The following is a 55,665-nucleotide window of genomic DNA, read 5'->3' on the forward strand; positions in this document are numbered from 1 at the left end:
AGGGTAGATATGTCATGGAGGAACTGGGGTAGCAGCTTTCATTCATCTGAGAAGGTTTTCTTGAAAAGGGCAAACAGGTTGGGAAGGAGGAGTTGGGCATTGCGAAGAGGAGAAAGTATTGCATGGAAAAGTAATTGTTCATATGGAACCGCCAGTGATGAGAAGGGTATGGGAAATACGGGGTTGGCAGCTTCTAGAGCCACAATACAGACTTTGGCATGGGGAGTTCAGGAACCAGGAGTGGCAATGGAGAGCTGGATAGCCATTTCTCCTCTCTTTCAAGCCACTACCCAAAGCTCTGCTTAATCGAAGTTCATGGACACAGAGCCCATACTGGTGAAGTAATACAATGGGATATCATAGTGGCCAGAAGCATGGGTGTTTGGATTCAGACGTGCTTGAGTTTAGGTCTTACCACCATCATGTACTAGCTCAGTGATAATGTACAAGTTACAGACTTCTCTGCATCTCAGTTTTATTATATCTAAAGTGAGGATAATAAGACTCTCTTATGGGAATTATTGTGTGAATTGAATAAGCTTATTAGCACATAGCAAAGGCTCAGTGAGTGTCAATTTTAATGCTAATGGTGATGATGGTGACAATGACTTGGTTGTTGTAACATTGTAGCTTGGTCTCCAGGCCACTCAGTAGATGCTTGCTCTAAGGAACAAATGAACATCAGCTTCCCAGAGGTTTTATGACCATGAAAATGTCAGTCCACTTCTCTGAGGATCAGTTTTCTTAGCTTCCAATTAGAAAAAATATTCTTAGCTTCAGTGGCCACCCAAGGAGAATAGAGGGTATAGATCAACAGGAGTGTTTTGTAAGTACAATTTGTTGAACTCTATCCCTCCTCTCCAGTCACCCCTCTACCGGAGCTGCTTCCTCTCTGGGCTGATGTGATAGTCTGGACAGCATGATAGCGGTTGGAAATAACAAGAAACTTTGATTCAGAGGTTCATCTACTGTGATATTTAAGGGGCAGGCAAAGGAAACAACCCACAGCTTACAGGATGTGTGGATCCTTGGACAAGCCACGTGACCCTTTCAAGCCTCAGTTTTCTTGTAGCTTAAATGAAGATGAGAATATTTGCCTCTAGACATCAAGATGGTAAAAATACATTATGTGAAAAGGCTTTGTGAGCTGTGAATGTGTTATATAGAAGTAGTTAAGTGAAATTTGAAAGGAATGACAAAGAAGTAGAGGGCAGTAGCTGGCTGTCAAGGTCACTAAGAAGGAAAGTAATGTGATCTGGTTACTGTGGCCCAGGGACAGCTCTAAAGGGACGTAAAACTGATTTTCTTAATGCACTCAAGTTGAATCTGCTCTAGAGGACAGCTGTTTGTGAACCAAATACATAAGAGAGGGGTGTGAGAACCAAAATGTCCATGTATTAATTGGTGGGGCAACCTACCTTTTCAGTGACTGAAATACCAGTGCCTCTGCATCCTGTTATCAAGGTACCTGGGCAATTGAATTAGTCACACAAGGCAAATTTAGAACAGTGGGAGTTGGGTGGCCTTGAGGGAGGGAGATGGTTTATCTTCTCCATGGGAGAGTGGACTTCTGGGGCCACCAGATACAGCACCCGGGACACTGTTGAATGAACAGGGATATGTTCTAGTGCTCTGACATACTCATTTTCTAATTTTTTTCTAAGGTTACAACTTTCTTTAGTCACATTTTAGTATTGGGAATTCCCCCTGTTTATCTTGCTTGGACTCAGGTTTTCTTGGTAAGGTCAGAGGCGAAAGAGAGAAACTGCAATTTACAGTGAACTTGTCAAAACTTGTAAGATCACAAGGACACAATGAAAACCTGAGTAAGTCAGTATATCATGTAGAACTTAACTGAGTAAAGTCAAATGCCCAAATACGTTAGTTTTAGAAAGACAGTAAAGGAAAAGTCTGGATTCTGTTCAGTTCAATGCATAGTTCCTGCACACATACCATGTGTCAGGGGCGAGGCCAAACATTGGGATATTATGATGAGTGTAGCGTGGTCTTGTTCTCAAAGAGCTTAGAAACTTGGGTGATGGAGAGTATGTAAACATGTTATTACAATACATATGACCCGTTATGATAGAAACATACAAGGCATAGAAATGGTACATATAGACGTGAGGGTGATTAAAAGTGATGCCTGGCAGGTTTTAGAGGATAAATAGAAGTTTGTCAGGCAGACAAGGACATTTAAGTCGGAGAAGGACATTTCAGGCAGGAGGAGTAATATGGGTGAAAATATGAAAGGAAAACATTGCACAATTTCTGAAATTTATCTGCAGGAACATGAAGTGAATGACAAGAAATGAGAGTGAAGAGTTAGTTATATCAATCAAGAAGAACTTGTAAGGCATTCAGTGGAGTCTGGAGTATCGTTTATGGGTCAGAATTTCTCTGATGGGGTTTTGGGACTTACTGGTTTATTACAACCTACTATGTACTGGGCCAATGAGAGGGAAGGGGGTTGCTTCACTGATAGTGGAATAAGAATCAAGCATAAACCACATTTTGGCTTGTACTTGAGTATCCCTTAAGAAATTTGATCTGCTTATGGGAGATCTGCCCAGGGAAGTGTCATTTTTCAGGCATTTTATGGCTGAAACAGCTGTGATAGGTGAGGAAGAGTCAGTAAAAGTGTTTAATAGGAGAGTGATTTGGTCACATTGGTGTTTTAGAGGGATCGCTCAGGTCACATGGGAGGGGCCCATACTGGAAGACTTGTTAGGAGATTATTGCAAAAGTGCAGGCAAAAGACAATCAAAGTTTGCACTTTTGTTCAAGTCCTTAGAGGTGGTAGAGTGGCCAGAACTGAGGATGAAGATATGCATTCTAGAGATAGTTAGGAGTCAGATCATTAGGACTTGGTGATGGATTGAATGCTGGGTGGGTGGGGTGAGGGTGGCTCCATGTTCCTGGCTTGGGTAATAATAGAGAATATAGGAAGAGGGCTAGTGGGGAGAAATGAGTTAGTTCTTTTGAGGTGCCTCTGCTCTATCCATGTAATTATTGGGGCTAGACATGTAAACTAAAGAGTCACCAAAATCTGAAAGTTAGAGTATGCCATCAGATAACTCAGGAAGAAAGGGTAGAGGGGGAATTGCAGAGAACTCCCAGTAAGAAAGTCAGAAATACATGGGAGAAACTTGATCAAGTGGAGAAAATTGAAAGGAGATGAGACCAGTGGTAATTCTTCTGGGACTATCCAGCCAAGATACAGAGGTCCTCCAGATCTGATGATGACCTCACAAAATCTGAGATTCCAGATTTCATCCTTAGCTGCTCGGTGTAGATTTGAAGTTGGTGTTATCCAAGTAATAATATTCAGAGGGTGGGAAACACACAAGTACAAGTGCCAATAAAAATTCTACCCCCCACCATCGGGTTCCCTTTCTGTGTGGCAACCATAGTTTCTTGGGTATCCTTCCAAAGGTATCAATACATGCAAGAAAAATGTACATGGGTATTTATTCTCCTTTCTCAGATGCCCTCCTACCCTGGAAGACATGACTGTCTCCACTTTACTGGCATTTGAATTGCACATTCTTCAGTGTGTAAACCTTTGGAATCTGGCTGTGGCTTCTGCCATATAGCACAGCCTGTGACCCAATTTCAGCATTTTGCCCTAACTTTAAGATATCTGTACACACCTCTTTTCCAGGGTTGTCCAACCTATGGCCTGCAGGCTGCACTCGGTCTAGGATGGCTATGAATGTGCCCCAACGCAAAATCGTAAATTTACTTAAAATGTCTTTTTTTGCTCATCAGTTTTTACTAGTGTTTGTGTATTTAACGAGTGGCCCAAGACAACTCTTCTTCTTCCAGTGTGGCCCAGAGATGCCTAAAGTTTGGACACCCAACTCTAAACACATGTGTTTCCCTCCTAGAGTCTCTGCTGGAAGGATAGAATCCTTCCCTCTGCCCACTGGCCAACAGAGACGTGGGGCTCCCTTTGGGCCATTCTTTTTCCTTGAATGGCCACAATGTTGCAGCCATCAGTTTGGTGCCCAGTTTTCCTTCCATAACCTGCCAAAGTTTCTTTCTATAGTGATGTGGCTCTTACAAACCTCTCTACTAGAGCTCTGGGATACATCTAACTCCAGAGAAGAACAAACTTCCCACCTTCTTCCCCCCCTCACACACTGTCTCCTTTCCCAGAATTCCAGGCCCAAGACACCACCCTAGTGCTCCCGGGAAAAGAGCAGAATGCAATAACTCCTCCTGAAACCCTTGCTTCTCAGATCCTAGTTTAGTTTAGCTCACATCCACCATCCTACTCCTTCCCTTGGGGGAGGGTCTTCACTAGGCTCAGGGACTGTTCACTAGCTTATCGGAGAGAAAATTCCAGAAGATGATCTTGAACCACAGCTTACAGTTTCACGTGGAATTTTAGGAACTGAATCCCCAGGACAGATTTCACTGGAATACAAACTTTCTATTGGTCCCTTGGAGGAACTATGAGGAAGTCTCATGTGACTGCCCAGTTCTATCAAAAACATGTGTGGAAATTTTAACTGGGACTTTGATGAATGTTTCTTTTGAAAAAGAATACTCTTTCCTTAGGTTAGTAAGTCTAAAGGTATCAGTCTTATTGATCTGTTTTATAACAAAAATTAAAGTAACATCCTTTCACTGTCAAGAAAAGGAAAACATACATAGTGTACCTTACAATCACATATAATTTAAGAATATCAACACAACACCTTAACTGAAATATAAAGGAGATGCAACTGGGAAAATACTGGTAATAATATCATATATATTTCAGTTTGAAAGTTCTCAGGCAGGACTGTATTAGAAGACATAATGAAGCATCAGATGTTTGCACTGACAGGTGGAATTCTGTTTCATTTGCCATTAAAAAAAGGAGAGAGAGAGAGAGAGAGAGAGAGAGAGAGAGAGAGAGAGAGAGAAGAATCAAGAACAGAATCCCAGCACCACTCTGCCTAAGGATAAGACAAAAGCAGAGAAATCAGTAGAGTGTAGAGGAGCAGTCATGGAGGATGGGAGAAGTGAGAGAGCCTGGTGTCATGGCAACCAAGAGGGAAGCACATTTCAAAAGGAGCCAGGAATAGAGGTCAAATCTGAGTGGAAGTTTCCTGGAGGAGCTACATGTTGAGAGGAGCCTAGAACTACGGTCAGCTGGAAGGGATGAAGTGGGCCCTACAGGCTTCTTTCCTTGTAAATGGGGCATGGCAAACAGACTAACTACAGTTTGAGTTGGAGATGTGGTCTGTAAAGTTGCTTCCTGGAGCACAGTTGGATAGAAACTTGTGCCAGAAAGTGAGGGTAAAGATGCCCAGGAGACATTTGGGTGGGGCCAGCAATTTTGGGTTGTTTGTTGGAAGTATGGATACCCAAGATGCCTTGGGATTCTCTGTGTCACTGTGCTTGCCCCTCCCATATATGCTGGAAGGAATGTGGCACTTCTTGTCAATCCATTATCAGAAAAATGGCACTGTCTTAGTCAACTTGTGACCTTCCTAGGTTCACATACGGTTATTCCCACCCCTCCCTGGTGCCCACGCCCAGTTTCTGATCTGTCAATGGGCCCTGTTAGTTCTGACTAGACAGGATGGAGTGTCCTCTGCTGGTACAAAGGCTTCTTTACACACAATGATAGGGCCTGTATTGGTCACGGCAAGGCAGCAGCTCCTAGAGGTGGTAGGAGTGAAGATGACGTAATATGGATATTTCAGAAAACTTCTTGGGAATAATTTTTTCGAAAAAGACATTTTTTTTTTTAGTTCTGTTCATAAAGACCTAAGCAAGCAGCTGAATCTCTCTTGGCACTGAGAGTCTCTTAGTACAGAGCAAGTTCTCCTCCTGGGTGTTGAATTCAATCCTCAGCATTTGAAAAGAGTCTAGCGACCCATTGAAAAGCTAGTGTGAGCTCAGGGACAAAAACTTGGAAGGAATCAAAGATGATTGAGGGTGGGTGTGACAGTCATGTTCACTGAAGATGGACCACAGAATTGTTGTATGTAAGAGGGTCAGGACTGTTTTTGCTTGGACGTGACAGAGGTCACCCTAAAGAAGAGCTTCCAGCTAGGTCCAGTGTATGACAGGGCTAAAGGCTGTCCTGTGAGACAATGAGTGAGTCTCCACTGGAGACACACAGGTAGACTCCTCTTTTGCAGGAAGGGGCTTCAGAAGAGAATCAAACCCTGGATGGGGCCACTTCCAACCTGTCTGCCTCCTTCCCCATAATCTTCCCAAATACTCCATAATCTTCTCTTTTCCTCTCCCAAGTCTCAGATTCATCTTCTAGAATATTTTGGCCAGTTATTTATTATTATTTTTTTAATTTTGTGTTAATTTTATTTTAAACCCTGTAAATGTTTTTTTTTCAATTTTTATTGTTATTCAATTACAGTTGTATGCCTTTTCTCCCCTTCCCTCCCCCCCACCCCAGCTGAACCCACCTCCCTCCCCCACCCCCACCATCCCCCCCGATTTTGTCCATGTGTCCTTCATAATAGTTCCTGCGATCCCCTCTTCCCACTGTCCCCACCCCACTCCCCCCTGGCCACTGCTAGACTGTTCCCAACCTCAATGTCTCTGGTTGTATTTTTTTGCTTTTTTCTTTTGTTGATTTTGTTCCAGTTAAAGGTGAGATCATATGGTATTTCTCCCTCACCGCCTGGCTTACTTCACTTAGCATAATGCTCTCCAGTTTCATCCATGCTGTTGCAAAGGGTATAAGCTCCTTCTTTCTCTCTGCTGCGTAGAATTCCATTGTGTAAATATACCATAGTTTTTGGATCCACTCTTTTGCTGAGCCAGTTATTTTTAAAAGGCATAAAAGTTTGGTCTTGGTTTGAGCTGATCTGATAGGTGATTTGGAGAATATTTTCATTTGTTCAGTTAAGAAAATGCCAGAATTCAGTTCTTGAGCTTGGGTTGTTCATGGCAAGTTGTGCATGAGACCAAGACTGAGGTGAGGCCATCTTGCCCCTCCTCCAGTTTTAGGACCTTAATTAACCTCAGTGATATGAAAGATGAGAAGGGGTGTGGAGAGAAGCAGGTCCCTGGCTCAGCTTTCTGGATCCAACAATCCATACATTTCTAATCTATAAACAATGGGACAGTTGATTTGTCCCTTTTGTTATCAGCTTTAAGTTTCTCCTTTTGTCAACACAGTTTATTTCCTCTTGTCCTACATCTGGTGGAGCTGGAAAAACATTCTGGATAAGTGGAGAACATAATGCAATATCTCTGTGTCCCTGAAGGAAGCATTAGATGGTACTTCAATTTAAACCATCCCTTATCAACATTCACAGGGTAACATTTGAGATCATAGGGAGTGCCCCGTTTTTGGCTGCTTTCTTTTCAGTAATTTTCTCTCTTGTTTTGATAATATATAGACAAGGTTTCCATAGTGAGGACATCAGGCTGAAAGGCAAGGTGATGTGGCAGGAGCTTCATGCCACCTGATTGGTACTTGTGACCTGCCACACGCCACCATGAAGAGGTGTGCATCTTCCAAGATTAGGGGGAAGAAACGCAGTCCCTCCTATGGTGAGAAAATCATCAACATGTGGCTATTAAGGGTCTGATGGAACAAGGGTTGGCTTATCTTGTTTCTGGACCCAACTTATTAGCCCCTTTCCTGTCTACTCATAAGCATGTGCATAGGAAGGAGCAGTCGGTTTGATACCGTAACATCCTAGGGGCAGTGTTGCAATGAAAGATTTAGAAGCCTGGAAAGGACACAGCTCCTGTTCACTTCCTCTTGTCTATCATCATTGTGGGTAATTGGGTATTGACTGTGATATTTATTAAGGGCCCGCTGTTAGTTTACCTGAAGCCTTTTCTCCTCTGAAATTCCACACTGTCAGGGTGATGTGGTTTGGTGGCAGAGCTGCTGGGCTGGGTTCCTGCTGTTACCCTTTAGTCACAAGACCTTGACAAGTCACTGAACTCAGATCTTAAGAGTGAAGGTATCAGTCAGGGTGGTCTCTAACATGTTTCTGAGCTGTTAGTACAGATACTAGACTGGGGTGGAGAGCCTTTCAGAGGGCTCTGATCAAACCTCTGTGTTGAGAGCAGGGATTGGGCAGACAAGGGTGGAGAGGTTAGCAGTGGGGCTCACAGGAGAATGTGGATCCTGAGGATGTTGGTCTTAGGTCTGCCATGTACTCATCTGTTGATTTCAAGCAGGTCTCTTCATTCTCTTTGCTCATGTGTGAAATGGGCATAATAATATTTGTCCAACTTATTTCAGAAGAGTGTCAAAATGAGATGATATCTGTGAGTGTGATCTGAAGTGTTATAGGAAGGCAGCTATCGTTCCCACTGTTGTTCTTCCTTGAGAATGTACTGGAGTGGGGGGTGTGGTCAATGAGCAGAGGCACAACAAGGACACTCAGGAAAGGCTGCTTCCTTGGGGACCAAGGTGAAACCCTGTCCCTTATTCTTCCTTATGGCTTCATTCTCATGGGTCTTGAAGCATTCAAGAGTCCTCCTCTTGAAAGGAATACTCAATCATGGGGGGAAAGCTCATATCCTAGAACCACTACCATGAATTTTGTAACAAGTGGCCAGTTAATAGCTGAGCAGGGCTGAGCTGCCTGCCTGCTGGGGCCTGGGGTGGGGAAGGGACCAGAGCTTGTGTACATGGTCAAGTGGCAAGATGCAGCCTAGGAGCTGATGTTTTTATTTTATTGCCACAATGTTGGGATTTCTAGACATTTTCTGTAACTGGGATTACTGGAAAGTAGAAATCTTTGCTTTCTGCAGGAAGTTGTGCTAAGTGCTACATGTTTGATTTCATTTATTTTTCTACTAACTCTCTGAGGTAAATACTGCTATCTTGCCCACTTTACAGTTAAGAAAATAGAGTCCACAAAAAAGGCAGGTAACACTTTTAAGGTCAAGAAACTAATAAATGGTGAGGCCAGGATTCAATCCCGGTGTGTGATAGTGATACGGATCCATGTCCTTCCTTTAGCCGGCACACAATATGGCCTTTGTTTAGGACAAGTCACCCCACAAGGAATATGTATCATTATAGTTTTTCTCCCCCTAAACATAGAATCCCTCAGAATCTTTCTTTTGGGACACTGTAGTCACTTTTTACACTGGGACAGAGGGCAAGGAAAAGACCTAAGGTACAGGAAGAAGCCCCAAAGGCCCAGGTGTTTCTGTCACCCAGGCAGAGCTGGAAAACTCAGCCTTGGATCCCAGTCTCCAAAGCTTTTCTCACCCTTTTCCCTGCCAGGATCCTTTCAGGGGGGATGAGGGCCCATGCTCTCTCAGTCCTGGGAGGGGCCCCTGTCTGACGTGGCACAAGGGAAACCACTACCTCCAAAGCCAGGCAGAGAGCCGAGTGTGGCTGCTAATATGCCAGTGAGGAAACCTGACCTGGCATCTCCCAGCCTCATCATAAGGGTGACCTACATCCTCCCTTCCACTGGCAGCATTGTTCCTTCCTGGCTCCCAGGGGAAACAGGTAGAGACTGCTCACCCCGTGGCGGATGGTTGTCCAAGTTTTAGGGCAAAGGCAAAGTGTGCTTTTCCAAGATCATCTACGTAGCCATCCTGCCCATGTCTGATGTTCCCAACTTGCTGTCTGGGAAGCAGTTGTCCCTAGAAGGGCCAGGTCACCAGACTCACCAGGAACCGAACCGGGGCTGGGAGTGTAGGACCTTCTGCAGAAACATAGATCAGGAAGAGGGAGTGTAATCCTGGGGATCCAGTTGAGCTCAATCTCCCAGCTGCTAATCTGAGAAGAAGGGAAATAGAGGTGGACGATGGTGACTGGTGAGTAAGAGATCAGACCTCAAGGGTGTGGATCTGTAAAAATACTAGGCACATGACCTGGTACTTCCTTCAACAGCACAGAGATCAGCAGCAGCACAAGCTCCTCACTCTTCCTGCTTCCTCTCCACTCTTCCCTGCCCTCGCAGGGGCACTCACCAGCCCAGTGTCTGCCCCTGGGTGGTCCTTTAGCCTCCAGGGCACTGTCTAGCTCCCAGCCTTCCCACAACTGCTGAGACCCCCTCTCCAGGGAGGTTGGTGACTCCTGTACAATGTGGGTGGCTACTTCCTAACTGGCATCCTGGATTTACTCCTTAGTTCCCACTGCCCCTGGAACAGGCCTGTCAGTACGGGGCAGGGTGGCTGCCTGTCTCAATACTCTTCTTGTGACGACACACCTGGGCTCAGACCAGAGTGCTACAGTGCTAGCACCTCCATATCCAAAGGGAGCAGGAGGAGGGCCTCTGAAACTGGTTCTTACAGAGGCCTGTGGAAACTCCCTGCTGTCTCCCGCAATGACATATCAAGGCTGCAAGCATGGTGGGGAAGGATGCCAAGATTCATTCCATCCTTTCTAGTTTGTGACATACAGATGTCCTAGGACATGGGAGGAGGGAGGTGACCACCCCTCTTTCTCACACTCAATCTGATAATCTATCATACTTTCTCCTCCTAGCCTTCCTGGGCCCACACCCACAGCAGTCTCCCTGCCCACCATCTCCACCCTTTTGGGTGTGAGTAGAAACCCAGAGCATCCTGACGCCATAAAGTCCTCTTTCCGCAGCTGCCATGTGTGACCAAAAGCAGTGGCCAGTCAACAAACTTGTGGCAACACAACAAGCCATTCTGGTAGTCAGGGCTTGGGACAAGTGTCAAGAAACACTAGGAAGTGAGATCAATTCAGGACAGTGCTGTGTGAAGAGCTTTACTCCTTTTCCTCAGCAAAACTGCACACTTCCAAGCAAGAATCCTGCTTTGCAAGAGCTGTCTGGAGCCCAGCCAGCAACTCTCTGTGGACTCCAAGCCACTTTGGGAATGTGTGAGCTGATACCCAAAAGGTGGCTTGACCCCTTGAGAAAGTGGTCTAATATATCAGCTAAATGTGGGAAACAAAGGCATGGGTGTGATGGAGTGAAGAAACACAGAGTCAAGGGGTAGTGGGCACCCCATGGGATTGGTGAGCAAAAGTTCTCTAGCAAAGGGGGCTCCGAGCAGGGGAGGCTTGGGGACACAGAAAAGAGGGACGATATGTGGAGAGGAGCTGGGGAGGGTGGCAGTTCGAAGCCACTGGCCTCTGGTGTCTGGAGAGACGTTGGGAATCCCTGTGACCAACAAAACACCAGGTGTCCTGGGCACAAGCCCAGTGTCATTATAGCAAACCCTTCGATGTCTCTGTTTCCCAATCTGTAATAATTCTTACCTCATGGGATTGTCAGCAAATTAAAAATGAGAGCAAGAATGTTAAAACAAACACCTAGTGAAGGGTGAAGTGCTGTGCAAACGGGAGATGTCTGAAGTCCTGCCAAGAAGGCCTGGCAAGTTTGAACTGTCCCTTCCCAGGGTCAGTAACTCCAGATGCTGTGTCCACTGCACAAGGGTGACCTGCTTGGTCAAACCTGACACACCTTTCTGCTGGCTGTGGAGGTTGGTATTTGTGCTTGGTTAGTGTCTACACAGAGCAGGGCAATGAAAACATCAGCTACCTGTCATGGCCCTGCCTTCACAACCCTACCACACATCCCCATTATAAATTCTCTCATGATCACCTCTCTTACCAGGGAAGCATTACTCTTGCTTGATAGTGGATGTTGTGGAGTTAAACCTACAGAGAGAAGTGCAGGCACCAACCTCACCCTCTGGGGACTTCCAAAGTATGGATGTGAGTCAACTCCATGATGTAGTAATGGGCCTCCAGAGGACGGGCCCTGATCAGACAATGTGGCTCTGCAGGGCCTGGGCTGAAGCATGGGGGCCGGGGAAGCCCCAAGCATATGTGCTCTAGTGTTTAGGTGCCAGCTGAAATGCTGATCTGGGGAGCTGGTAGGGAAGGTGGGGTCCACACAGACTCTGCACCTCCACCTCTGCCCCCTAAGATGTTTGTCAAGAGGCTCCATGACCTTCCCATCTTTTGGATCTTGCTCTGTGTGGGAGAGACAGCTCTGAAGTGTGCAACACCAAACAAGTCAGGCTGTTCAGACAAATGTGAGAAACAGCAAAGGTCCTTCTGTGCAAGGGAGGAGAGAGAGCCTGGAGACTATGTCCTAGAGACCCCAAAACCCAGACAGGCAAACTTTTGTTAAAATTTTTCTCAGTGGCTAATGTGAAGCCTGAGAAGAAGAGGTGAAGTTCCCTGCCGGCTCCCAGGTGTGCTGGTGAACTCTGATACCAAGGAGAGAGAAAGAGTAAAAGGAGAAGTAACAGACCTGGGCCTTCTGTCTGCCTTGCTGCTGCGATTTCTTCCTTTGTACTTCAGTGAGAAAAAAAATGAAAGCAGGGTCTGGGTCTGATCTGTAGTTTGACATTTCCATTTTGCAGGTGAGAAAAACCAAAGCTTAGGAAGGCTACCCCTAGGTTCTGGTCAGTTGTCCACAGGGCTGCTAATAGAATGTAGGTTCTCTGACCCCTCATCTAATGTCCTTCCTATTCCTGTTGGTTCCCAAACCCCTCAGGCCACAGGCAAGAAAAGGTAGACCTGGCAAGAAGGGTAACCTGCCATGGTCACATGGTTAGTTTCTGGAAGAGGGATTCAACCTTTACCCTAAATACGTTCTTCCCAGTCTTTCATACGACTCCCCTTGTAAAAGACTGTACAGCTAAATAGAGACAAATACACTGCTTTGAATATCTGATGGGTTATGAAGTATGCTTATAGCTCATAAAAATATAACTGAGTGTCATAAATTTGACACATCCCAAATGAATGACTGTATTAGCACTATTAAACTTTCACTGCCTAATTAGCAATGATTTTACTTGTTCTTTTTATTTATTTATTTATAATTTAAAAGACTTTCAAAATAGAGTATGGAAGACCCATGATTTTTCACGTTAAAAAAAAAGCTGTCCAGAGAGTTTTGAACAGCTTCATCCTTCTCCTCCTCCTTCTTCTTCTCCTTTTCTTCCTTCTTCTTCTCCTTCTCCTTCTCCATCTTCCCCTGCTTCCAAAACAAGGCATTTGGTACCCATAGGCCCAAAGGCATCTTGAAGAGCTTTGTTGCTAGACTAAAGAATGAGGGTCTTGAAATAAGAAACTATTTATTTGGTCTTTAAAAATTCCATTTGTTTTCATCCTTTTCTCTCTCTCATTATTTTTTTTTGTGTGTGGGGGGTAGTATTTCTCCACCTGCTTCTTTCTACCATTATCCCCAGCCAACCCAATACTTGAAAACAAAAAAAAGAGGTCCTACTGAGGGGGGCAGATTTAAGTGATGGGGCAGGGTGAGGTGGGAGCTGAGGGTGGGAAGAAAAGTGTGGACTGAAAGCATCTGATGGAACTCCCACTGGGCAGCTGGCATGAGGATGCTGCTAAAGAAACATCAGGGATCCATACGGAGGCATTGACTGTGAATTCAGCAGTGCAATATAGATTTAGCAGGAAGGCTCCCCAAGAGTGTGAAGTTGGGTAAAACAGGGGCAGCATTAGTATGGGGAGACTTGGAGGAATCTCTGAACTGCGAGGAAGGCATAAGTGGTATAAATATGACCACTTATTAGTTCAATCAAAATGTGATGATCCCCTGCTGTGTCCTGGGCAGAGTCCCTGCTCTCATTCCTCCTCTGATGCTGGAGTCTGCCTTGCTTCGAGCAGTGGGCACATCCTGCTTTCCTGATGAGCTTGGGAGTCTCTGCATTCCAAAATGGACTTCTGCACAGCGGACTGTTGGCCTTTTCATAGGGTAAGTGGGCCTGGCTGCCCATAAGCCTGGCTTCTCAGTTAAAACCAGTTTGCCCAGCGCATGCTAAAATTGGTAGCCATGGGGTTGATGGTAAGTAAAGAGGTAGTGTGAAAAAAACAAACAAACTAAAAAGAACATGTTAGGTAAGAAAGGAAGGGAGGCCCAGGGCTGCAATGGAGAACTGGGTCAGGGACTGGGACTATAGATGAGTGAGCAGTTTTAACATATTACTTACAAAGAAATGCCCTGGAGGAGATATTGAGCAAGTGACTCCTGTTGGGAGCCTGGAAGTTCCTGTCCTACCTTCCCTTAGAGCTGCAGGAGCAGTTCTGATGGAAAGCACTGGGCTTAGCAGGCAGCGCAGGGACCAGGTACAGCTACCTCGAGAATTTTCTGCTGCAGGCCTGCCTGCGGACAGCTGATTTCCAGCCCATTGCTGGTCATTTCTCTGCTTTCTGAGCTTCTTTCTTGGTGTCATTGGATGCTGTGGGTGTTGGCCCCTTGAGCAGCCTGAACTCAGCAGCAGGGGCTGGAGGAAAAGGGTTTGTGGTTTGTTTTGTTTTCTATTTGAAATCTAAACATTCAGTTTCCATTCTGGGGCCGTGTGAACAGGTACCTTGAGGGCTCAGCAGCTCTGTTCCGCTGATGCTTTGAGTTCTTTGTAAAGGAGAGGTTCATTTCACTAGCCTGTGGAGAGAAGCCCCGATAGGGGCTGGGGGAGGTGGGACAGAACCCTGAGACGATGTCCAGGTGAGATCTGTAGGGAAGAGGTACATGGCAGACTGTGAAGGTTTGTTAACGTCACATTTCCATGTCACGAAAAAGCTGCTATTCCAAACCCAAAATCTTAGAAATGATTTTTGGATTGTAGGCTTATTCCCTGAGTGACTGCTCTGGGTTGACGAACAGAGGTTTAGGGTAAAGAGAAATATGACACTGGCTCTGCCTGGCAGAAGTCTAGAGACGTGACTCATCGTGACACAAGGAAAGCTGTGAGGGGTTGTAAGCGAGGTACACACGCTGCCATGGGAGTAAATGGGAGGGGGAGAGTAATTCCTACCTGGGGGATCCGGTGTTGGTATCCACATTTATTTCCCACTGGCTAAATACTTCACCCCCACTCTGCTTCACACTGGGAGCTTGCTTTTCTGCTCCTCTGGTCAAGGGACGTGCTTTTGAAAATCTATGAGGAGAAGCATTCAGTAGCCTGGGCTTGCCGGCAGCTTCTTAAAAGAAGGATTTTGCACTGGCTGGTGTGGCTCAGTGGATCGAGTGCAGGCCTATGAACCAAATGGTCACTGGTTTGAAACCCAGTCAGGGCACATGCCTGGGTTGCTGGCTGGGCTGCCGGCCCGGTTGCTGGTCAGGTCTCCGGTGGGGGACTGGTGAGAGGCAACCACACATTGATGTTGCTCTCCCTCTCTTCCTCTTTCCCTCCCCCTCTCTCTAAAAATAAATAAATAAAAACTTTTAAAAAAGAAGGATTTTTCCTACAGGATTGCTGTTCTGCTCTCAGAGACAGCAAAGTGAAAGCTCACTACACCAATAGGTCAATTGTCCTTGTGGGACAGTGGGGATTTAGGATAAAGGTTCCCATTTCATAGATGGAGAAAGCGAGGACCGTAGTGGAGGTCAGCTGCAAAACACAGTCGGACCCAAGCATCTTAGTACCCATTTCACTTTCTTAAAGAACACAGAACTCGTTATGTACCTAAGCACATTGACATTATGTAAGACGTAAAGTTTAAAAAAATGGAAGTAAAATGTTATATAATATTCATTCATTGCATTCTTCCACCATCCACATTTCAAGAGAGGAGGACTCTGCCTCTTCAACTTGACTTTCAAGAACTGGCAAATGGATCTAGAGAGGGAAGGTACTCAGCAAAGAGACTGGAAAGGGAGGGAGACCTGGTGTGAAAGCAGAATTATAAAGCACTAAAACATGCAGACTATATGCCTGGCACAAGCTTGGTACACAGCAGAGGCTTAATAAATGTTTGTTCCTTTCTGTCACAGACTAAGATCCCCACTCCCCCCCTCCCCCTGCCAAAGCTGGCATGGCCTCAGCACAGTCATGATGGAATGATGGACAATCAGGGCGTAGTTCAGATAGCCATAGATAATGACACATTTAACTTTGCATCTCTCCAAAGTTTTTAGCTTTATGATGTATTTGCATACGTACAATTATATAAGCTCAACTGGGGAAAATAAATAAAGGAGACACACAGATTTGCTTCTTTCAGCATTCTCTTATTGCATATCAAACTTCTTGAATAACTAGCACCCTGTTCTTTACCTTCATTGCCACTTAGTTAAGACATAGGGCTGGAGACTTGGGGGAGGTGGTGCAAGAAGGTAACTAGTGCTTACTGAATTTCTGTTAGTAACTTAGCACATGTGTTTATCGCCTTGTCTGTTTTTACAATAGCTACATTCTTCTTGTTAGTCACTTTCCATAGATGAGGGAACTGAAGCTCAAAAAGCATTGTGAATTATCTAAGGTCATTTAACTAAAATACAATGAAACTGGGACTTAAGCTTGAAGCTTATGTTTTTTACTTGAATGTGTGCTAACTCTGAACTAGGATCTGAGTAATCTTGGTTCAGTAACTTAGGCGACTATGTGGAGTTCATGCCCATAGCACATGAAAAGAAAAGGAGATATCTTTGCTTCACCCCAAATAACAATAATACCTAACATTGATATTGTGTATCATAGTTTTCAGAACATTTCAGATGAATTTCCCTTTTTATAGCTAACAATATGGGGTTGAGTTTAATTCATCACAGAGACAGTGAAATGCAAAATTGGGACTCAAACCCAGAATTTCTGACTTTAAATTTAATTTGAATACTCCATAGTGCCTCTCCTAGTATTTGGCCACATGGACAAAGGAAGGGCTGTGCTTGAATTTAGATGTGGGTGCTGTGTGCATTTGGTGACTTGGTGGGTCTTCTGATATTCATCCAACCCTGGGTATCATCCAAGAGCCCAGCTTCCTAATTGCTTACCAGAATCACTGCCAAATTGTGACTACTGACTGACTAAATCAAAGTACACTTGGATCATGGAGTTGTGGAAAGCCTTTGATTGCACACTTTTATTGGGAGCACAGAGTGAGATAGACCCAGAGGAGGAACTTTCCTTAAGCCCCTCAATTTCTGGTTTTCATGTAGAAAAATGACAGAGTTGATGGTTATAAAAACTTCTGGTTACAGGAAAGAAAATTCTCTTCTTATCAATGCCTGGCTATTGTGCATTCCTGCTGTATCACAGGGAAGAAAGATTTAAGGTATTCTGAAGAATGACAACTCTTCTGCAGTATCCTAGGTCAACTTCTTTCTGTAAGAGGATGCCTGTTTCCCCACATCACATGCAAAGGCACTTGTTAAAACTCTTCCTGGGGCAGAAGGAAAAGCAAGGGGAACTCTAAGGCTGGTATTGAGGGGCTCCCACAGTCTCTACACCTGTCGTCTGGTACCAGCTGGGCTGTGGCAACGAGCCTGCACTGGCCTCCTTTGGGTTAGTCCAGGACAGGGAGCAGCATTCTGTAGAAGGTCCTTTTCAGATTGAGAAACACACATTCTGATCTCCTCTTTTGATGATTTTACAAAAATCAAATTGCATGACAGATGCCCAGATAAGCAGGAGAAGTTTGCAATCAAAGCAAGTTCTGGGATAGGGCAGGTTATAGATTTTTAATGGCTATTGCCTTGATAATCACACACCAGGAATAGCTTCCAGGCAGACCAAACCCATGCATAAGTGGGCCCACACCCATACACACCAACACCTAGGTGGAGTATAAAAGGGGACCCTGACAGTCTCCCAAGAGCAGAGTTGAGTCTCCGGCCTTTAACTCTTCTCAGGAACCTTCAACTTTCCTTGCTGGGCAAAGGCATCATGAGTTGTCAGATCACATGCAAACCTCGAAGAGCAGGAGGAGGTGGAGGAGGATTCCGGAGCTTTAGCAGTGGCTCGGCTGTGGTCTCTGGTGGGAGCCGGAGATCAGGTGCCAGCTTCTCCTGCTTGAGCCGCCATGGTGGTGGTGGTGGCGGTGGTGGAGGCGGCTTTGGCAGTCGGAGCCTTGTTGGCCTTGGAGGAACCAAGAGCATCTCCATTAGTGTGGCCGGAGGAGGTGGAAGCTTTGGCTCCGGTGGTGGATTTGGTGGCAGAGGAGGTGGCTTTGGAGGTGGCTTCGGAGGTGGCAGTGGCTTTGGAGGTGGCTTCGGAGGTGGCAGTGGCTTCGGAGGCGGCGGTTTTGGAGGAGGCGGCTTTGGTGGAGGCCGCTTGGGAGGCGGTGGTGGCTTTGGAGGTTCTGGGGGTCCCGGTGGCTTCGGGCCTGGAGGATTCCCTGGTGGAGGCATCCATGAAGTCTCCGTCAACCAGAGCCTCCTGCAGCCTCTCAATGTGAAAGTTGACCCCGAGATCCAGAATGTGAAGGCCCAGGAGCGGGAGCAGATCAAAACTCTCAACAACAAATTTGCTTCCTTCATTGACAAGGTGAGTCATGAGAAGCTGGCTCCATCTGAAGCTTAGGATGCCCTACTTCCAGTGCTAATTGAAAAGCAAATGTCAGAGATTTGTCTGTTTTAGAGCCATCAGTGCAGTCACGTAAGCCTGGATTATTAGCGATATCCAAGTGGGAAAGGTGCTGGCTTCGTGGGCTGCATCTTCCACAACAGTCACAGTTAGGAGTTATTTGTGCCCTTGGCTTTGTTGTTTCTGCTTAAATAAATAATATTTATGGAAAACTCTGAAAAATCGTAAGAAAAGTGATACAGATAAATAATGGACGGACTGGGTCAGGCCATGTGACAGCAGGTTTTGGAACGAATTGCTGAGACATTTTCTTCTGAGATCCTCTCCCCTTCCCTAGCAGTTTTTACTTTATTAAATTCTGGGGAGCTGAATCTGAAATATCTGCTTGGGGATGAATGAAATTCCTGCCTTGAAGAAAAACATTCTCAGTTTTGTGACCCATAAAATCTTTATTGGTGTCACTTTGGTGTGTTATAGGGTTTTCTTCTATTTCAAGGCTGTTGAACCTGTCTAGGGAATTTACAAGGCTCCTAAAAACCAGGCTGAGGAGCCCTGCCTTCCAATGCTCTCACATTCATCATCCTTAGGAGCAGTGCCAGTGGAGGCTTGCCTTTGGTTTTCCCCAGCATTTATGGGACCTTTGCCGAGAATTCACCTGGGATGGGGAGGAAATGGCCTGGAGTCTTGGGAGCAACTGCAAACAAACTAGTGGATGGTGAAGTAGGAAAAAGGTTGCTGTGCATGGAGAATGCTGGGTGTAATATTAGGAGTCTGTAGAACCTTCCCAGTGTGGAGGCAGGGAGCTTATGCTCTGTCCGGCATGATCTGGCATGATCTGTCATCCAGCTCAGGAGGATGAAGTCATGTAGACTCCTCTAGCTCCCGAAGCCGGGCAATCCAGAGCTCATGTCCTATTCTTCTGGTCATGGCAGGTGCGGTTCCTGGAACAGCAGAACCAGGTGTTGCAGACCAAATGGGAGCTGCTGCAGCAAATGAATGTCAGCACCCGTTCCACCAACCTGGACCCCATCTTTCAAGCGTACATTGGCCAACTGAAGAAATATGTGGATTCGCTCTCTGCAGAAAGGACATCACAAGATTCAGAGCTGAACAACATGCAGGATCTCGTTGAGGAATATAAGAAGAAGTAGGTGGCAGAGAAAATATTGAGTGGAGATATTGATCTGAGCCACCTGCTTATTCCCCCAGAAAGTCACTCATCTCTTACTTGCATTTGTGGTGATAAAGGGGAGAAGCATCGGGATCTTTGTTGATAATTTGTGAGGAAGATAGTCAGGGCTTTAGAAATCTGTTTTACATGTTTGAGAGTTAATTTATTAGAAATCATGCTCATTTAGGATATCATGACTTCATTTTAGACCATTAAAAAGTGCTTAATATTCCATGAGAATAGGGTAATTTTGGTGAATCTACCAGGAAAAGGAAAAGAAAAAAGTAAACAAAATAGAACTAATCTAACACTATGTGTTTTGGGTCCCAACAGGTATGAGGATGAAATAAACAAGCGCACAGCTGCTGAGAATGATTTTGTGACGCTTAAAAAGGTGAGCAAGCAAATGTCATGGCTGGGCTGGGGATGAGGGTGCTTCAGAAGCCTGTGGTATCCAAACAGACAGGCTGGAGAACGGCTCTGAGTGAAAAGACCAGTGGCCAGGGAAAGGGGTGAGGCATGTCTACCGCTGATTCTCTTGGAAACAAAAGTGTTTCTGCAGTTCAAGCTTCTGGAGACAATTTTCAAAGATATTGTGCAATTTTCTAGAGCCTTTCCCATCAGTAATCTATTAAAACCTATACTGGATTATGAAAGATAAAAACAAAAACAACACTTAATTCTTCTAACAAGTTGAGAAAGGAATGGGACTTCTCTTAGAATGCCTGCTGAAAGAAGCTGTTGGTTGTGCTGACGAAGGTTTGAGCTAGAAAGCAAAAGTGTGGGTTTTCAGCTGGTTCCTACAGAGACTTTAATATAAAATCCAAAGAAACTCAGGAGAGATTGGGATGGACAGATAGGATGCGAGAGTGGAGGACTGTTAAAAACCACAGAGGCCACTATGTCCCATAATGTATCAAGCAAGAAGGAGGGAATGGTTGACAAAGCTTGGTCCATTCAGAGCTCTGTTGGTGTTGAAGTGCATGAGCAGTGAATGTGGGCATAGAACCCCCAGGAAAGGCGCAGAGTGTACTCCATGCCCGGTGAGGTCCCATGAGGACATGGCTCATCTGGAGGTGCCTGGGATATTGGAGAGCAGCTAACAGGGACTGGGTGGAATGGAGTGTAGAGAGGATGGGGCCCATACTCAGAAAGGGGGTGAATAAGTGGGGGTCATGAGTTTCACCAGAGGCTGCTTACCTTTCTCACAGGATGTGGACAATACCTACATGGCCAAGGTGGAGCTGCAATCCAAGGTAGAAGTGCTGAACCAGGAGCTTGAGTTCATGAAAGCCCTCTTTGATGCGGTAAGGAGATTGCTCTTGTATAGAACCCTTCTTCCCACCCTTCCCACCAAAGGAAAGTCCTTCCCAATTGGCAAAAATGTGGTATAGGTGGGGTGTATGGACAGGCTGACTTCAAATTGCCATCATTCCAGGCCACTAGGGAGCTTCTATGGTGTAGGTCTCGGAGGAGAGCAACTTTCTCCTCTGACGTCACAGGAAGCAAGGCTCAGGAAACACTAGGACAACTTTCCCTTACTCCAGTCCCCATATGTCCTACTCCCTTTAAGAAGCGATCTGTCCTGTTCCTATCTCTATGTCCAATATACTTTGGAGGTCAGATGTAATATACTTATCTGCTCCCTGCCTAAATGCACATTCCTGACTTGTGCAACAATAAGTATATTTTAAGGCATTTGCCATCAATCAGCTTCTTTCTGGGGGCATTAATCAAAACTGCATAAATGATGAAGGCTGTTAACTAGGAGGCTCAGAAATACAGAGCCTTCTCCCACAATTCTCAGGACAACCTTGGCCGGGGCCTAGGAATGATGGTTATAGAACTTTAAATTCTATGCAGTGCACGCTGAGTCTGAGACTCTGTGTGGTTCCTGAACACCAGGGAGGGGCTACCTTCTCACTGGACAAGGAAGCCATGGCCGGAACTCCCATGTGTTGCAGGAGCTGTCCCAGACGCACCAGACTATCACCGACACCAACGTCATCCTGTCCATGGACAATAACCGCAATGTGGACCTGGACAGCATCATCGCTGAGGTCCAGTCCCAGTATGAGGAGATCGCTTTTAGGAGCAAGGCTGAGGCCGAGGCCCTGTACCAGAGCAAGGCAAGTACTAGGACCTCAGGAAGAGCCACAGCTGCTTCTAACCAGCCAGAAACTGTACAATAAGTTTGTCATTGTTTTTATCTAATGGAAGTTAGGCATCATTCCCCAGAAAGTGTGTCCACCGAACCCTGAATGCCCTCAGTCAGGATTGGCACTGGGTCTTTCCGGGGGGTATGAGATGGTTCCCACCTCCCATGAATGCAGTCATGATATCCAGCTTGGCTGATGCTCCCTGGACCAGTACCAGACTTTCCCTGCTTTAAGCCAAGCTTCCCCCTAGCTGCAACTGTTTTTCTCTTCCCATACAGTATGAGGAGCTCCAGATCACTGCTGGGAAACACGGAGACAGCATGAAAGAGATCAAGATGGAGATCCATGAGCTGAACCGCATGATCCAGAGGCTGAAAGGGGAGATAGATCATGTGAAGAAGCAGGTGGGGCGTGGCCCTGAGGACTGGTACAGCTCCACTGGTTGAGCAGGGCTTGGGGTGGGGTAGGAGGCTGTATATAGATGTGTGCAAATGTGTGTGTGTGTGAGTGAGAGAGAGAGAGAGAGAGGAGAGGAGAGAGAGAGAGAGAGAAACTGAGATGTTCTAATCTAGTGTATATTGATCCCAAATGTCTTGAGTTTAACATAATTTAAGGCTTGTAATAATTTTTAGAGTGGTCTAAGAGATATTCTAAGCAAGGAGTAGTACAGGGAAAGAATTGTGTCCACTTTTTGATTGCTTACACCAGTGAAAGGGAAAAATAAATAAAGCAGTGGTCATTGGACTTGTCATGGGTTGCAGCCCCAGTGTCCCACTGTGGCACAGCCCTGAGCACAGCCGGCTGCATGACGGAGAGAGGCAGTGAGTGCTGCAGGGAATCAGCATAGGGCTGGGCATTAGTTTTGAAAGAGAGGATGTGGGACACAGAATCTACTCCATAAACAACAGAATTTGTGAAGCAGTCTACCTCATGTTTCCATTTGCAACTATAAAATGGGATAATGATTCTGGCCCTGTGTCATGAGGGTCAAAGGTCTGTATGGGGAAATCATGAGAGTCCAGTCAAAGGCGACTTGGGAAGACAATGCCCCAGAGACAGCAACAAGTCTTAGCACAGTTGTTTGCAGCTTGTGTTAACTCCGGGGGAACCTGACACTTCCAGGGCCAGTGATTCTGGCTTGCCACACCCTAAACACCTCTGTTCCCTCTCTGCCAGGCAGACTCCTGTCTCTGTATAAACAGAAAGCTTTTCTCCTTCCCTTCTAGTGTAAGAATGTGCAAGACTCCATTGCGGATGCTGAGCAGAGGGGAGAGCATGCCATCAAAGATGCCAAGAACAAGCTCAATGAGCTGGAGGAGGCCCTACAGCAGGCCCGGGAGGAGCTGGCCCGGCTCCTGAAGGACTACCAGGACCTCATGAACACCAAGCTGGCCCTGGACGTGGAGATCGCCACCTATAGGAAGCTGTTGGAGGGAGAGGAGTGCAGGTGAGGGGTACTGGGAGGGCAGAAGGGACCTGGGTTCACCCTCCCTTCTCTCTTAGAACCAGGGCTGGAGGCAAAGGCAGGGAAAACAGGGGTGGAGCTGGGCCTTCTGATGGCTGAGAGCCGATGTCACTACGTCCACCGAGCAGAGAGTCAGGACATAACGCATTATTGTACAGTGGTAGATTAATTGATATGGAATGACTAATAAGGCAGAGTAAGTTAAATTAAGCTCAGCAATAAGTTAATTGTGGTCTTTTCTGAAAAAACAAACAAACAAACAACAACAAAAGACACCCCCCCAAACGAAATGTTATGAAAGCAGGTTAGTCCTAGACACTTTGAAACCTTGCTTTCTGGGTCTGTGGGGCATGTGGTCTCTTCGGCCTCCATGTTGTGACCTGGAATAGGGAGATGATGGGTTGGGGTGTGCTGACTGGCTGGGGTGTGCTCACCCAGAGCAGGAGCCAGACCTAATTTTTTGCAGGTTTCTGGAGGCATAAACAGAACCATTTGCTAACTCCCCCAAAGGGAACCTTTTTGCCCAAAGGGAGTGGGAAAACTTTGTCAGTGTCATTAACATCCCCAGTGATTTAATCTGGCTATAAGCAACTGGAAGGGGAAAGCTGCCCCGGGCCATCAGCAAGCCAGTATGACAGGGAGGGAGCTGCTGGCTCAGGCTGTTGCTCTGTGCTTGTCTGTGAGGCCAAGCTTCATATTCCCCAGCTTGCAATAGGCAGTGGGAAAGAGTTCAGACGAGGGTGGGGCAGGGAGGCTGTACATAGCTGCAGTTCTTTCTGAGCTAAATGTTCATGCAGTACAGCCTCATTTCAAAATTTCTGGTGTGGCTTGGATTCTGAATATTAGATTCCCCAAGTTGGATTTAAATATAAAACCAGGGTGCCAAGTCAAAAGTGAATTTGCCTTCTGATTATTTTTATGAGAGCAAAAAAGATAGATGGATTGGGATGCCAGGCAGTGTGGAAACGAGGGGCTGGTCCCATCTCTGTGATCTGGCAGTGCAGAAGAGAGTGGACTCTCTGTAGGGCTCTGGTGTCTGATGTTAGAGGCTAACCTGTACACTTGTAGGTGGCACTTGTAAGACAACATGTATGTAGAACCTCTATGCTCTGCCTTTCCTCCCTCTCCCTTACAGGATGTCTGGAGACCTCAGCAGCAACGTGACTGTGTGTAAGTGGGGGTGTGGTCCTGCCCTCTGGGTGGTGTGTTGGGTGGAGGCAGGCTGAGGCAGTCAGAACTTTCTATGGTATCACCGTCTCTCTCTACAGCTGTGACAAGCAGCACTATTTCTTCAAACGTGGCATCCAAGTCCGGCTCTGGAGGCTTTGGTTCTGGAGGTAGAGGATCTGGTTCTGGAGGAGGAGGAGGAGGAGGAGGTGGATATGGCTCTGGAAGCAGCAGTTTCGGCTCTGGAGGCAGAAGGTCGAGCTCCAGAAGTGGCGGTGGAGGGGGCTATGGCTCTGGCGGCAGCTCCAGAGGAGGCGCTGGCTCTGGAGGAGGCTATGGTTCCGGAGGAGGATATGGCTCTGGAGGAGGCTCTGGAGGAGGTTCTGGAGGAGGCTCTAGAGGAAGCTCTAGAGGAGGCTCTAGAGGAGGCTCTGGAGGGGGATATGGCTCTGGAGGTGGTACTAAAACAGGAGGGGGAGGTTTTAGCTCTGAGAAGGGTGGCTCCAGTGAAAGTTATAGTTCCAACGTAAGCTTCTCTTTTAGATAAAGAAGGAGTTCTGCTCCTGATTCTCCCACTCCAGAATGTAGAGGCCTGTCTTTGTACATCTAATTGACAGCAAATCAAACCTTGTCATCCACCTCTGATAGCGTTTTGGAGGAAAGGGATGCCTACATAGAATTTTTGAAATATCTCCTCTCCAAACAAATTAGTTGAAGCCACTGATACCCTCTGTCCCCTGGGGAAGAATCTGCATTGCCTAGGTTTGTGCTTCCAGCCATGCCCCCATTCCTGACCACCCCTTGCATTGCCCATTTGGTGGTCCTCCCCCCACAAATATTCTGTTGAGGACCCCGTTTCAAAGCCTGTGCCTTTCCCCTGGCAGTGCCCCCAGGGAAACAAGTTTCTGTGTATATAGCCTGTTTTGCTGGCTCTGAATCTAAAGTTCTGTGGTCTTGGTGTCTGCACAATAAACTTCATTTGCAATTCATAGCATGTGATGTGTGTTTCATGTCAAGCCTTGGCAGAAGTGGGTACCCAGGGGCTGTTACTCGTTGCTGTCTAACTTAAGACACCAGAAAATGGAGAGATTTGGAAAGGGTGAGAGAGGATTCTTGAAGGAGAAACATGTTGCCCTGGGGCAGGGTAGCTGGGAGGAGCCAATGATTTTTTTTTCCCTCCTCTGGAATTCTTTAAGAACAGTAATGAAGAGGGGCTAGCCCTGAGTCAAGGGATGCATATGTGTCATGAACAAATGTTTGAATTATAGCCTTTCCTTTATAAGCCAGCCTTCAGTCCCTGCTCAGATCATCTGATCTGGGCGTGAAGAACCAAAAACACTGAGTAGCCTGTATGACCAATTCTACAGGTGACATTGGCACTGAGAAATAACAGGGAGCCAACACAGGTAACTATGCTATTCACTAGGATTTTATGAATGCAGGTTTACTTAACCTTCATTAATACAGATTTAATTCAAATTTATACTAACCTAATAACAATACTAATCACTCAGAAACAATTAGTAATAATATTACAGAAGAGAATTGGGGAATAGCGAACCTGAGTCCCAGAGTCTTAGTCTGCAGGTGTGAGAGCCAGCACAGTGAGCAAGGGAGCCATCAGTGTCTTACAAGGAAGCATCTCCAGAGCCAGGTGGGCAGCAGTGCAAATGAAATCCTCAGTCCAGCAGGGCAGAGCCTCTGGCAGCTGATGCCAAGGAAGATCAGTGTGGCGTGGAGCAGCACTCTGGTGTGTGGAGCTCAGCTGTCTCAGCCGTAGTTTGGAGCCTGCCTCAGTTACACTCTTGAGAGTGGTGTATTCCACCCTACTGGTCTCTTGATAAGTGTCTTGGCACCCCTAATGGCAAGTGGGCAATTTCCCTAGGAGCCTATTTATGGGTGTCTTGCTTTGCAGACATGGCTGTTCTAGTCACATGTACATATATTTTAAGTGTCTCCTTGCCAGATGTGTCTAACATGACTTAGGTAGTTTCCCTCTTGAACCAAAGTGTCATGGTTGACTGGTAGTCACCTTGGTTGACATGGGTGACTCCATTTTATTTTATATACTTTATGCTATCTTGACTGGACCAATACCACTTTATTGGTCCTGCTCTCCACAGTGTGATGTTCTCAAAAAGTATTTGCCAGACATGGGGACTGTAATATTTACAGGAAGTTGACAGGGGGATTTGTGGAAAATTCTCTTTTCCAGAAAAAGCCATTCTTCTTAACAAGCATTTCCCACAGACTCCACCCCACTCCTGCCCTATCTGAGAAAAGCTCTGCTCTGAGGCGCCTTCTCCTCAGAGCAAATGAGCTGAGCCCCCTGAGCTCCCATCCAGATTGCCTGCAGTTCTGAGCTTCCAGGGCAGAATTCCCTCAGTCTGACCTAGGTCATGGGCTGTCTATGACCTAGAGTGCCCATGACACCCTACAGTCCTATGTCCCCATGTGGAGTTCTCAACAAGGCTGAAGGAGAATATCTGGGGAAGTCTCTGGAACTATAAAATGGCCTCCAAAATAAGAGAATGCTATTTACACAGAACATTTCCCCTTCCATCAGAGAAGTCCTCCCCCAAATTCAGCAGATAATGGATCATTCTTTTCTCCCTTCTTCCAGCAACCCTCTGTAAACTCCCACTCCTGGACATCCTGGGCAGGGCGGCCTTCTCTTGTAAGTGTGAAGATGATTTCAGTCCCTTTCCACCAAAAGGCCTTGTCACCTGACCTGGACCTCCCGGGAGGTCAGGGATGGCCGGGCAGGCAGGATGAGCTCTTCAGGTTGATATCAGACTGGCCAGAGTTGCACAAATTGCAGTTGGTAGCTTAGGTTGGGTCAGGTGAAGCTTCAAGTATGTAGTGTTCAGATACAGCAAGTATGGTCTAAAACAACTCAGAAAAAAAAGTACTGAGGGGTTCCTCCTGGCTGTTGTGGCTCAGTGGATTGAGCATGGGCCTGCAAACCAAAAGGTTGCAGGTTTGATTCCCAGTCAGGGCACATGCCTGGGTTGCAGGCCAGGTCCCTGGTGGGGGGCTCATAAGAGGTAACCACACATTGATGTTTCTCTCCCTCTCTTTCTCCTTCCCTTCCCCTCTCTTTAAAAAAAATAAATAAAATCTTAAAAAAAAATACCGAGGGGTTCTTTTCTCTTTCATTATACTCTAGCTTCAAATCCTCGGTGAGGTCACTATTGAGTCTGAGAGCCTCTTCCTGTTCTTAAAGGTTGTAGAGATGGCTTTGAGAAATACAAGGGGAGGCATTAATAGACAATAGGTTGTTTCACCTGTCTCCAGACCAGCCAGCCCCAGGTCTGAGGGTGACGACAGGTAGATCTCTGAAAGCTGCAGGCTGCAAGGTGACATGAGACTGACTATTCTAGGGTGATCTGGTGCTCAGAAAATGGCCCTTGGTCAGGTGGGAGAGGTCTGGGGGGTAGTGAGGGTATATGCTGGGAAGAAGTGCAAGGGTCCTGGCTGTTTTAGGGCGCATATACCATGCAAACACGAACATGAACTTAAACAGGGACTACTGTCCCAGAAACTTAGGGCTGGAAGGGAGATCTCACAGTCAGTGAATTTGAACTTCTGATTTAGGTTAGAAAACAGGTAAGGCATAGAACCAGGCCTCCATCCCTTATTCATGCACTGTTTGAAGGCTTCGGGAATGGTGAGCTGTTTGGTAACTTTTGGAGGGGAAAGAAGGTAAGGTGGCAGTTTTTACTCCCAACTACCTTAATTCCTGAGACAGTAGTGCTGTGAGTCTTCTATGGCTCATAGCTTCTCACTCCTACCCCACCTGGAACACAACCCTTCTTTTCATATCTATTCAGACACATGTTACTTTTTAAAAAAAAAGATTTTATTTATTTATTTTTAAACAGAGGGGAAGGAAGGGAGAAAGAGAGAGAGAGAGAGAGAGAGACATAAGTGTGTGGTTGCCTCTCACGTGGCCCCCACTGGAGACCTGGTCTGCAACCCAGGCATGTGTCCCGACTGGAATCAAACTAGCGACCCTTTGGTTCGCAGGCTGTACGCAATCCATTGAGCTACACCAGCCAGGGCCACATGTTACTTTCATGCTGGGTTCTAAGCAAAATTAGCCTTGTAAATTAACTCAGGAATATAGGCCTGAGGCCTGAAAGAAATCTGGCTATAAGCAGGTAATGGAGTGAGGGGCCAACTTGAGGAAGAGATTCTCCTTTCCCTCCTAGGAGTCCCAGGAGACTAGTCCACAATCTGGGTCATGCCCCTCCCACCTGATGATTGACTTGTCAGGTCCTGGTCTTCAAACAGAATAGATGGACACAAGCAGAAGGGCTTTACAAGCTCTATATCCATAGAGAACTGGGCTAAATATTTACATTCTGATAAAGTTGCAGAATATTTGGAACACACTCCCTTTTATAGTTCCCTCCCTTTCTCTGCCTGGGAGTCCAAGGATGAATTCAAATGAGCCTCTTTGCTCCTCTTCACCAAAATCTTCCCTATCGACTTAAATGAGAGTGCTGAGACAGCTGACCTCCTCCAGGAAGCCCGGTTGAATGGAACACTCATGCTTCCTCTACTTGCTGTGAGGTGGAGAAACCTTGCTGTGGGAGTTGGGAGACTTGAATGCTGATCTTCATCTTGGGGGGAATTGTGTGACTTTGTACTAGTCATTTCTTCTCCCAAGGCTGATTTCTGCATCAGTTAAAGAAGATGGAATGAGATGTCTCTCTGTATCCCCCCGGCTCTGATGAAAAAAAGACCTATCTGTGCTGATGGGTAGGCTCATTTGTTAAGGCTCCCAGATAAATGGGGATTTGGGACACAGAGTCAGGAAAGAGGCGTAGAGACACAGTGTGTGGGTGGGTGTGAACACCTGAGGGTCTGTGTTATTTTCATCCTATTTCATTTCATTTCAATTTTTAAATTTGAAGATCTTACTGGCTTTATTAAATGATTCACAAATAGCGTAGCACCCCATCTAGCAAGTAGAGAAGAGCCTCTCCTTCCATTTCATTTTGGTTCAGTGATTGTCTGTTGGACAACGACTGTGGGCAAGGTACTGCACTTGGCTTTTATGAAGGTACCAATACTCACAAGACACTGCATCCCACAGGGAGCTTACATTCCAGTTAGGGGATGGATGAGAAATTTATGAATAGCTATTAGTATAAGAGCTACTCTGGGAGTAGAAGTGGTGCATTAAAATCACCTGGGGACCTCATTCAAAATTCACATTCTTCTTTCCAACAGCCTTAATGTTTTTCCTGTACAATTGGGAACAGGCTAAGACACCTCCTGTTACTACTCCTATTTGGCATCATGCTAGAATTCCTAATGAATGCAATAGTGCAAGAAAAAGGAATAAAAATGCATAGATTGGAAGGAGGAAATCAAACAGATTTTATTCATATATGGTATGATTGTCTATGTAGGAGATCCCAAAGATTCTACACAAAAACTACTAAAACTAACTTAGCAAGGTTACAGGCTACAAACTAGCAAAAAAAGTTGGAAATTAAAATTAAAAGGCAGTATCATTTATAATAGCACCAATAAAGCACAGCATATTTAGATGTACAGGTGAAAATTTGTGTATCAACTATGTGCACAAAACTAAAAAAAAAAAAAAGTGAGGAAAGAAATTTAAAAAACCCTAAGTGGATGGAGAGGTATACCATGTTCATGGATTGGAAGACTCACATTGTTAAGATGTTAATTCTTCCTGAATTAATCTATATGTTTGATGAAACTTCAATCAAAATTACAGCAAGATTTTTTTTTGCAGAAATTGATAAGATTATTCAAAATGTACATGGATGGCCAGACAGTTCAGTTGCTTAGAGCATCGACTCAATACACCCAAATTGCAGGTTCAGTCTCGGGTCAGGGCACATACAGGAAGCAACCAATGAATGCATAAATAAGTGCAACAATAAATCGATGTTTATTTTTTCCTCTCTCCCTTTCTCTCTCTCTCTAAAATCAATCAATCAATAAAAAAAATTCAAATGTACATGGAAATGCGAAGTGCCTGGATTAACCAAAATAATATTTTTTAAACAGTTACAGGACTCACACTACTTGATTTGGAGACTTACAGTAATCAAGATAGCATGGTATTGGCTAAAGGACAGATACATAGATCAGTGAAATGGAGTAGAGAGTCAGAAATAGACTATAAACATTCTGGAAGAAACAATAACAGAAATTCTTTGTGATCTTGGGTTAGACAAAGATTGCTTAGATACAACACCCCAAATCATGAGCAATAAGAGAAAAAGATTAGAACACTAATCTTTATCAAGATTGAAAACTTCTCTGTGAAAGACACTGTAAAGTGAATGAAAAAACAAGTCATAGCCTGGGAGAAAGTATTTGCACAACACATATTTGATAAAGGACTTGTATCTAGAATATACAAAAAATTCTCAAAACTCACTAGTAAGGAAACGGACACATTAAACAAAAAGGTGAAAAAGATTTGAACAGACATTTCTTCAGAGGAGAGACAGAGACAGCAAGTAAACACATGAACAGATGCTCAACAGCATTAGTCATTAGGGAAGTGCAAATCGCAGCCACAATGAGATACCACTACAACCTGTTAGAATGTCTAAAACAAACAACATCAAGTGCGGGAGAGGATGTGGAACAAATGGAACTCTCAGGCATTGCTGTTGGAAATGCAAAATTGTACAGATACTTTGGAAAGCAACTTGGCATTTTGTTATAAGTTCAATATACACCTACCAGGCTATCCAGAACACTCACATCTGGGTGGAGTGAATGTATGGCTTTCCATTTCCAGCGGCAACATAGGAGAGTTCTGGTTGCTCCACCTCCTCTCCAACAATGGGCATTGTCAGTCTTTGTCATCTAACGGATGCATATGTTATTTCACTGTGGTGTAGTAACGTTTTTTTCTGATGTCTAGTGATGTTCAACACTGTTTCTTGTGCTTACTGGCCATTTGTGCATCTTTTGGGGAAAGTCTGTTCAAATCTTGCATGGATTTTTATTGGGTGGCTTACTGATTGAATTGCAGGAGTTCTTTATACATTCTAACAGTCCTTTGTCAAATACATGTATTGGGAATATTTTCTCCCAGTGTGTGGCTTGTCTTTTTTATTTTTCAGACAAGATTGGGTGCGTTCAGGGTGGTATGGCTGTAGACTCTTTTTTTAATTTTTCTTAATGGCATCTTACAAAGAGTGAAAGGTTTTAATGTTGATGAATTCCAGTTTATCAATAATTAAAATGGTTTGGGATTTGGTATCCTAGTTAAGATACTTCACCTGCCTAATGATCAAAAGAGTTTCTCCTAAAATAAAAACCTATGAAGGCAAAAAAAATAATAGAGAGTGTTGCACAATTATATTCTGCCTCTGCCTGGGAACCCACAGTCCCCCTTCCCCCTTCACTTTGTCATTGTTAATCTCTTCAGCTGTGACTTGGCCTGTCTTCCTACTGGTTTTTATCAGTCCTATGCTAGGGGAGGAAGCCCAACTCTGCAGACCCAGGCACATTTAGAGACACCAAGGTGGCTTTCTAATCAGTGTAGTGAGCTTTTAATTCCAAATATCATGGCAGCCAGTGTTTCAACCAGGCCAGCTTCCTTTTTATCTGTACATGCTCCCCATTGCCTTCCCACCCCATGTCTATGGAAGCACATTTTCAGGCAGCTGGCCCTTGTTTTGTTCCCTCAGCTAGACCATGTATTCCTAGACGACAGGGATGTGTCTCCCCTGTAGGTTGGTTTCAATCACAAAGACCAGCCTGGACAGGTGGCTTAGAGGTCTGGGGCGAGGAGCCCTGGGGTTGGCTTTCCCTGTGCTACCTTTTCAGGCTTGTCTTTCCCTGGTCCCAGTACCAGGAGTTCCAGGTCGCTGCCGGGAGAAAGGGTGATGGCCTTAAAGGGACTAAAATGAAGGTCAGTGAGCTGAACCCAGCCATCCAGACTCTGAGCAGAAATCGCCAATGTCAAGAACCAGGTGGGGCACCCACTTGGTGGTGGTAGCCTTTGAGGGGTGAGGTTATGATAGATTTTTTCCTTACTTTTCTGTATGCTCACACCTTCTACAATAAATTATGAAGGTGGGCAAGAGAGAAGCCCAGCCACATACAGGCAGGTACCTGGTCTCCTGTGCCTTCCTTACTGCCCGCTTTTGGCTCTTGGTAGAGCATTCCCCTTCAAGATACCATCCTGGAGGTAGAGCAGAAGGGTGAGGCAGCCCTCAAAGATGCCTAGGTCAAGCAGGCAGCAGTGGAGGCTGCCCTGCAGCAGTTAAAGGAGCACCTAGCCTGGCTGCTGTGTGAGTACCAGGACCTGCTGGGAGCCAAGCTGGTCTTGGACGTGGAGATCGCCACCTACTACAGGTGGCTGGAGGGCAAGGGGAGCAGATGGGGGACCCAGAGGGGAGAGAGTGGTCAAGTGTCCATCAGGAGTGACCCTGCACCAGCATTCCTACCTGTGTGATGGGACAATTAATTAACGCACTCATTATTCTTGAAACGATACCTGAGTTTTGTCAGTGGTGACTGGGCATGTGTCCAGTCAGGGCCTTTGTCCAGAGTATACACAATTAGCATAGATCCTAGCCCTGTGTGTTGGAGTCCTTAACTTGTCCAAATATCTTTCTAGACTTCTGGACCAAAGGGAAAAGTGGAGCAATTTCCCTTCCATTGAGAAAGGCAGAGGAAAAAGGTATAGCTTTCCTTAGCTTTGTCCAATCCAGCATGACTGCACTGAGCCCCGGCTGCGGAAAGGGTGCAGAGACACTCGAAGGCCAAGGGCACCAGGGAGTGAGGAGCAGAGTGGGAGTCTGGAAACAAGGGTGTCAAGCTCACTGTGGTGGGAGCATGGGTCCTTGTTACTCTAGGTGGGAACTGGTGCGATTCTGGGACCCAGGTATTTTCCAGAGTGAAACTAAATTACAAATTATGGATCAGACCTAGGATATACTTCTTCTGGAAATTATCCTACTCGGAGTCTCAGTCAGAGGATTTATTGATTTTTATGGTTGTTTTCAGGCCCACAGGTACTGTCTGGAGAAGTTGCCAACAATGTGAGCTACGGCGAGTAATGGGGAGCTCTCCTTTGCTGGCCTATCAGGAGTCACCCTTCTCCTTGTCTGAGATAAGGAGAGTGGGTCCCTTGGCTAGGAGGCTGGGGGTCTGGGGCCCTGGCCTTGCTCTGCAGACACTGGCTGTGTGGTCTTAGAGAGTCACTCCTTGTCTTGTGGCCTGCCTCCAGGGCTGTGAGGTCTTTAGGGGCGAGCAGGAGCTCCTGAGGATCCAGGCCTCAGGTTAGGCATTCTGGAGACACTGGTTCTGGTGAGGGAAATGCAGAGTCAAGTTCAACAAGAAACCAGGACTGTAGATTTCCCCTCAGGGGCAAAGTTGAATCTTTGGCCTTGATCCTGTGACATCTGTCAACTTGAGTGTTTCACAGAGAACACACCCCCTCTGGCCCTAACCTCACCTTTTATTTTCTTTGGCAATTTGGAGACAGGCTCCTGGGTCCAAACAAGTTCTTCTTCCTTTTTTTTTCATACATCCAAAGGTTGGGGGTCCATGGAAACCCTTCACATGCAGTCTCCATGTGACAGGCCTGTCAGCCACATTTTCCCTGCATGACCTGTACCCCTGTAGCGCTCTTATTCCATGCTGTCCCCTTCTGTGGTGCAGAATGAAAAGCTCTCCTCTATCTTGGTCCTGAGGGACAGGCACGCACATATCCCTTTGTGATGATCCCTATTCGTTCTCTGTTGTCTGACTTCACGGTGTCAGTCGTCATTTTGATAATCTACCTCCGTGGTTTATCAAGAACTTGTTTCAATTTGATTTTCTAAAGCTCCATGTGATCCAGTCTGGGGCACCAGGACTCCACCTCCCACTGATTCACAGACCTGGGTGCAGGCATCTTTCTGGGGGTCCTGACAACCTGGAGGTGAGTGTAGGACCTTAAGCATAAAGGGAACCTTGGAACTTTCTACTCCAATCTGCTCCATGGGGCCACGAGGCACGAAGCATCTTGTTCAAGAACACACAGCTAGTGCCCACAGACAGAGGCTGAGGTCTCAGGCTCCTGCCAAAAAGAGGAGGGGAGAGAAAGACCTACAGGGACCTGGTGGGTGCGGGTGTGCCAGCCTGGCCCCACGCCTGTGCCTGAGAAAGCCAGTGTGGAAGGCAATGTGAGAGGGGGCTGAGTTCACGCATCTCCCCTTCTCTAGCAATGAGGATAAAAGTGGAAGAGAAGCAAATATGTGTCAGGACCACACTTTGGATGGAGTCCAGTTTGAAATCAATGCCCACTGTGACCTGCTGGGCTATGAAGGGCATCAGGAGAGCCTTGGGCCCCTCCTCTCTGTGGAGAAGATCTTGTGTCTTGTGTTTCTTTTTTCAAAGAGTTGTCTGCTTCTGCCGCTACCCCTGCCTCAGTCCTCTCCCTTCCCCACCACACTTTCCAATAAACTTCATGGGAAATTAATCTGTTTGGTAACTTCTATGCACTGACCAGATAGACTGAATATTGTTCACCTCTGTTCTCCCTCCTGCAACACACACACACACACACACACACACACACGCTCACACGCTCACTCACTGTTCTCCCTGCTCAGTTATCCCTGCTGACAGAAGGGCATGTCATTTTTATTTAGCTTTACAAGGTGAGTAAAAATGCTGCTTATGTTGCCTCTTTTTTGGGAAAGCTCCATTTTTAAAATCATTAATGTCAGGTCCTTGAGCCCTGCTTGGCAGTCAAGCTGGTATTATTATTGCCTTAATTAAGGGATAAAAATGTTGCTGTCATTGTTATAAGGGTTATTATTGGGTAAGTGACCAGAGGGTGTTTAGAGGGAAGCAGCAGCCTAGGGGCAACTGTGTTGCTTTGCCTTTTGCTTTGCTCAGAAAGCCATTCCCCGCCCAGCATGCCCCGGAGTCCTGTGGTGTCGGATTGGGAGGGGGTCTCATCAGTTCCCTGTCATGAGCACTTATAGGAGGGAAGGTAGCCAGGGAGAGGATGGGCATAGCTCCTTGTCTGAGCAAGCCCTAGGCTCTTAGGTGGCAGCATTTATTCAATAACCATTAATTCAACACCTGCTATGTGCCATAATCTGTTCTCGATGCGGGCACAGAAAAGGCCACCAAGGCCTTTGTCTACTGGGAAGACAGGCCAGGGATGTGCCTCAGTGCATGACAGTGCTGTCGAGGGGAAGTGAGTGTCAGGAGCCAGGGGCCAGGCTAGGGCTGTGGGGAGACTTCTGTGATGAGGAGCCCCGCAGCCAACACCTGAGACTGGACAGAGGAGGAGGAGTTAGCCCTGCGTGGGGAGTGTTTTATGTAGAGATGCTCTATCTCCTGTGAGGAAGCCAAGCCCACAGTAGGTGGTCAACACATATAGGTTGAATAAATGAAAACGAGGTTGACAAGAGCGTGGCTTTTGGGTTCTTTCAAAGAGGTGAGGTCTGGCACAGCTTGGAGAGAAAAGTGGTAGGAGAGGGGGGCGGGCCAGATCATGAGATGAGAGCCCTTCTGGGAGACTGGCTAACTTGTTCTGTTTTCCTGGGGCCTCCCTGGTTTCAAAACGGAAAGTCCCACAGCCTGAGAACCCGCTCAGTCCCAAGCAGACCAGAACGCTTGGTCATCCTGCTGCTGCTCTGCCTGAAGAGGTTCGGGGCTCATTACGCAGTTTTAAACAGTGGAGTCACAGAGGAACAAGGATGCTGATTTAGCAGACAGTGTTCCCGAGCCTGCTGTTGGCTCCCCGGGGTTCTTTCTCCCCTCCACTACAGAAATAGAAACTGTAGGTGAGACTTGGCTACCCACCGAAAGACTACATGTCCAAGCCTCCCTTGCAAATAATTCTGGCCATGAAACTAAGTTCTAAACCATGGAATGTGAGCTGAGATTATTTAATGCTCCTGACTGTAACCTTAAAAGGCAGAGCCCCTAAGAATGGGTTGAAGCTCCAAAGAAAAAAGTCTAAGGCAAGATAAGAAACTCTACAAGCTCAGGCTCTACCTTAGACCTTTTGAATAACAATTTCAGAGTTGGGGAAATGGGTTATTTTAAGAAGATTTCAGGCTGTAATGCTTACGTGCATGGACCCTGCAGTGGACTACCTGGCTTCCATTCCTGGCACCCAGCTGTGTGACCTTGTTCAAGTAACTGAACCTTTCTGTGCCTCAGTTTCCTTACCCATTAAAATGTACATTAATTGTATCTCCTGGATAGGGTTATTTTTAGGATTAATGTGCTCAGAACTGTGCATGGCACATAGTAAGTGCTCAATAAATGTTTCAAGATGATAGCACCTTGTGAGACTATAGTTCAATGTCAAAACCAGGATGTTGAGGTAGATACAGTTAAGACACAGAACATTTCCATGACCATGAGGATCCCTCCTGTTGTCTTTGACACACTCACTTTCCTCCTGTGACACTCCTGCCTTACCTCTGGTAACCACTGATCTGTTTTCCATTGTCATATTTCAGGAATGTTATATAAAGGGAACTATACAGTGTGGAACCTTTGGTGATTGGCTTTTTTCACTCGGCATGATGCTCTGAAGATTCATCCAGGTCGTTGCAGGCATCGATAGCTTGTTCCTTTTCGCTGATGAGGATACTCCCTGGCATGCCTGTAGCGTGTTTGTCACCCACCGAAGGGCATAAGGGGTGTTGGCGTTGTTTGGCTATTACACATAAAGCTGCTACAAACTTCTGTGACCAGCTTTTTGTGTGAACATGAAGTTTCCTTTCTCTTGGATAAATGCCCAGGTGTGTCATTGCTAGGATGTACGGCAGTTGTGTATTTAGTTTTTTTAGAAATTGCCAAGTGGTTTTCTAGAGTGGCTGTCTCATTTTGCATTCCCAGTAGCTGTGTAGGAGTGATCCAGTCTCTCGGAGTCCTCGCCAGCATTTAGCGTCGTCACTAAGTTTTATTTTAGCCGTTCTGACCAATGCGCAGTGATTCCCATTGTGGTGTTTTTTTTTTTTTTTTTTTTAAATATATTTATTGATTATGCTATTACAGTTGTCCCATTCCCCCCCACTCCACTCCATCCTGCCCACCCCCCTCCCTCCCACATTCCCCCCCCCCCCATAGTTCATGTCCATGGGTCATACTTATAAGTTCTTTGGCTTCTACATTTCCTACACTATTCTTACCCTCCCCCTGTCTATTTTCCACCTATCATCTATGCTACTTATTCTCTGTACCTTTACCCCCTCTCCCCCTCCCACTCCCTTATTGACAACCCTCATGTTCTAGTTGTTTGCCTAGTTTGCTCTCATTTTTGTTTTAGGTGTGGTCGTTAATAACTGTGAGTTTGCTGTCATTTTTACTGTTCCTATTTTTGATCTTCTTTTTCTTAGGTAACTCCCTTTAACATTTCATATAATAAGGACTTGGTGATGATGAGCTTCTTTAACTTGACCTTATCTGAGAAGCACTTTATCTTCCCTTCCATTCTAAATGATAGCTTTGCTGGATACAGTAATCTTGGATGTAGGTCCTTGTGTTTAATCTTGGGTAATGTAATTATGATGTGCCTTGGTGTGTTCCTACTTGGGTCCAGCTTCTTTGGGACTCTCTGAGCTTCCTGGACTTCCCAGAAGTCTATTTCCTTTGCCAGATTAGGGAAGTTCTCCTTCATTATTTGTTCAAATAAGTTTTCAATTTTTTGTTCTTCCTCTTCTCCTTCTGGCACCCCTATAATTCGGATGTTGGAACGTTTCAAGGTGTCCTGGAGGTTCCTACGCCTCTCCTCATTTTTCCAAGTTCCTGTTTCTTCATTCTTTTCTGGTTGGATGTTTGTTTCTTCCTTCTGGTCCACACCATTGATTTGAGTCCCGGTTTCCTTCTCATCACTATTGGTTCCCTGTACATTTTCCTTTGTTTCTCTTAGCATAGGCTTCATTTTTTCATCTGTTTTTCGAATAGATTCAACCAAGTCTGTGAGCATATTGATAACCAGTGCTTTGAACTGTGCATCCGATAGGTTGGCTATCTCTTCGTCGCTTAGTTGTATTTTTTCTGGAGCTTTGAAGTGTTCTGTCATTTGGGCCATTTTTTTTTTTTTTTTGTCTTGACGCGTCTGTTACTTTAAGGGGCAGAGCCTTAGGTGTTCACTGGGGCGGGGTAACGCTGGTCTGGTCGCTGCGCTGTGACGCTGTACGTGGGGGAGGGGCCGAGTGGGAGCAATGGCGCCCGCCTCACTCTCCTCCGGATTTCAATCTTTCACTCTGATACCCACAATCAAACTGGGCCCCTCTGGTGCTGGTTCTCGAGTGGGTGGGCCTGTGCACACTCTAGGCCCCTGTGGGTCTCTCCAACAACCTCTCCTGTGAGGCTGGGAGTCTCTCCTGCTGCCGCCCCAACCCCCAGGGGCGCTTTCAATCAGAGGTTTGAGGCTTTATTTCACCGAGCTGGAGCCCTGGGTTGGGAGGTCTGCTTCGCTCCCCGCCGTTCGTCCTGTTTATCTGTGGGCGAATGTGGTGCCCACAGATAGAGGGTGCTACCTGCTGGGTTTATGTTCTCCGCCACTCTGAGTCTGGCCCTCTGGGTTTATCTGTGCAAATGTGGGGCCGCAGGGTCTGCTAGTGCTCGGACTGCCTGCGCCATTTGTCCCACACTCCGCCAGACTCAGTCCTGCCACAGCCACGAGAGTCCTCTCCACCCCAGTGCCCGTCTCCGCCCCTCCTACCAGTCTGGATGAATGTCCATTTTCTATTTCCTTGGTGTCGGTGCCCCCCGCTGTTCGATTCTCTGTCAGTTCTGGTTGTGCGAGGAGGAGCAGTGTGTCCACCTACGCCGCCATCTTGGTTCTCATCCCCCCCATTGTGGTTTAAACTTGCATTTCCTTAATGGCTAATGACAATGAAACCCTCTTCTGTGCTTTGTTACCATCTGTACATCCGGTTCAGTGAAATGCCTCTTCAAGTGTTTTGCACATTTTTAAACTACTTGTTTATTTATTGTTGAGTTCATTATATATTCTAGATACAAGTCCTTTGGTGGATATGTGATTTGCAAATAATTTCTCTCAGTCTGTAGCTTCATCTTTTTATCCTGTTAACAGGGTTTTTTTCAGAGGAAAGTTTTAATTTTGAGGAGTCCAGTTTATTGAGTTTTCTTTTTATGGATCCTGCTTTTGATATAAAGTCAGAAAGCTCTCTCTCTAGCCCAGTGGTTTTCGGCCTTTTTCATATCGTGGCACACATGAACTATTCACTAAAATTCTGTGGTACACCAAACATATATTTTGTTGCTGATCTAACAAAAATTAGATAAAATTTTGATTCATTAACACTGGACAGCCATCCTTTTCCCAATTCAAGTGAAGTGAAGAAATCTTAAATCTTACATCCCTTATCCACTCTCATTTATAATATAATTTCTTAAAAATTTCTTCTAAATATCTTTAGAATCACATCAGACAGTATCATAATTTTTGCTTCAAGGATCAAACATTTAGAAAATTCAAGAGGAAAAGGAAAGTCTATTGTATTTACCCTTATTTTTTTTAACGATTTTATTTATTCATCTTTAGAGTGAGGGGAAGAAAAAGAGAGGGAGAGAAATATCAATGTGTGGTTGCCTCTTGCACGCCCCATACTGGGGACCTGGCCTACAACCCAGGCATGTGCCATTACTGGGAATCGAACCAGAGACCTTTTGGTCTGCAGCCCGCACTCAATCCTCTGAGCTATACTAGTCAGGTAATCCTTATTTTTTTATTACCACATTCTTTCCTTCTTCTTGGTGTTCCAGGGTTTCTTCTATTATCATTTCCTTCCTGTTCAGAGAACTCCCTTTATCCATTTTCATAAGGCAGTCCTGCTGGCAACAGATTGTCTTAGTTTTTCTTCATGTAAGAATGTTTTCAAACACTGCCGAGCTTGTGGTCTGGGATTCCCACTCTGCTTTAGTGGGTGGGGTGGGGCTGCAGTGTTTTCTCTGACGCTGGCTGGAGCAGAGTGGTTACTGTCCATAAAGTTTCTGTCTTGCTGGCCTGCCCCATTCCTGCAGGTTTGGCTGACAGATAAGGCTTTTGTTAGGGTTTTTAAACACCAGAGCCCTTCCCAGGTGCTGCTTTCTTTCAGTCCAAGTCTGGAATATGTGAAACAAGTAGAAAAATCAGAGAGTTTGCCACCATGTCGTTCCCTGACTCTCGAGGTCCCTACCTGGTATGCTTCTTCCCTCTGCCTTTCAGAGTCTTCTTACATATGTCTCTTATTAGTATCCAGGTTTTTAGTTGCAGTATGTGGAAGAATGGTGTTCATACCATTTCCCTCACGAGAGCAGTGTAAGATAAAGTACTACTGTTCCATCTATCAGGATGAGATATACTAAATATTCGTTCACAGCAGGATTTTATTGCACCTGGGATGATGGGAGTAAATTTCCTGTTTCCTTTGTGTTAAACCCATCAGAGACACCTGCCCTAAAGTCCTCAATGAAGGCCCATAGCAGCACTGCCCCTCTGTGGGAAGTGGGGCTGACTTAGTAACTGGGTGAAGGCTAATAAGGGGTCTGCTGACTTTGAGTTTCCCCTGTGGAGAGCAGTGGCAGGATGTGAAATGTAAGGGCCCACTATTTAAAAAGTAATTTAAGAAGTTTTAAAGACAGGTGCTAAGGAACCTGTCCTTAGGACAAATGATTTTAGGGGGCCCATAAGAGTCTTTTTGCGCCCTCTAAGACTTCCTGAGAATCCCTCGCCCCCATGGTTCTGGCAGTGGGTAGAGAGGAGTAGAGGGAGGATTTCCTATCTTGTCCTTGAGAAACTTTCTGGCTGTCGGGGAACATTGGCACACACCTGGGACACAGGCAGAGACTCCGAATTAGAGCAGAGAAGTGGCTGGATTGAGGTGTGACCAGAGAAGTTTTCCCAGGGTAACTTGGGGCAGGCAGGTTCACAAGGAGAGAAAGCCAAGGTAGGAGAGGGGAAGTGAAGACCACTCAGGATGAGGAGCTAGCTGCACGTTTACACTCATGCGCCATAACTGCAGAGCTGGCGGTCACAGTGTGAACACTTGCTTTCAGCCCTTAAGGAGCAATCTGAAGACTGGTGACAGCAGTTTGTAGTTCTTCAGAGAGCGATGTCTGAGTCACGTCTACCTTGACTCTTGTGAGCTGAGAAGAGTCAGTTAGGGGGTGATTCTGGCTGGAACACTCAACATCGTCATCAGGACACAGCTTGTTGGTCTTCACTCGTGCCTTACAAAAAAGTTGTAAAGAGATAAATCCTGTGTGTCTGATGGAAAAAGGCTGTAAAAATCACCAAGTGCCATTTCTGGTAGAGAAATTGAGACCATCTAAGAAAATGATTGTTCTGAACTAGAAAATAGCTCTTTTGTATAAAAAAAGAAGGGAAGATTAAATTTGGTAATTGTTTTGTACAACAGTATTAGAAGTATAATGTTATTGTGTTATAATATATAATACATGGGGGAGGGAGGTGGGTTCGGCTGGGGTGGGGTGGAGGGACGGGGAGAAAAGGCATACAACTGTAATTGAATAACAATAAAAATTAAAAAAAATTTAAACAGTAAAAAAAATATATATATATATATAATACAGAATAGTGACATAGTCTCAGCGCAGAAATAGCAAAGAGGGATTGGCAAACTTGTCATTCAAGCATTTTGGCTAGTGAAATAATTGCATTTTTATGGAGGAAATGATGTACTGTGAACATATTTGGGATTTGGGAGTTGTGAATACTTTGGTAATGTCAAGGGTCTAATGAAATTTAAATGTCTGCTCTTCCCCTAGAATTAAAAACTAGGTTTCTGTCCTACTAATTTATGACCCTGGAGCCTAGCATAGTACCCAAGACAAAGTCAGCTCTCAACAGAGGTTTGTTAAATGAGTGGATGGGTGGTTGAATGAATGAGCAGGTGAATGGCTGGCTGCCTGGCTGGACAGACGAATAAGGCCTGCACAGGTAAAGCCCCTCTGAATGTGGGGACAGAGACCAGCTAAGGGAGTCCTCCAGGCTGGGGCCTAGGTTTTGTTGGGCATTAGCATCCTTTGGGATTCGTACAAAGAAAGGTCTCATGAAAGAATGCTGGCCTCAACTATCTGAGCCTCGGTTTTCTCATTTGTTAAATGTGGGTCATCACAACTCCTCCCCAGGCCAAGTGGATTAAATGAGTTTCTGTGTGCCAAGAGCCTTTTTAATGCTGTAAAGCATTTCACCAGTGTGAGCCACCATGAATAGTAGCAGTATTATTATTGCAAGGTCAAGGATGAGGGTGGTGGAAAGAGGCTGGAGCAAAGTCAGTGTGTGTAGAGCAGCTGGCTAGCACAGAGGAGCAGGAGACCCCCCCCCCCCCCCCCCCCCCCCGGCAGCCAGAGGGCTGGGTTGGATTCCTAGTCCCAGCTCATTGCCAGTGGTTCTCGCCACCGTGAATACTGTCTCTAGGAACCCTGGGAATCTAGGCTGTGGAGTCTCTTCCTAACCACATAAAAGTGGTCCCTGAAGCCGCCCATCTGATGCTGGTACATTCATGAGATCTCTCACAGATGACACTGTCAATTAAAGGTCTTCCCTCTGTACCCCCGCAATCCACCCACTCCCCTTACCACTCCCTGGAGAAAGGCAATTGAGGCTGTGACAAACCTCCTGGCCAAGATCTTTCTAAGGATAATTTGGCCAGGCTAAATACCCCACATTAATTAGATATGACTCAAATTGTACAAGCAAGGCTTGCAAGCCTATCACTTTGGGGGGTTCAAATTATTTAGCTGATATCTCTGAGTTTGCTAGGAGAAAATGATTTCCTGCTCTCAGGCAAACTAAGCCCACAAATTAGTGCAGTGGCTGCCTCCCAAACCCTATAAAGGGACAAACAAAGATCACAGGCTGGTGAGTAGCATCTCAGCTGAGGATTAGCTTTTTATTCCAGATCTCTGGCCTTTCCAGCATGAGCCGCCAATTCACCTACAAGTCAGGAACTGCCACCAAGGGGGGATTCAGCGGCTGCTCTGCTGTGCTCTTGGGAGGCAGCTCATCCTCCTACCGGGCAGGAGGCAAAGGACTCAGCAGGGGCTTTAGCAGTCGGAGCCTCTACAGCCTGGGGGGCACCCGGAGCATCTCCTTCAATGTGACCAGTGGCAGTGGGTGGACAGGGGGCTATGGGTTTGGCCGAAGCCGTGCCAGTGGTTTTGCTGGCAGCATGTTTGGCAGTGTGGCCCTGGGACCCATGTGTCCATCTCTGTGCCCTCTAGGAGGCATCCCTCAGGTCACCATCAACAAGAGCCTCCTGGCTCCCCTTAATGTGGAGCTGGACCCCAAGATCCAGAAAGTGCGTGCTCAAGAGCGGGAGCAGATCAAGATCCTCAATGACAAGTTCGCCTCCTTCATCGACAAGGTGAGACTTCTGGAGAAAGCCATGTAGAACTCCTTCCTTCTTCTACCTTCACTGCCTTCGGGAGCCCCCTGTCTGAGGCAGAGGAAGGCAGAACACCTCCCCAGACACAGCTGAGGACGGGGCAGGGAAGAACTGGACATCAGTGCTGAGAGATCAGGGTGACCAGGGTGGGAGGAGCTAAACAGCTTAGTCTGGGAAGGTGTCCTGGAGGCAGGGAAAGTGGCATGAGTCGGGAAGTAGGAGAGTGATGGCGTGTGAAACTTAGAAGCCATGCCATGGAGAGGCCCGTGGCAGCCTTGGATGTGTAGAATGCCTTAAGGCCTACCTCCTTCTCTTATGGGACTCAAAGCAGCTCAGATTCTGGTCAGAAGACAGACTCACGGTCTATAATACATCCAAACATAGGGCAAGGCACATGGGGACCAGTGGTGCACTGGAGTATGGCTTCCCCAAAGTGGTCCCTGAACTGGCAGCCTCAGCATAACCTGGTCACTCATTGGAAATGCACATTCTCAGGCCCCACCTCAAGCCTAGTGAACCACAAACTCTGGGAGTGGGGCCTGGGAGTGGGGCCTGAGGATGTGCATTTTTAACACACTCCAAGGGTTATGCTGAGGCACACTCCAGTTTGAGAACCACTGAGGAACAAAGGGGTAGGAGCATCTTGGGAAGTAGGCTTCCTGATTTTCAGGGGGTAGAGGAAGCTTACCAAAGGTGACAGTGAGGTAGGGTGGTCAAGCCTGAGTAGAAGTTTGCCAGACAGAGGTGGGAAAAGGCAACTTAGGGAGAGGGAGCTGTCACATGCAGCATGAACGCCTTGGGTTTGTGTGGGTGCTAGGTGAATGGTGGAAGAGGGTCCGGGAATCTTGTGAAGAGCATAAGAGGAATTTGGACTTGGCTGTGTAGGTGATGTGGAACCACCAGAGGGTTTTCTGCAAGGGAATGGTACAATAGTTATAGGCTGCCACTTGAGAACGCTGGGAAATGCTCTGAGATCATAGAGAGTTGGACATGAACATAAGAGGGGCTGAGACCCAAGGTCAGCTGAGCACCAACCTCTGGTTGGGCTGAGAAAGGTCATGACCGAGGAGACAGAGAGTAGGCAGAGTGCGGGTCATGCCACTGGGCTTGAACAGAGCCACTCAGGAGCATGAAGGCCACTATAGGCCTGTTTATATGTCTAAGGACTTGCCTTAGAGAGCTGACTCAGGGTGACCACCAACATTGGTCCAGGCAGGTTTAAAAAGGTGCGGAGGAGACAGATCTTGACTACAGGGCAATGATCTTACTGGCTGCTCCCAGAAAGAGAACACTCAGTCAGACAAAGGGCCTGGGTGAGGAGGGGCATGAGTGACTTTTCTAAGGGCTGAGGCTTACCCCTTAAGCTAATGCAGTGTCAGAGAACACAGCTACCATCTAGGAAAGGAAACCCCACTGTCTCTCACCATGATGGAGTTCCTGTTGATCTGGGTTCCCAGGTGAGATTCCTGGAGCAGCAGAACCAGGTGCTGGAGACCAAGTGGGAGCTGCTGCAGCAGCTGGATGTAAACAACTGCAAGAACAACCTGGAGCCTGTGTACGAGGGCTATATCAGCACCCTGCGGAAGCAGCTGGAGATGCTGTCTGGGGACAGGGTGAGGCTGGACTCGGAGCTGAGGAACATGAGGGACGTGGTGGAGGATTACAAGAAGAGGTGAGCAAGGATCCTGCACCCAGGTGATCACATCTTGGTCTGGGCTTTCCCAGCTGGCACTGGGACATTTGCTTCTGGTCTCAGGAGCACTGAGCTCAGGTGGAAGTGACCCATCCTGAGCTCCTCTGCCCAGGGAAGATGAAGGCCTTCTCTGGACAGCCGGGCAAGCTGGACAGGGGACAGCCAGCCTCTTAGAAAGTGGCAGGACTGTCCTGACAAGTGACCACCTCTTGAGCATGTTCTCTTCTCTCCCCACTCACGAGGGCTCAAGTGTGCATACTCCACAGGCTCTTGGCTCCCCAGCTCACTGCCTCTAAGTTCCAAGGAAACTCCCCAGCGTGGCAGGGATCTGGAATTTCTGTTGGGCTTCCTTTATTTCCCTCTGGCCCTGGACATTTGGGCCATGCTTCTTCTTCTTCCAGGGGACAGTCTGGCTTCCTTGGGACTCATGCTTTGGGATGAGGTGGAGTCATGGGTAGGGGTGTCAGACAGCTGGGTGACACAAGCATCATGGCTGAAAAGGGCAGCAGTATGTTCCTGTGATTTGGAAACTGAGTGGGAAGAGGAAGAACCTACTCATTCTCCAGAGAGCAAAGGAAATCCAAACCCCAAACCATCTGGTCACCTGGCCTGGGAGATTTGCTTCAAACCATGCCCACAATGCTGAACAAAGAGCCTTAGAGAGTTGGGAAGATTTGCAAAGATGTAGAATAACACCTACTAAAAGGTACACACACATCCTTCTCACTGTGTGGCCTTTCTTGCAGGTATGAAGAGGAAATAAACAAGCGCACAACTGCTGAGAATGAATTTGTGGTACTTAAGAAGGTGAGGAGGGGATGCCTATCCCTTGGTCACCCAGGGAATGGAGTGTGGAGGCTGGGGGTGACATCAGAGAGGAGACTGAAGTCTGTGCTCCCTACAAGGGTCTGGATCTGAAGTGCCAGCACAGATGGAGGGATTTGCTGCTTGGGATATGTTGGGATACCTTGATGTTTATTGAGAATACATCACTTTGTTAGTACCTATGTTTTGTGTAAATGGGTAGGAGTCCAAACATGGATCGTCAATCTCCAGGTCATGTCCCCTTTGGCTTTAGGAACAGGAAAGCATTTCTCAATGCTTTGACTATTGACATTCAATAGTCTAAATCTGACTATTGAATGATGGCTTGTGGACGGTGTGGGGGGAGGTGGATAAGGCTCTCTCCCATAACTTCTCTTTGAGAAATAGAGGCAGTAAAATGATCTCACTGTTGGATGGGGCAGAAGGAGTTCCAGAGGCACCAGGGACTTGCTCAAGGTCTCACAGTGAGTTCTGGGTGGAAGTCAGGTTCCTGCCCCTTGGGTCTTGACTCCAGTCCCTGAGGAAGCTAGTCACAGAGTTGGTACTAGGGTGCCTGTTCCCAGGGAAATGCTGTCTGGGCTTGAAGAAAGGCAAAGTCGGGGGTCTCTGAATTCCCTTAGGATGTGGATGCAGCTTACATGAGCAAGGTGGAGCTGCAGGCCAAGGTGGACGCCCTGGATGGAGAGATCAAGTTCTTCAAATGTCTGTACGAGGGGGTAAGGCTCCTTCACACCCACACCAGTTCTGTCTTCTGGAAGGACAGATGTGAATGGGCAGTTACTTACTCATCAGCAACTTTAAGAGCACAGGAGATCTCCAATATTTGGATGCTGGGGGTGTTTGTAGATCAAAGATGAGGGTGACATCTCTCCCCGTACCTCCAAATGAGGTGTGTCATCATCAGTCGCAGCCTGGTCTCCAGTGTCCTGCTCTCACATACTTTAGGAAGCCATGGGTCCTTAAGGGGTTCCCACTGACCTTCAGTGGAGCACATTCTCATTTTTACCTATCTTCTCTCTGCCACTTGGGAAACTTCCTCGGGTCTTGGTCAGAAATCCCCAGGGATGGAGATGGGGAGTCCTTAAACCCTTTCCACTGCTTCAAGTCTCAGCCTGTTGGCCAAGTATCTGTGGGGTTCTTGTGTCCTTAGTGTCTCTTGTGTGGTGTCCATGCTGTTTCCTCTCTACCTTCTCTACTTCTGACCAGTCTCAGGGGACAGACACACAGGCTGTTTTCTTCTTGGGCTGCTTCGAACACACTCAGCAGCTTTTAGGTGTAGTGTTGGAACCTCTGGGCTGGTGACCTCCATTTTTATAAGCTTTGGAAAATGCAGTTGCCTCTGTTTGGGAGGGTTTGGGGGCTCCCCTGCTAGAATAGGGCCATTACCTTGGCACTTTCTTCTGCTCACAATAAACATTTCACGTTTCCTTGTTTCCCATGCAGGAGATTGCTCAGATCCAGTCCCACATCAGTGACACATCTGTCATTCTGTCCATGGACAACAACCGGAATCTGGACCTGGACAGCATCATTGATGAGGTCCGTGCCCAATATGAGGAGATTGCCCTGAAGAGCAAGGCTGAGGCGGAGGCCCTGTACCAGAGCAAGGTGAGGCAGCACACCTACCCAGAGTCATGTGTTCCAAGATCACTGGCCCAGGCCCATGACCCACCATGGCCCACACCCTGGCTGGGTCATGACACTCTCCCTGGCACTGGGGGAAGCCCAAAGGGCAGAGAAGGCAAAGCTCTGTCCTTAGGATCCACTTAGATCATGACAACCATGGGAGGACACGCACAGCTGAGTGCAAATGAATGTGGCAGAAACAGAGTCATGAAGGCAGGGGAGACAGAGGTTAGGAAACTAGGATCAGATGAGGCAGGTCAGGAACAACTTCTGGAGGCAGAGTGGTGAACTGAGTCTGGGAAGGAGGAAAACATGGGTAGTTAACATCTCAGCTCTCTTGTTAATTATAATAAATTAGGGGATCTCTTCACTGTGCTCTGAGATTAGGTAATTCTTACCTTTTCATTCAAGTCCAACTGCAAGAATAAAGAGGGTGTTTGAGTCATTTAGATCTTAACTTCTCTAATGAGTTGTGGGTGGGGAGATAATTTTTTAGATAATATGGTTTCTCAGATCTAGGTGGCAACTTCCTTATTGTTCCTTGTTGTTTATCAGACCTCTTTTCAAGGGAAATCCACACTCTTGAGATCTTATCTTGTCCATCCTCCTGCTTCCTTGCTCCCCAAGGGACAGAAAAATTTGTCCTGCAGAGGTGGGAGAAGGGAAGCTTTCAAAGCCTGGGAGACACCACAGGCTTGGGCTTCTCGATAAAGGTTCCAACTCAAGTCCCCAGTCCTCAAACTCCCCTACATTACTGCTGCAAATCAGGGTCAGGGATGGCCTTGTGACTCAACACTCAGGAGAGTGCTTGGTGTTAGAACTGGGGGGGTTAGTGCCTCTGTCCTGGTCAGAGTGTGGAGAGGACCATGGTGCTCACACAGCCTTGCAGAGAAGCAAGAGAAGGCCACCTGTCCTGCCCTAGTGTTTTTTGTCCATGGATTACCCCCAAAGATAAAACATGGGGGCACAGAGAGAAGACACCTACCTTTGAGAGGAACCCTAAATCTAGTGCCATGCTGGAGCCAGGTATAAGACAACTAGGAAGGTCAAGCATCCAGGACAGAGACAGGCAGAGCACAGCCACCAGAGGTCTGAATGGCATATGTTTTTGTGTTCCCCTGAAACCAAATTCTGGAGTAGAAACAGAATACCCTCTATTAACTAGCCAATGGATGACATCAAAGGCAGGAATAATCCCTAACCAGTAGATGACCCAAAATTCATGACTAGTGGTATTGAGGTATAGACAAACCTATCCCCACTACACATGCACAAAATGTTGTTCCAAGCCCAGCAAGACTGCCAGTAACCTGGGGCCTGGCTGAACTGTGAAGGGAAGGAAGTTGCAGAAAATACAGATGGGCAGCTCATCAGCTCCCTCTTTGGTCCATTCATTCATTCATTCATTCATCAATTACACCTCTTTTGAGTACCAGTCAGGCACTGGGCTAGGTATTAGGAATTCAGAAATTTAAAAAAAAAAAAAAAAAGGTCTTTGCCCTCCAGTCATTCTGAGTCTGATGATAAAGACATAGAAACTTGTGATCACAGTACAGTGTGGTAAGACCTATGGACTGGTGTGGCAGGGGCTCTGGGGCAGAAGGCACCCAACCAGGGGATCAGGGAAAACATCCTGCAGGAAGTGACTTTGTATTGACAGAGTTGGAGCCATATAGAGGACGAAGACTCAGAGACTTGAGAGCACGTGTGACATTGAGGGAACTTGGAGCTGGTGGGCAGGGGTTATGAGGAATGAGTCTGGAAAGGCTAGTGGATGCCAGATTTCAAAGCACCTTGATGCCATACCAAGAGTTTGAATTTGACCTAGACTTTGAAGGGCTACAGGCAGAGGAGTACCATAGCTGGAGTTGTGTGTTATAAAGTTGCAGTGTAGAGGGTATGGGACTTCCAGCAGTCCTATTGTCAAATCTAACCGTCAGTGAGATCAACTGGGCTTAAGGAAAATCAATCACTCACTCAATCAATCCAATGATTGAGTGGGAGGCTACTGTTAGACCTGGTGAAGTTGGGGACCCCTACCCACCTCTACCACACTCCCCAGGCAAAGACACAGTCTGCCAGGCCCTGAGTCAAGGTCCTTGCTTTGGCTCATCTCCCTCTAGTTCCAGGAGCTCCAGCTGGCGGCTGGTCGGCATGGAGATGACCTTAAACACACCAAGAATGAGATCTCAGAGATGACCCGGCTCATCCAAAGGCTGCGCTCAGAGATTGAGAGTGTGAAGAAGCAGGTGAATGGGATTTAGGGGTTCCTGGCTCACTTCCAAGGGAGGGGTAAATTGCCCATCACACACCTATATTCCTTCTTCTCTTGGTTCTCTATCTCAGAACCCCCTTCCTCAAATGGAGCCTCTCATTTCATCTTCCGCATTTAGCCCTCATCTGAAGTCTGGGAACAATTGGAAGGGTCTTTTCAGAAAGCCAAGAGGCTGAGGATAACACCCCTCCCAGTCCCAGGCAGGACTCCATCACCATGGCTGTAACTTTGCTCTGTCCAACCACTGTGAGCACATGGAGGGGGTAAAGTGAGGCTCAGGGTGCCTTAGAACTCAGGGGGATGTTACCTTCTGGCCCTCAGTGCTCCAACCTGGAGACAGCCATCGCCGATGCTGAGCAGCGGGGTGACTGTGCCCTGAAGGATGCCCGGGCCAAGCTGGATGAGCTGGAGGCTGCCCTGCATCAAGCCAAGGAGGAGCTGGCCCGGATGCTAAGGGAGTACCAGGAGCTCATGAGCACAAAGCTGGCCTTGGACATCGAGATCGTTACCTACCGCAAGCTGCTGGAAGGCGAGGAGTGCAGGTAGGTGGTAAGGAGGGGTCTTAGAACATTAGAGCTGGAAGAACTTTTGGAATCCCCGACTCAATTTCCGAGAGTGTTGGGGGGCAGGCTGCTGCAGGGGCTGGAGATGATTTTCATGTCACCCACAAACATAACCTTAAACAGCATCGATCAGACGATATAGATTTCCTTTATAGTTCTCCCAGTTTTCAGACTGGAGAAAGTCTCGGTGTGGTGCTATTATGTCTTTAACACTGCCCAGGCGCTTGCAAACACCTCCATTAATAAAAAACAATAGACCCAGGTTCAGTCTCTAGGCAGACAACAACATCTTGCCAAAGAAAAATTTTAATTGTTTAATTGTTATTATATTTATTTTTACTGCTACTATTTTGTTCTTTTTTGGTTAGGTAAGGGGTTCTGGTTGTCTATTTATGCTGGTGATATAAAACTTCCTTTTGAAAGAAGTATATTTTTTGTTATAAAAGGCAGAGTCAATGAAAACTACTAGTATGAGTTGTAGATGGTCATAGCAACACATGGGAGAATGGTACATGAAACTCTAACATTTTAAAAATCCTATTCTAACTTAGTACCATTTTACACATAAAAGCCAGAGAAGACAAGCTACTGGGCCTAAAATCATACAGAGAGTCCACTGGTGGCAACTTCTGACACTCATATTTCCACATATACTTATTCATGCTTAGCTTCTCGGGGATGAAAAAGTGGGTTAAAGGGAAACTTGGTAGAAGGGACCCTGGAGGTGGTGTTGCTGCTGGGGGCTCCAAGGTTGCAAGTTCATACGCCTCTGAGGTGGGCACAGTAGACTGAGGATGGAGAGGGAGGTGCTTAGAAACATGAAAGGGCAGTTTATGCCTGGACATGAGCTCATCTGGCCGAGGATTTCAGGCTCTGGTCAGGATAGCTCAGGATCCATGTGATGGAGATTCACTTGCGCTTTTCTCTCTCTGTGCAGGATGTCTGGAGAATACACCAACTCTGTGAGCATTTGTGAGTATTTCACCCCTCTGAGGAATATTCTTAGTCCATTAACAAACACAAAGTAAGTGGATATCTGCCACCAGGACCCCTGTGAAACAGCTCCATTGCCATAATCACCTCCCTTGCTAAGGCCTGCTGCTTCTCCTTGTGGAGTCAGTGCACCATCACTTTCCGACCTTTCACATTGGTCCCTTCCCCCAGAAGTCTCCCCCATGCTGGGATGAAACTCAGCTTTCACACATGATGGGAGCCCAGGAGCCGTGCGCAGGAAGAACTCTCGTTGAGAGTGGAGACAAGGCAGAGAAATGCTGTGCACAACCAGTTTTAATGCTGGTCCTACAGGGTTCTGCTCGGTCTCCTTCCAAGAGAGGCCAGCAAAAAACTCCCCTAAATCAACCAATGAGGGAGTTTTTTGAAAAAAATTAAGACTGTATTCTAAAGTTAAATGTAAGCCTAGTTTGGGCATCATTTGTTCTTCAGGGGAAGTCCTTGCTACTTCTGTTTGTTCAAAGGAGGAGAAGCTGCCTGATTCAGAGGTCCTGTGGGACCTGGGCTGTTTCTCCTGGTGCCCGAGCTGCTCAGAAATTGAGTGTGTCACTAAACTCCACAGTGGATGTGAAGTGTTTGCTTAAGGAGGAGACATTTAAGTTAGCTGAGACTGGAAGGTCAGAGGGGACTTTGGGTCACCCTTATCCTGGGACACACACTTATCATTCCTCCCTCCATCCTCCTCAGCGGTCATCAGCAGCTCCACGGCTGGGAGCGTGGGTGCAGGGGCCGGCTTTGGGCTCAGCAGTGTGGGCACCTATGGCTACTGGCCCAGCTCTGTCGGCTACAGCGTGCTCTCTGGAGGCTGTGTCACTGGCAGTGGAAACTGCAGCCCTCGCGGGGAGGCCAAAACCAGGCTGGGGAGTGCAAGTGAATTCAAAGACTCCCCCGGAAAGACCTCAGCTCTGAGCTCACCCACCAGGAAAACCACAAGATAAAGACAGCTGACGCCTGCTCTGGCTTCTTCTGGACTCCCTTCTCCAGGCAGTTTCTGTCACATTTCCTCTTGGTTTTCTCTGGCTTCCATTTCACTACCTTAGTCTTTCTTAAGGTAGAATCAGGATTCTAGCCCATCCTTCTGCCTCTGTACCAGGAGACCTCCTAACTCAGCCTCTCCTTCCTGAATCCTAATGCTTGTGGAGAAGGTTTTTAATTTTTTTTCTAAAGAGTAACCCCAATCCTCCTGTTGCCCCTTCCATGCCCCAGTTTAGGGAGTTATTTGGCCATGTGCTCCATGGGTACATAAGATTACAGGCCTACTGAGACACCTGTAAGAACTGTCTCCTGTGAGAGCAATACCAGCTCAAGGGAGACACCTGGTTATAGGTTGTACCTTGCATGGCCCTGCAGATTTTACAGCTGGGACTACTCCTGCAGGCTACCCCATCAGTGAAGGGACTCGTGCTGTCAGTATGTGGGTTCTTGTCCTGCTTCAGACCTCACCTCCTGCTTCCCGCATCTCACCAATAAACTTATAAAACTCATGCAGGAACAGGACGCATCTCTCTCCTAAGGGAATCCTCATCTCAGGCCACATCTCTTCTATATGTGGAGGTCGGTGATGTGGAACCTGGGGCATCTGAGGACCAGTGTGCTCCACAGGGTCCCTAAGTGTCTTTAGATCTGAGTGATCCTTGCACAACTGCCGGGTCCCACCTTCCCCTCCATTGAGTGTTGAGATACTCAGGATTCATTGCTATTCCCCAACACCCACAGATGCACCTTCTAAGTCATATTTTTCTCAGGCCAGCACTCCAGTGAATGGGCGATCTTTAAGAATGTTCAGATTACCAGACGGAATAGGGAGCCAATACTTGTGGCAAGATTTCAAACTGGTCAAGAGTTAGCAGAAGGCCAATTCCAGAAGCCTGGGTCTCAAGTTATGGCTTTTCTCCCAAAAAAGCCAAAGGTAGATTCTCTTTAACATAATGACCAATGTTCTTTTGGTCCTTGGTGAAGTTTCATTGGTTTGAGTATGGATGTGAATGTATATTTGTCTGAGTTGTTTTTAAACATGGGCCCACTTCTGTTGTACACACCACCCAGCTTCCAAAACCTTCTGTGCTCAGAGATTTCTCATAGGTCCCCAGGCCATGATGATGCTGTCAGGATGCAACAGGATACAAAGAGCAAGTGCAAGGCTGGCACACATTCAGGCTGAGGCTCACAGGGGCATCCGAACAGGATCACAGTGGGTCCAGAGAGTCCTAGACTACAAGTCAATAGTTTGGAATTCAGATTCAGACTCTGGAAGTAACTGGAGGTCACAAGCACAGCTTTCAACCCTTTGCAGCCTCATTTCTTTAGCTATAAAGTAGGCAGAATAATATCCAGATGGTTGTTAGGCTAAAGTGAGACAACATGAGGATGTCTTGTGCAATGCCTGGTACAAAGCTCATGCTTGATAAAGGTGGAAACAGAATCTTGTACTCCTTATTTTTGGTTCAAAAACTTGACTCAAGTACTGGCAGCAACCTAAGTGCCCATCAGCAAATGAGTGGATCAAAAAACTATGGTACATTTACACAATGGAATTCTACTCATCAGAGAGAAAGAAGGAGCTTATACCCTTTGCGACAGCATGGATGGAACTGGAACGCCTTATGCTAAGTGAAATAAGCCAGGCAGTGAAGAACAAATACCATATGATCTCACCTTTAACTGGAACGTAATCAACAGAAGAAAAAAGCAAACAAAATATACCAGAGACATTGAAGCTAAGAACAATCTAACAATAGCCAGAGGGGAGGGGGGAGGGGATAGTGGGGAGAAGGGTTTTCAGGAACTACTAAAAAGGACACGTGGACAAAAGGGGGAAGGTGGAAGCAGGGGAGGGAGGTGGGTTTGGCTGGAGTGGGGTAGAGGGGTGGGGAGAAAATGCAGACAACAGTAATTGAACAACAATAAAAAAAAACCTTGACTTCAGGAAAGGGAACTCTCGAACACTGTTGTTGGTGGGATTATAAATTGGTGCAACCACTATGGAAAACAGTATAAGATTCCTCAAAAATATAGCTGCCATATGATCCAGCAGTTACACTCTGGGTATTTATTCAAAGAAAACAAAAACACTAAAAAAAGTATATGCACCTCTTTGTTCACTGCAGCAGTACTAGTAATAGCCAAGATATAAAAGCAAACTAGATGCTCATCAATAGAAGAATTGACAAAGAAGATATTGTATATATATATATATATATATATGCATATATACACACACAATGAAATATTATTTAGCAATAAAAGAATAAAATTTTGCCATTTGTGACAACATGGATGGACCTAGAGGGCATTATACTGAATGAAATAAGTCAGAGAAAGACAAATACAATTATGATCTCACTTATATGAAGAACCTAACAAAATAAAACAATGAATAAACAAACAAAACAGAAATCTATCATCATGTACCATGTGCCTGGCACATGTGAGTGCTGGGGATACAGTGGTACATAAGCTTGGTTCATGCCCTTAATGGAGACATAACTATAAGAAATGTAACTACACCCTGGCTTCTGTGGCTCAGTGGATTGAGTGCTGGCCTGTGAACCAAAGAGTCACCAGTTCAATTCCTGATTAGGGCACATGCCTGGGTTGCAGGCCAGGTTCCCCAGGGTGGGGAGCGCAGGAGGCCAGCACACATTGATGTTTCTCTCCCTCTTTCTCCCTCCCTTCCCCTCTGTCTAAAAACAAATAAATAAAATCTTAAAAAAAAAAAAGAAAGAAAGAAATGTAACTGCCACATGGTGAGAGATATTGGCAACAAAAGAAGATCCCGAAGCAGCACAGAGGAGAGTGGTTATCTTCAGGGGAGGTCCTGGAAGGTGACTAGGGGAGGCAACACGTGCAGAGTTTTCAGAGGATAATGTTAACTTTTTTAGTAGCCAGCAGCGCTAGCATGGTGACAATAGGTCACGATTGCTGGGGTGAGAAGTGGAAGGCGAAGAGGGTCAGCAGGTGGAGGGGGAGGTGCAGCAGCACCAGGAGCTGGGGAGGCAGGAAGCAGCCACCTCAGAGAGGCCCTTTCAAGTGCGCTGAGGAGCTGGGATTCTGTGCTGTAGAGCTTGTGGGAGAAGCTAACACCTTGGGTGTTGGATGGACCCAGG

At 46.5% G+C, this 55,665-nt stretch overlaps 2 protein-coding genes across 2 annotated transcripts; both read left to right on the forward strand.

Annotated features, from left to right (window-relative positions):
- The first annotated feature begins 13,932 nt into the window (after window positions 1-13,932).
- On the forward strand, window positions 13,933-24,791 carry KRT2 (keratin 2). The gene is made up of 10 exons (XM_024575589.4): window positions 13,933-14,032; window positions 17,538-18,171; window positions 19,143-19,357; window positions 19,715-19,775; window positions 20,593-20,688; window positions 21,346-21,510; window positions 21,819-21,944; window positions 22,767-22,987; window positions 24,141-24,175; window positions 24,274-24,791. The coding sequence occupies exons 2-10, from the start codon at window positions 17,572-17,574 to the stop codon at window positions 24,717-24,719; spliced, it is 1,965 nt and encodes a 654-aa protein (XP_024431357.2). The 5' UTR covers window positions 13,933-14,032; window positions 17,538-17,571; the 3' UTR covers window positions 24,720-24,791.
- An 18,274-nt stretch (window positions 24,792-43,065) lies between these two features.
- Window positions 43,066-52,497, forward strand: LOC112318348 (keratin, type II cytoskeletal 73). Its single transcript, XM_024575573.2, has 9 exons — window positions 43,066-43,545; window positions 45,024-45,238; window positions 46,006-46,066; window positions 46,705-46,800; window positions 47,528-47,692; window positions 49,834-49,959; window positions 50,307-50,527; window positions 51,486-51,520; window positions 52,247-52,497. Exons 1-9 carry the CDS (start codon window positions 43,099-43,101, stop codon window positions 52,495-52,497), a joined length of 1,617 nt encoding a protein of 538 aa, XP_024431341.2. The 5' UTR covers window positions 43,066-43,098.
- Window positions 52,498-55,665: the final 3,168 nt, after the last annotated feature.

This window comes from Desmodus rotundus, chromosome 3, assembly GCF_022682495.2.
Source record: "Desmodus rotundus isolate HL8 chromosome 3, HLdesRot8A.1, whole genome shotgun sequence".
NCBI classification, from domain to species: Eukaryota; Metazoa; Chordata; class Mammalia; order Chiroptera; family Phyllostomidae; genus Desmodus; species Desmodus rotundus.

Coding starts and splice junctions, on each gene's coding strand:
- LOC112318348 (XM_024575573.2), top strand. CDS start 43,099: ATGAGCCGCCAATTCACCTACAAGTCAGGAACTGCCACCAAGGGGGGA. Junction 50,528..51,485: donor CTGGAAGGCGAGGAGTGCAG/GTAGGTGGTAAG, acceptor CTCTCTGTGCAG/GATGTCTGGAGAATACACCA. Junction 51,521..52,246: donor CACCAACTCTGTGAGCATTT/GTGAGTATTTCA, acceptor CATCCTCCTCAG/CGGTCATCAGCAGCTCCACG.
- KRT2 (XM_024575589.4), top strand. CDS start 17,572: ATGAGTTGTCAGATCACATGCAAACCTCGAAGAGCAGGAGGAGGTGGA. Junction 18,172..19,142: donor TTGCTTCCTTCATTGACAAG/GTGAGTCATGAG, acceptor TGGTCATGGCAG/GTGCGGTTCCTGGAACAGCA. Junction 19,358..19,714: donor GTTGAGGAATATAAGAAGAA/GTAGGTGGCAGA, acceptor GGGTCCCAACAG/GTATGAGGATGAAATAAACA.